The 72,089-nt window shown below is 39.1% G+C and overlaps 1 non-coding gene across 1 annotated transcript; it reads left to right on the forward strand.

Annotated features, from left to right (window-relative positions):
- Positions 1 to 70,988: 70,988 nt before the first annotated feature.
- Positions 70,989 to 71,095, forward strand: LOC143658097 (U6 spliceosomal RNA). Its single transcript, XR_013163122.1, has one exon. It is a non-coding gene; the product is annotated as a U6 spliceosomal RNA (small nuclear RNA).
- The last annotated feature ends 994 nt before the right edge of the window (positions 71,096 to 72,089 follow it).

Genomic DNA, 72,089 nt, shown 5'->3' on the forward strand with positions numbered 1-72,089 from the left:
GCTTTTCCCTGCAGCTTTTTTCTTACCATGTCTCTAGCAATAGAGACTTATCCTGATTCAGCTGGCCATAACTTAACTAAAAGTAGCATCTTCAAAAGGGCCTATGTACAGTGGTTTGCATTCGCAGGAGTGTGGATTAAGAACTTGTGTTTTGGGGGTACATAATTCAACCTATCACAACCATCTTCAGTGTTCTCTTGGCCCTTATTGACACTGATTCATCTTACTGCAGTTGCTTGCCTCTCTGTCTATCTTCTTCCCCAGACCATGAACTTCTCAAGGGCTAGACTAGCTCTGTCTTATATACCATTATCTCCCAATTCCAGCAAAGAACCTGGCGTATGCTAAATGCTCAGGAAATATCCAAATAAACAAAAGCCTAAATTAAAAATTAACTGAAAAATTTCCCCAGAAACTCAATATATCAATTAGTGTGAATGGATGTAAGCAACTGAAGCTGACACTGGGCAGATTAAAGCAGATAAGGAATGTATCTTAAAAACTTAACCAGTGAAAAATCACAGGATTATTGAGAGAGTGAAGAAGCTAGGCCTGAAGCCAAGTTGCCAGGAGAACACCCAGATCTACACTAGAAATGTCCTGTGGAGAGAACTGGGTCACTTCTGACTATGACGCTACTTCTGTTCTGCTGCTACTCCTGCTTTCAGAACTTCACCTTGAAACAACCACAATCTGCGGACTCATCAAAAATGGGATGCTCCATCACTTCTTCTTTCACTTGCTCCCAAGTCAATATCCTGTATGGCTGGTTCTAGTTGCAAGGAAGTGTTCATTATTAATAGTGAGATTGAGTATCTGTTACCTCCATGATTTTCAGTAGGGAAACCTCCCAACAAACACAGGAAGGGGATTCTATGTTTAGTGGCCCTTGAGAACAACAAATGCTCATTCTATTCAGCTCTACCTATTGCTAATCTAATACTCTGATTCAGTCCATAGAAAGCTGACCAACAATGAAAAGGTTTAAAGAATACCATAGCAGACCAGACCATAACAAGAAAATTTCCAAGATGCTGTCTCACTTTTTCTTCCCCTCCCCTCTACATGATGTTTATTTCTGAATGCTTTCTTAATTTTTTCATTGTGGCTCCAGCCATATGCTCTCTCTGATCACAAAGAAACATATCACAAATATTTTTCAAGATCTACTGCCTCACAAAGACCAGAGTTTATTTAACATTGAAGAAAACTCAAAGCTCTAGCTCTGGGTTGTCTTTTTCATGAGAAGGTATGAGACACACAGTGTATTTGTATATTTACATGTTTGCTTAATGGTTCTTTATCCAATGGAATGTAGTTTTTAAGGGCATGGACCAAGATGTTTGCTTCTTTGTACAATTACTTTATCCCCAGCACCCAAAACAGATACTGCAACAAAGTAGGTACTCCATACATGTCTGCTGAATGAAAGGATAAATGGGCATATGCGCTGTGAGTATAGCGGTTAGCAGTGAAGTGAACATTCTGACTCATTTATCTCTACCTGCTATCTTTTCATTGAGTAGGAGAAGACTACTGGAATCTATAGAAAATTTAAGTCCTCAGAACTTCTACCTTATAACTAAATGTTACCCCCAAAGTCTCCAATCATGAACCTCCCTTCTCTGAACCAAACTCCATACTCTCACTTCTCTTACTTATAACTTCTATCGAAATACTCTTTGCTCCTAACTTGGCTACCAGTCCTCCACCCCTCACTGAATTTTATTATTCATCATCCTCCTTATTCATTTCTTGACCTCTCAGTCTGTAATCTGCAGCTAATCAAAGATACCTTTCCTAGCCCTGGAATCCTTCATCAGTCAGTCGTCCAGCACCAATAACCATTTCTACCCCCAATATTGAGTCAGTCTTTGTACCCGCTTTCTACTGATGATTCTTTTTGGCTGAAAAGGCCTGCTGAAGAAGGTCAGATATAGCCAATGCCCATGGCCTTCACCCTATTTTTTCCACCTAACCGAGCATCTTAATCCCCCCAAATACCTACATCCCCCAATCCTTCTTACGTCTAGATTCCTTCCCTCATACCTAACCTCTTCTGTAAACTTGCTTGCCCTTAAAAAACTTCCTATGACTCTCTTTCCTCTGAAGAACTATCTTTCTCACTCCTTCTGGCAAGCTTCTTAAAAGAATAAACATTCGCTCTTTCTCTACATTCACCTCCCTCCATCACCCCAAAACACTTCTGTAAATGCTTCTTACCACTGTTGACATCTCTGTTCTATTTGGTCCTATTGACCCCTCTCCTCTTCCTAAAATCTCTCTCATACATCAAATTTGGGGACTCTGTAATGACTGGTTTCTTCCTTCTCTGCAACTGCTCCTTTCCTAATTTCTCTTCCTTGTTCCCACATTCCTTAATATAGGCACTTCTTCAAGTTTGGTCTTTCAGCTTCTCTTCTTTTGTTACTTCCCTTGAGGGCCACATATATTTTCATGAATTTCTCAGTCAGTTTTGCTATATCAATCACATAATTTGGGAGTTTCTCAGTATATATTTGAATGCAAAAATAAATGAAGCCAAAATCTCATCTTTCAGATTCTGGTGTTTCTAAATGTATATGGAGCTAAGTTTTACTTATTACATATCTCTAACGGCATGGATCCATGTTCTTTATTTGTTGAATGAATGAATGGCTATTTTTAAACAAATATCCCTATTGCAGACACAAATGATAAATCCAATGCTGAATTTATTTCCCCATCTGTACACACAAACCTGCTCTTTCTTTTGATTTTTTTCACAGCTATAAATGTCACACAATTACTTATAGTTTGCAACCTTGGGGTCAGTTTCAGTTTCTCTCATTCTCTTACACTCTATCAGTTTTGGTAATCTTTTGAATTCCATATTACTAAAGCATTTCAAATCTCTCTCCTTTTCCCCAGTTTCAATTCTCACACTCTAGATGTTCCTAGCATTTTCAACATTGCTTTCCCACCATCCTAAACCTCATAATTATAACCCAGATTCCCATTTCTTCTCCAGCTCTTTTGGTAATATAACATGATAGTTAAGATTATCACTTTTGATGTAAGCTAGATTCAAGTTAAATCCAAGTCCTGCCACTTACTGCTGTGTGATCTTGGGCAAGTAACATAATATTTCTGAGCCTCGTAGTAATAGCACCAACCTTCCAGGATAATCATGGGTATTAAAAGGGACATACAGAGCATACAGCTCATGTGAGGGGTCATGGGGATGAAAGTGGTGGCCACCTTGGTCACAGCAATAGAATGGACAGAGGTTCATTCTCCATCCTCCCTTGCTCATACCATAATCTTCCAGGAGCTCTTAAGACTGCATCTGTTTAACAACCATTCCTAGGCAGCCTTACACATCCTTTTAGGAAGAATTCAAATCCCAAGAGTTGACCTGCCATGAGGATGCTAAAACGACATCAGAGAATTATTATAGGAATTCAAAGAAAAAGTTCGTATAAAAAATTCAACCCAGTATCTGGCACAGATTGAACACTCAATAAATGAAACAAGCTTTGGGGATATTTTCAAGGGTTATGAGCCATTGTAATAAAATAAGGATATATTCTTGTGGTTACCACACAAGGTGATTGTAGCAGATATTAAAAGCAATCTCCATTCTTTAAAGCACACAAAAGGATTGCAATTCCCTGCCTGTTGAAGTTAGGCTTGTCCATATAACTTAATTTGGCCAATGAACTGTGAGTCAAGGTGGCCTTTGTTACTTGCAAATGGAAATATTCAATTGCCAACACTCAATTCTCTGAACTGGCGCCTGCCAAGCAGAAATTCTCTGTTCACTTTCAGTGGACATTCAGTGTGAGCAAGAAATAAATCTTTGAAATTGGAGGGTTGTTTATTACTGGAGCATAACCCAGTCTATCCTGACTTTTAGGGCTCAATAACCAGGGTCAAAGAAGAATTCTGTGGGCCTAAAGAACTATGTAAATTTCCTTCCCACCCTTGAATCAATGAGATACATTTTTTAATGAGCTAATAAAATCCTTGGGGGTTATTCTTGAATGAAAAATGGCACTGACAATAGAACTGGAACTTGCTAGAATAACACCGAAGGAACTTTGTTTCTGTTCTCTAGCTTGAATGTCTACTCCATTCCCTACACTGAAATAGACTTTTCTCATCATCTTACATCTCCTACATCAAACTCTATAGCCTCCCTTCCCTGCCATAACTCCCCAAGTAACACTAAATGAGTATTCCCCAATAATTCCCACGTTTTCATGTTTTATTCTTCCACACTTGAACGGTCACTGCTCCTTCTCCTGGAATGCCCTCCTGTTTTAGTTTCCTTGGCTGCGCAAATAAATGCCTTGCAATGGGTCAGCTTAAGCATCAGGAATTTAATGCTCAGTTTTGATGTTGGAAAAAGAGTCCGTATCAAGACATCACCAAGGTCATCTTCTCTCCAAAGACTAAGCCTTTCTGGGGATGGTTCCTAATGATCCTTGGTTCTGGGCTCCTCTGTCACATGGCAATACTCATGGTGGCATCTTCTGGTCTCTCCCATCTCTTCTGTGTTCCATTGATGGCCAGCTTCTGACTGCTACCTCTGTAGCTTTTCTCTCTGTACATCTAAATTGCGTTCCACTTATAATGGACTCCAACTAATAGTATTAAGACTCATCCTGATTGAGGGCCTAATCTTAATTGAAATAACTTCATCAACAGGTCCCACTTAGAGTGGGTTCACACCCACAGGAATGGAGTAAGTTTAAGAACATGCTTTTCTGCTGTACATATAGCTCCAAACCACCATAAATCCTAACCTTTGCCTTTTAAAAAATCATTCTTTCGTCTGCATGTCTAAATTTTACCCATCATTCAGGGACATGAACTCTGTCTCTCTCTGGAAGACTTCTTGCCATTCCTAGCTACAAGCTAAGATGGCTTTTCTGATTTACCCATGGCATTTTATGTATATCTCTCTTAAATTATTTTTAAATTTTTATTTCGCATTACTTTTTTAATCAACATTTATGTTCTAAATCCCTTAGTAGATTGAAGTTCTTTGAAAGCTGGATCCATGTCATATATATCTCATCATCTCTTGAGAGATTTAACAAATTGCTTTAACCCATTATAAATCCCCATAGTAATTATTGAATGATGACAAATGAATAAGAGTATTGATTTTTAACTCCATGACAAGACTTGGCATTCTATGACACAATCTATGGCAGAAATAAATTGTACTGAGACTTTTTTAAAGATGTTGCAATTTGTAGAAAGCCCACCCACTCATCACTACTCTGCTCAAAATAACTCAATTGAGAAATTGACCCAGGAATGGAGTTTTAAATGATCATCTTTATTAGAGTATAAAGCTGGTCTAGAAAAGGTAATTTAAATCTGCATTAGTTTCCTATAAATTTGATGGCTTAAAGCAACAGAAAATTTATTCTCTCAGAATCCTAGAGGCTAGTAATCTGACACCAAGATGCCAGCAGGACCATGTTCTCTTCAGTGACCCTAGTGGAGGAAGATTTCTTTGCCTCTTCCTAGCTTCTGGCAGTTATTGGAAATCTTTGATAGTCTATGGCTTGAAGTCGCATCCCTCTAGTCTCTGCCCCCATCTTCACATGGCTTCCTTCACTATGTGTCTCTCTCTGGATCTCTTCTCTTCCTGTTCAGATACCACTCATATTGGATTAAGTATCTACCCTAATCTAGTATGACCTCATCTTAACTAATTACATCAGCAATGGTCCTATTTCCAAATAAGGTCACATTCTGAGGTATGGCTGGTGAAAATGGCAACATATCTTTTTAGGGGACGTAATTCAACCCATATGAGGAGCTAAGACCAAAATGGAGCTCCCTGCAACAGGCCTCTGATCATGCCCAGCCAGTCACAGAGACAGCAGCTAAAGACACATGGGTCTCCCTCACAAAATGGAGAACCTGGCCCTGCTGAGGTTAACACAGAGGCCTGAGCTGAGAGGAGAGTATGCAATGCTGCCACAAGCTTGAGAGAGTGCCAACCAAGGGTCCAGGCAAGACATTGGCAGTGACCATTATCCCAATCTCACCAATGAAATAAGCAAGAAATAAGGATTAGAGAGAACTGTTCCTTGTTGGGGAGGACCAGGAAGGAACACAGGAAGAAAAAGAGAAGAGCTTTTCCTCCAAAAGATATTCATAGGTGTTCTAGTTTGCTAGCTGCCAGAATGCAACACACCAGAGATAGATTGGCTTTTCATAAAAGGGGATGTATTTCATTAGTTCTTCAGAGGAAAGACAGCTAACTTTCATCTGAGGTTCTTTCTCATGTGGGAAGGCTCAGGATGATCTTTGCTGGCCTTCTCTCCAGGCCTCTGGGTCCCAACAACCTTTCTGCATCTCCAAAGGCCTGGGCTGAGCTGCGAGTTCTGAGACGAGGTATGCTGAGCTACTTGGGCTGTGCTACGTTGACCTTTCTCATTTAAGCACCAGCCAATTAAATCAAACGTCATTCATTGCAGCAGGCACACCTCCTAGCTGACCGCAGATGTAATAAGCAACAGATAAGTTCACATATCATTGGCAGATGTCCACAGCAACATAACTAGGCATGTTCACCTGGCCAAGTTGACAACTGAATCTAACTACCACATGTCCACCCCTTGTCAACTTGGCAACTATATGCATCACCTTAAACAATATTAAGGTACAAAAACTTCTCTTCTAGCTATGGACCTATGAATCTCAAAACAAGTTATCTGGTGACAGTATGCAAAGTAGGACAATCACAGGATCCATAGGGAGAAATTGGAAGGAAAACCTGCAGGGCAAACACCATTGGATATCAAAGTCTGAAAGTCATTTCTCCTTTGGCTTTAGAAAGTGGCAGCCCCACCCTTTCCAAGGGCCTATGCAGTGGCCCGCCTCTTTCCAAATCAAACTCAGGGAACATTGAGGAGACCACCTTTTTCTCGGCTCCACTCTCTCCAGGCATCAGAGCCACCCATGGGCTCCCTGCCATTTGCAGGGCACACTCAACCCCTCCGTATGGTGGCAGCCAGGCTCTCCCCAGTCCCCCAAGGAGCGTGCTGTACCTTCTCCAAGGCCTGAGGCTGCACAACTCTTCCACTGCAATGAGGTGAGAAACTCATCCTTGCCCTTCAGGGTAAACTCACCCTCTCCATGTATATGGGTCGGTCCATTCTCCTGGCTGAGGTTTCTTGGCTTCATACCGGAGCTTCCATGGTTCTCACTCTGCAAACTCCGATTTTTCCCTTTCGTGTCCATCTTTGTCCGGGTTGGCAGTGGTTCCATTTCAACCAACAGTCTCTTCAAGCACTCCAGGACTTTTCCATCATTCTCTTCACATTCCTCCAAAATCTTCCCCTTAAAATCTGTTCTAGTTTGCTAGCTGCCAGAATGCAATATACCAGAAACAGAATGGCTTTTAAAAAGGGGAATTTAATGAGTTGCTAGTTTACAGTTCTAAGGCTGAGAAAATGTCCCAATAAAAACAAGTCTATAGAAATGGCCAATTTAAGGCATCGGGGAAAGATACTTTGTTTCAAGAAGGCCTAGGATGTTCAACTTTTCTCTCTCACCTGGAAGGGCACATGGCAAACATGGCGGTGTCTGCTGGCTTTCTCATGGCTCTCCAGGAAAGGGACTCTCTCCAAAACATTTTCTCTTTAAAAGGATTCCAATAAGCAATTCCACTTTCAGTGGGTGGAGACACACCTCCATGGAAATCATCTAATCAAAAGTTACCACCCACAATTGGGCTGATCACATCTTCATGGAAACAATCAAAATGCTCCCACACAGCAATACTGAATGAGGATTAAAGGGCATGGCTTTTCTGGGGTCCACCACAGATTCAGACCGGCACAATAGACTTAGGTCATAATAACTAAACTAAGTCACTTAACCCTAAGTGATAAGATTGTGGAAATAAGAACACAATTATTCCAACTGCCTTGTGGTTTCGGGGCCATATTTTTAGGAAACAATGCAGATGCCAAAAAAATAGATTTTAGATCATATTTGGAGAGTCTTGTATGAATTTCCAAAGTAAAATTTTAAAATATGCCAATTTTTCACTAGTTAGGTACTTTTTTACTCAAACATAGGTTTTACACTGTACTTCAATTAATAAATAATATTCCCTGGGCTACATCACATTCTCCAAAGTTCTTATGGAAAATAACAGACTTAAATAGGCACCACTGTTTACTGACTGTCTGGCTGGATGCAGATGACCATGATAGGATAGGTACACAAGTGAGGATACAACGTTTATGTTGAAATTTGCAACATTTTAATTTTGGACCCTGCACTTTTTCACTCTGACCCAGAAATCTAAACCTCCCATTTTTAAAGAATGTCTCATTACGAGATTTGGCAACCCAGCAAGAAGATGGCTTCTCTGGTGGGACAAAGTATATTGGCTCTCAATCAAATATATTCCATTTAAACCTAGAAGCAGAACGAAAAAGTATACCATTGCTTCTATGTTTGAATTGTGTCTTATGTGGATTTTTAATGTAACATTTCACTGTAGTCACTTCCAACAAGTTTTCAAATCATTAAAAAGCTTTTCTTAGTAGAATGATGGGGAGAGAATAAAAAAATATCTGCACCCCCTCAACTCGTCAGCCCTCCCCAAATACGAGCACTTTTTGAAATGGGACATGCTGTGCCTTCATAAAAAGCTGTTGAAATCCAGAAAAACAGGCAAGATAGAATTAAGAAAAATGAATGTATCCCACTGACCCTGAGTATAGAAGAGAAATGTGGAGAATGTGTGAATTATTAGCACAGTAGAAAAATATTTTATTTAAGATCCACATCTTCACAGCTCTGCCTGAAGGGTTTCATTCAAGCTGCAAAAAATAAAAGTACCAATTCAAAGCTCAGCATAGTCAAGAATCCATCATGTTACGTGTAGCAGAATCATAAAATCACCAGCGCAAAAAAAAAAAAAAAAAAAAGACACAGTAGGAGTCCCAACTTGTAAACCACTAAGCTCCTGGGCATGCCTCGTACTCCATCCTAAGGGACATTCCTAAAAAGAGGAATTCCAAGTGAATTTTCCAGCTCTGTGTATGGAGTAGCTCTTTCTAACAATCAAGTTTAACTTCAAAGGACTCCAACTCAGGGTTTTGTTTTGTTTTGCTTGGTTTTACATTCATCTTCAGCAAGAAATGAAACACATTTACATCCTAGGCCCTCAAAACAAATCATTGCAAAGAACCCATTGCAAGGAGTCATCCATAAAAAAAAAGAAAGGAAAAATATATCTTGGGCCCTCAACTCATTGAGTCCTTGGGCAATTAATGGATCATCAGGACAAAAACTATATCTAAAAATTATAGTAACTGTCTTACATTGAGCACTTGCTTTTTTTTCTGATCTACGTTAAACATTTTACCTGCCTGTGCTTGTTTAATCTGCACGCCTTTCCAGGCTGGAATATTTGCAGTAGAAGAAATAGAGCTTAGAGAGAAGTGAAAGATCTTGCTTAAATCACACTCTTAGTCAGTGGCAGACCTAGGGTTTGACACCCCTCCCCCATCTTTGTCTCATCCCAAAGCCAGAATTTCTCAAGATCAACCATTATTTTCATTTAGGACTAGGTCATTCTTTACTGTGGGAGTCTAACCTCGCTAAGGGTCTATTTATGATGGGTTCACGCACACTAGAATGGATTGGCAATATTATATTATGTAGGATATTTAGCAACACTTCTCACATCTACTCACTAGATGCCAGTACTACCTCATCCTCCATGTGACAATCAAATATGTAGACAGATGTCCCCTGTGGGACAAAGTTTCCCCTTTTGAAACCACTGCTCTGAACTATAGTTACTCAAAAGCCATGGACTCATTATGAGTCTGTGAACCTCAGGAGCTTAGGCCAGAATAGAAAGAAACCAGGTCACTAAGCATGTTTAATTTAGATGATGTTAAAAAAATAATAAAAAGTAAAAAAAAAAGGGCAGGCCACGGTGGCTCAGCAGGCAGGAATGCTTGCCTGGGATGCCAGAGGACCCGGGTTTGATTCCCAGTTCCTGCCCATGTAAAAAAAAAAAAAAAAAGGTAATTTAGATGATGTTTTTCCAATAGCAACAGTATTTCAATGAAGGAAGTACAGTGTGGATTTTCATTCTGGGGCAAGCTCTTTATCTCATAAAAAAATGGCGCCGTGCATAGGGCTGCTCTAAATCACTCTGGTATATCGCCACTAGAAAACAGTGATATTCAATGAGGATTTGATAAATAGGTACTTTGAAAGATGTTCTCCCTCTTAAGCCTGTATTCAGTCTTCATGCTGGCAAAACTCCTTTCACAGATGACAGAGAACTATTGCAAAAATAGTTTTATGAAACTTTATGGTGCCAAGGTTCCAGTTGAGTTTTGGATTGTATTGCTCACTCCCTGACCTTCAAGTTCTAAGGTGATATTCCTGATTGGAAATGCTCAGTGCCCTGCTAGCCAGCCTGTCCCCCCGTTACACCACTCCAGAATCTACCACAATTCAGCCTAGAGGAGTCGCTGCAACCTACAGTTTACTGGGGACTCTGCAGATGCCATTTTTCTCCACCTCTGCTTCTCTCCTCCCTGCCTATCCAGTCCCAAGACCAATACAGTAGTTTATTCCCATATATCCTTTACCAGATCATCAATAAATATCGACAAATACTGAGAGATAAAATAACGATAGCGGCAACACAGTCAGGCAGTAACCAAATGCTTTATTACGTGCGAGGAATTAATTAGACTTTGCATATGCATTAGCTCAGCTAGTTCTCACAATAATCCTATGAATTTGTTATTTTCATCTAAATTTTATAAGTAAGAAAACTGAGCCTCAGAAGAACTGAGTTCTTTGAGCTCGCACCCTTGGTTGGAAACAGTCCCACAATTTCAAAATCTGTTCTTTTTTTTCCTTAACTTTTTATTGCAAAAAGTTAAAACGTATTTAAAAATAGACCAAAGAATAGAATAACCTTCATGAATCAATCATCCAGTTTTAACAATTATTAGCGCATGGCCAATTTGATTTATCTATACCCCAATCCATTGCCCCACCAAACACATCCTTATCTATAAATATTATGGTCTGTATGTGTAAAAGATAAGTACTATTTTTAAAAAACAAAATTCCCAAGTTATTTTAGTTTCCCAGCTGCTAAAACAATACTACACAAGGATTGGTTGAAACAATGGAATTTATTGGCTCATGATTTGGGGCTAGGAGAAGTCCAGAATTGAGGCATTAGCAGGGTTATGCTTTCTCTCTGGAAGAAGCATTCTGGAGTTGACTGCTGGTGATCCTTGGGGTTTGGCTTACCTGTGATATGGCAATGCACATGACAGCCTCTTCTCCTTTCTCTTCCCACTTCCACTGACTGTTATGTCAGTGGAACATGTTATGAATATGTTTTTTTCTATTTTATGGCTTGTTCATTTGAATCTGGATCCAAATAATATCAATCACTGTGATCAGTTGATCTATGACTCAGGTTTCTTTTAATCTGGGCTCTCTTCTATCTCTCTTTTTATGTACAGTTTATTTGATGAAGAAAAACTGTGTGGCTAGTCCTGTGAGGCAGACATCTAGGTCACATGTTCTTCTTTTGCATTTTCTTGACAACTGTTTAAACATGTCAGAATCATTTTTAGTTTGAGGATGTACAAAAACGGACCATAAACAAGCTGCAGTTTGCTGATTGTTGAGTAATCCAGAGTCTGGATTTTGCTATTTGCAATCCCATGGTGTCATTAATATGTTCCTCTGTTCTCTCTATTGCATATAAAGTGTGATCAGATCTAACCTAGATCAGATTCAAGATCAATTCTTTTGGCAATATTATTTCGTAGATGAAGGCGTATTCTTCCATCTGGAAACACATAATGTATGTTTCTCTCTCCAAATTTTATTTTTAACATCCATGTCTTGTGTAGGTCCTTGACTTCAAAGAATTTGCAAGTGTTTTGTGGGCACATAAAGCAAATTTAAAGGAAAATATAACAATAGCAAATGAATGGTTCACTTATTCTTGAGGGGGGGTTTTGAGTGAATGCTTTGTGCTAGGTATTGAGTTACGCATTTGGGATACAGAGACAAAAAGCCAGAGTATCTTCCCTTGACTAGCTCAGCCTTGTGAGAAGTGCTTTGCTGGAGTTATGTTCAACAATTATTGGCATAACCAACATGCTTCTTAGGGAAACAGGGAGCAGTACCCAGCAAGAAGAAAATACTAAGAATGATAGCTATTAGAAGGAGGAAGATATCAGGGCCCCCTATAGAATTATGATGTGAGTTAGGTCTTGATGGATGGGTAAGACTGAAAAAGGGAGAATCAGGCATAGATTCCACAGCAAAGAAACAACGGGAACTGAAGTGTAAGTGTTGTAAGGACATAGCAGACAGACATCTACTATTTAGGTGTTCAAATTTTAAATGCTTCAGAATCAGAAGATCCTTTGGAAAATGTACATCTGAAAACAACAACAAAGATTTTGACCTTGGGCGCATGTATTTTAACTATTTTATTTAATTTTCATAGTAATACCACAGGTTAAGGGTTATTATCCTCCATCTTATAGATGAGAGAAAGGAATCCCATCAGAGCCAGGATTTGAAATCATGCCTATGTTCTCATGGGATCGTAATTTTCTACCTCCCCTAATTCAAAAGCGGAATGCCAACAAGCAGTGACCTAAACTCTGATTAAATGTTTCTAATGATGGGGTTTGTTCAGGAATACCATTCCAGGAGGAACTACCACGTTCCTTCCTCAGACACTCTATGCAGTCCCCAATAACTTATAGTTTTTTTAAAAAGTTTAAAAGTTTATACTTTTTTAAAAAGTTTTTAAAATTTCATTTTTCTAATAAAAATTGATCAGTAGAGTAGACAAAAGTAAGTTTGAGAAGAAAAGGAAAAACAAATGAGTTAGTCAAACTGGTTAGTACAGTTGCTATGATTGATTAAAATCTGCCTCTGGACTCTAAAGGAGAAAGGAAAGGGAAGAAGGAAAAGAGCAGACATTCGTATTTCTTGAGCCTCTGGTGTTGGCACTATTTTGGGCACCTTAATGTAATTCATTTAATATCAAAGTATCCCTGGTATTCGAGAGAGGATTTAATATCTTTCTGCAAAGATAGAGTCTGGATCCCTCTAGCATAGAGGGATATTGAGTGATATAAGAGACAAATCTATCAGCAAAACTTCAGAAAGGGTGCACACGCGGGCCCTCTGCCGGGCAACGCCCACTTCCGCATCTTCGGTCTTTAGCCACCTTTGCCAGTGAATACCCAAGTGTCGGCAAACTCATGAGACTGAGACAATCGCAGCATGCGATTTCAATCGGTTCAAACTTCATACAAGTTCGGATTGAGGTGAATAACGAAAGCGGCAATGGCCAGGAACGCTAACAAACAGAAATAAGAAGAACAAAAATGCTAAGTTATAACAAAAGCTAAGAAGCAGCCAATCATCTGAGAAATGGGAAAAAGGCAAATCTGTGTAACTGGAACTCCACATATGGGTAGATAAGGCTAACTTCTCCACAGCAGTCTCAAGAGAACTTGGGTTCAAAGTATGATTGTGAAAGAAGGCTTTCCCCTCGTGGGGTATTTTTCCTTGGTCCAAACACTTTAGCCCAAGTGGCAGTTGGTAATCAGAGAGGACCCTGGGCTGTGCTTTAAAAACAGAAGAGGAATGATTCATTATTCCTCTAACAACAGAAATGCACATGAATAATACAATCAGGGTGCTAAAATTGAGGGGGGCAGTGCAGAACGTCCTCTCAAATATCTACTTCGAGGACTCAAATGAAAGTATTTCTGTAACAAGCAGAAAAGAACATTTTAAAAATGAACTGAAATATTTATATTGGATTTAGTGGCTGTCCAAATGCTGCTAAATTTAGCATTTTCAGTTGTCAGCTAGTGCAGGTCTACTCAGATGATAAGACTGTAATTCCTGAATGATGATGAGAGAATATTCCCCTGCCATTTCTTTTGGGAGTGACCTTCCTAGATTAATGTGAACTAGACTAAAAATATTGATTCCAGTAATAAGAATGAAATGTTGTGATTTCAAATTATTCTAAGAAATTGGTCTTTGAAATTCTGAATTATGGAAGGATAAAGCCGGTCCAATCTAATCTGTGAAACAGAACTTTAGCTTGCATTCTTGGTCGAGTTATCAAGGAAAAAAATAAGGCAAAAATACCGTTGGGTGTGTAATATTGTCTACTTGTGCCCTCTAGTGGCTGAGATTGGTGGCTTTTTTAATCGAAGTAAAATTGAAAGTGTCTTCTAGTTCAAGTTTCAGGTTTGGGCGAAAAGTGAGCCCAAAAGTCTTTTCAGTGCCCATAGTTAAAAATAAAACTGCAATGGCTTTAGGCTGTTCTTTGTTTTACATTTTATGCCAGTGAAGGAGGTTGTTCGTCTGTCTTTAAAATAAAAGTGGATTCTGACTGGAAACAGGCGCTTGAAATTGGCTTAGGTGGAAGATATTGCAAAGGCAATTTAGAATCTTCAGGCTGTACCCCTCCACCCCCCCCCCCCCCTTTTTTACATTCCTTATGATCTTCCCCCTTTAACTTGAAGGAATCACACATCCACCCTGTGGTAGTTAGATTCAGTTGTCAACTTGGCCAGGTGAATGCACCTAGTTTTGTTGCTGTGGGCATGAGCCAATGGCACATGAAGCTCATCTGTCACTGATTAGATCTGCAGTCGGCTAGGAGGCATGTCTGCTGCAATGAATGATGCTTGACTTAATTGGCTGGTGCTTAAATGAGAGACCTCAACGTAGCACAGCCCAAGCAGCTCGGCATACCTCATCTCAGCACTCGCAGCTCAGCCCAGGCCTTTGGAGATACAGAAAGAAATCACCCTGGGGAAAGTTGTTGGAACCCAGAGGCCTGGAGAGAAGGCCAGCAGAGATCGTCCTGTGCCTTCCCATAAGAAAGAACCTCAGTTGACAGTTAGCTGCCTTTCCTCTGAAGAACATACGTTAACTAAATAAACCCCCTTTTATTGAAAGCCAATCTGTCTCTGGTGTGTTGCATTCTAGCAGCTTAGCAAACTAGAACACACCCTTTGTGTACTATTAGGAGAGCCAACCACATGTCTTCACCTTGTATATATCTAACCTCGGGTTTCCTAATCGCTTTTTTATTTTAAGGTCTTTGACTCAAAACCTCCTCAAAATGTCTCTTTCCTCTCTGTTCCTCTCTGATCTTCAGGACGTCCCTACTTTAACTCCTCATTTTCAGCATTGTTCAGGTCTTCATTTCCCTTTGTATTTAAGGGAATAGCCAGGCCTGTCAGACACCTCTCTTTTCTTGAGGATTCTGATACATTAAAATATAGGAAAATGTCAAGACAGATTTAGCAAATTGTGGTATATGTTAATGTTTCCAAAACTGAAGTACATTTTCCCGTTCACAATTTTTAAGGCAACATGCAATGTTATTGCACCATTCATAAAATGATTACAGATTGTAATTTTAGAAATTTAGCTCTAAGTGGTACTAAGAGAAAGGTGATCGAGTACAAGATGATAAATTGAAAAATATCTGGTATACACCATTGTCCTTCAATCCTTTCAGTATGTCTCTTGACAATAAATATAAATGTTAGGCATGGGGTCACTAAAGGATTCCACATGAGACAGCGAGTTAAAGCTTAATAGTTTACCGAGAAAGAGAGAACAGATCGAGAGCAAAGGGAGGGCAGGCAGGTGGGAGCCAGGGAAACCTGCCAGCAAAAGGAAAGGAAAAATGGCTCCAACCCTCCTTCTGACAGCTGTGGTTTTAAAGGAAAAACCACACCAAGAGCGGTGGGTGACGTGTGGCCACAGGCATCGCGGGGAGACATCAGGCAGGGGCAGATCATGACTTCACGCTCATGGTTATCTGGTCTGGCCTCTGGGGGGTGGGGTTTCGGCCCGTTTGTGTTCACTATCTTGTCCCATCAGGTCCTGTCAGAAGGGCTGCTGAGGGAGAGAAACTGAAGTGTTTCAGAATCCATTTTGCATGTTGAGTTTTGTTTCTAGTTCTAATTCTCAAAAAATTCATTGAGAAATAATATGATAGTATCAAAAGTCTAAAATTACATGATTGCATCACAATTCTAAGCCCCTCCTGAGCATGAAATGTGGACCAAATGGCCAATCAGTTTCCTCTGTAAGAATGAATGAGGAGCAGAGTGTTTCTATGCAAACGAACAAGGAAGGAAGTTTGGGCACAAAATCATATGGGAACTGAGGCAAAGACTTCAACTGGGGCCAATTGTGGAAAGTCTCTTAATCATATCTACCCACACAATCCTCACTTAATTCAGAAGTGAAGCATAAGAATTTTTTCTGTATGAAGGGAATTCTGCCCCCACCCAGCCCCACAACCCCACACTGAAGATTTGGGGAGGGGGGACAGCCTTACAGAGGTAATGACCAGCTTGGATGATTGAAAACATCTTTTTGGACACCTGCATCCACTAGAGATAGTTTATTTGCTATGGATTTTATCAACTCTGATTAAAAAAATCTTTTCATGAAATTTAGGATCTCACCGCTTTATTGAGCAATTCATGAACCAGGCAGCATCCTATTCATAAAGAAAAGGGCACTCCACTTAGGTGGTGGAAAAAGGAAACTCAAATAGGGTAAATCCGGGAATGAATGAGGAAATGTTCTGATTGGCTGACATTAAGTTTCCATTTTACTTAGAGGGCCTTACAATTGGGAGCAGATGGTTGCTTAGGACTGAGGAAGTTAACTGATGATAACTGATCAGCTGTATTTAAATTTGGTTTTCTGGGCAAGTCAGACATTTACAGGAAATAGAAACTGGCTAAAGTTTTTGTTTTGCTGACGAGGGGCTTAGCGTGGGCACCAGCACATTGGGCCTGCTAGACTTTCTTCATCAATTCCTCTGTTTTGATCCAGCCGTTGGCCAGGCCAAGAGCTGAGATCAAAACTGAAGGCGTTAGCACCACTCTCAGTTACCATCTGGTGACTCTAGATGCTTAATTCTAGATCCCAGGTGTCAAGGGGGTTGCTATTTTGTCCTATTCACACTTTTGTTGTTCTAGATGGATGGGCGCCATTTGGTGAGATGGCCGAGTACAAACACTTAAGACTGTAGAGAGGATACCGTGCACCAGAAAGATCACCACAATTATCAGTGTCTGGAGTGTTTTTCTGAGCCAGGAACTCCAGGACCCAAACCAACTCAAATAAAAATAATAAAAGAACAATCCCAAGGAAGGCCTGACTTGCTTGAGCCATGCGGCTTGTTTGGCTATTTCATGTAACTATATTTTGACTTCCTCAAAGCATTTATCCAGGTCCCAAGATGGTATTGAGGAAAGCACAAGTTCATCCTTGCTCACCCAGTAAGTAGTCAAGCACAACCTATCATCTAGAACAATTCTAGATAAAGAATCTAAAGATTCTTGTTGTACAGTAATAATTTTTTCAACACCTCAGCAACTTCTCCTACGGTTACAGATAAGTTTGTGATCATAATTTCCCTTTATGTTAACTTCTAACCAAGGAAATAAGAGCCCAATGAAAGAGGCCCATCACACATTATTGACACCCCCGGGCAACTCTTGCTTGGTTCGGGAGTGTGAATTAAGTGAGATAATCCAGTGTGAAACTTCAAATATGTTATAAATTCCAAAGGGAACTGCCAAGAGGCCCAGTCCACACTGTCCCGACATAAACCAACCATTGAAATATCCAGGCATATGGAGAGCATTGGCCATGGTCTCACACCCTTCCACAAATGAAAATATGACCCAAAGGGGCACATAAAATAAATAATCCAATTGATTATTTGTTCAGAGAATGTTCAAGTTGGCAGTTTCTAACCATGCATTGCTTATGCAATTGTCCTAATATCTCTTATCTGAAAGGGGCCAAAATGTCATTTTTAACCAGAGCATTATACATAGCAGGGCTGTGCTGTCAGGTCTCCTGGGTTGATCATATGAGGACTCATGGCACTGTAGTGACAGTCATCTCTGTTACGTGTGAACACATAATCAATCTGGCCATCAGGGAGTAGGCCAGAGCTGTTGACTTTTGTGACATTACAACAAGTCATGGGTAACAGGTTCTGTGATCGTCTAACTTTATAAGTTTTGGGAGTGCTGTAACTATCTTGATTGTAAAACACCATGGCATTTAACGTTCCTAAAAATTGGTCATTGACGATGATAGGATCTCCTGGATTATGAATAGATCAGGGTTTATGTTGGCAGATCCAGCATTTACTGAGAACCCCCCATTTCGCAATGGCCTGGTAAGAAGAAATACTGTTATTATCTTTCCAGACCATGGCAAAGAGGAAGGAAGACGCAAATTGGAACAGTTTGAACATCTTTTGTGGTACCATTTGCTAAGCAAGATGGAAAAGGTGTGCAAAAGGGGTGTGGAAACAATAAAAACGTAACAATAATTTTAAGGAATAATATGATGAGGAATATGACAGGAACGTAAGAATTCATGAGATCTTGTTCCATGATCTTGTGTGGAAGCTGTCTATGTTGTGATGCCATCCACTTCTCAGCCTAGTAAATTTTAGTGGTAGGTCCCCATTTGGTCATGGAAGATGGAACCTTGTTAAATTGTGAGATGTGAACTCAAGGTTCAATCCCTTCTGGTTTGATTGCAGTGTCACATCTTAAGAGCACCTGGTAAGGTCCTTTGAATGGCTCAAAGACTGGTTTGCCTTGTTGTCACTTCCAGTATACCCAGTCAGTGGAAGTCACAATGTTAGGAGCCCAAGGGAGACTTGGATCTGGAAATATGTCCCTTACTTGTTGGAGGTAATCTTTTGCATAATTCATGATAAATTTACCATACTGAAATTATAACTAGTAACACTATACTGTTGTTTAATAGCAGGCAAATCAGTACTAGGACATCTCATGGGCAGTGACAATATTGAAAAATGTCTAGGAACTTTGCACAATTTCTGAAATGTTTCTATTAATAGCATTTGACCCATATAAATTTACCCAACCGAGGTCAGAAAATCCTACCTAATCTGACAACACTTCCCATGCAACTCATAACATTTCAAATAAATCTAATTATTTCTTTTCTTTTGGTTTGTTTTTTTGGTTTTGTTTTTTGTTTGTTTTTGTCAGCAAGGACAGGAGAGAATCCTTATTTGCCTCTTCTAGCTTCTGGTGTTTGCTGGCAGGTTTTGGTATTCCTTGGCTTACAGACGTATCACTGTGGCTCCTCCATCTTCATATTTTTAGCATTATAAAATATCCTTCTCAAGTAACATTTTTTTGTTTAAAGTTTTATTTTATTTGACTAGTATAGCTACTTTTGCTTTCTTCTTGCATTATCCATCCTTTACCTTCAATTTCTTTGTATCTTTGAGTCTAAAATATTTCCTGTAGACAGCATATAGTTGGATATTGCATTTTTATCCAGTTTGATAATCCCTGCCTTTTGATTCTATTGTTTCATCCATTAACTTTTAGTGTCATTAAACTGGAATTAGTTCTAACATTAAAAAAATAAAGATTTCTGTGTCATATTCTGCTATTTCTCCTTTACTGCTTTGTTTTGCCTTAAGTATTCCCTAGAATTAAAATAACATTTTAATTTCTTTAATGTTTTTTTTACTAATGATTTTTTTAGCAGTTTCTCTAGAGCTTATCATATATACTTTAACTTAAAATAATCTACCTCAGATTTATTCTAATTTATTTTGGTAAGATATAGAAATGTTACTTATAATTAGTTCTGTTGTTCCCTCCCCTTTTGTTTATGATTTTATTTATGATATTAATAATATCCTCTAGTACTATACAAATCCCTTTACCATTACTCTTTGGGTTATTTGAATAGATTTGAATATCCTTCTAGTTTGTTTCTACCCTGAAGAACTTCCTGTTATATTTTTTTGTAAGGCAGCCCTGCTAGCAACAAATTCTTCATTTTTATTTATGATTCTTTTTATTGGTATCCTTTATTTAATGTGACCTTGTCTTCATACCTTCCCTCACTTCTTTAAGCATGCTTTCCTTTAGTTCTTTGAACATGTTTATGTTGGCTTTTTGAAGTCTTTTTTAAGCCCATCACCGAATATTTCCAGCACCACTCTTTTTACAGAGTGAAAAAATATCCTTTCTGATTTTCCAGGGGCCCCTGGGAAAATATCAAAAATGGTTTCACATCAATAAGACATCATTTAGGGTTTGACTTTTGGAAGGCAAATTATCAAAATTTGTGCAAAAAACAAGTTTGCATATATTGTTTAATTAAAAAAAAAGTGGTTCACTGTAAAACAATATTTGGTTCCCTATTTAGCCAAAGTGGCAATAAAAGAGTTTAAAAGAAAATAGAAATTAACATGATTGTAAAAAAAAACTTATTTTAAAAGTGAGAAGACATTCTCTAAAACAATAGAGGATGAGGCCAATATAAATATCATAAGGATATTTTCTGATAAGACATGGAGTCTTTGACTTCTAGGTACACAGATGGTTAAGAACAAGCTTTTATCACCATCACTGAGAGCAGACCGATAAGCCAAGGAAACTGCCATTTTAACAGAGAGAAAACCAAATTCTAATTTTGCATGAAGACACTGTCTGATGAGAAAACTCTTTAAAATCCAATAATCCTATCAAGTCTTAGCCAACCTTGACCATAACGAATAAAATTCCTTTTCCAAAAACCTTCTACAATTTTCTATATTCATTTAGATGTTGTCCTACACATTCCTGCTTCTTATTCTGCAATAACCTGTCACTTTATGTCAAAACTGCTCTCTTTATTCTTAACAAAAACACATTCTGCATGCCTTACATACTGAAGTCACCAAAAACATGTTGGGAAATATCTGCAAGCTGACATCCTACAAAATTCAATTATCCTTACAATAAATTTTGTCAGAATAATAGCTCAATCTGGTTAAACACAATTTCATATTTTTCATCATCTTAAAGATCTAATAGATAGCTATTAGCTATCTAATATCTAATAGTTAGCTTATTTTATCAGTAAAGCTATATAATTAGCTATCTAATATCTAATAGCTAGCTTATTTTATCAGTAAAGCTATATAAATTTAGGGAGAACATAGAATAAAATTGTTAAAGGTAGATTAAAGTTGTACTTGTACTTAACATTGATAAATCAGAAGGCATAACTGTTTTTATTTAACAAGCAATATTAAAGTAGTCTAATTTATCAAAGGCTTATCTGAATTATATAAACTTGAATTATTTGGAATATTTTAGTTGTATGAATACTTTTTTCATTAAAACTATTTGAAGTTCAATTTCCTTGATTTCTAGAATTTTAGGAGTATTCATTTATATATGTATTTATTTTTCTTAAAGTCAATTTAAGTAGAGCTCTTTTAAGGGTTTTATAAGTTAATTTGGTAATACCATCGAGAGGTAGGAAAATATATATATCAAACATAACAGACAGACACAAATAAGAACTTAGAGCTTCAATTTAAACAGTTTCAGCCATGAGTTGGACAAAACACAGAAATATAGAAAACATAAAAATACAAAACTCACTAATTCATGCAAGCTATTTTACAGCCTGCATTTCTTAGCAGACTCTGAGTATCATTTAAAACAAGCTTCCCATTTGGCCTTATTTGGAAGCCGTTTTTGCTGAGTGCAGCTCTGAGATGAGTGAATTTGCTTAATTGGAACGTTCCCCATAATGGCCATAGCAACTCTCGGTTGTCATTGATGAGATTTTGCTATTTGGTTAGATAGGCACTACTTATGGGCCCATAATTTTTGAATATGTACTCTGCTGGGGTGCCAGAGGGTGGAGAGTCAGTTTTGAGAGCTTGAGAATCCAGCCCCTATCATTTCACTTTTACTTTGTCCACAGGACAGAGACCAGCAGTATCAAATGTGAAACTGGCCCAAACCAAAGGCTAGAGTCTTGGACTCAAACTTCGAGGCTTCTTGTCAGTAGGAGTGCCCTGATAACTTGGTCAAAGAACTTCTTACCCTGTGCCCAAGACAAAGAAACTAGCAGTAGCAAAAATAAAACTGTGTACTGCACCAAATGATTAAAGACTCCAGTCTCCAAATTTGAGCCTTCTCATCAACTAAGTTGAACTGCTAACTTTTGAACTAGAAGTTAGTGAGATTGGAGAGCTCAAACACAAATAGAATGGAGCTCAGATCTGAGAGGCACTCACCCAGAACTCATGGAGACAGCAAGGAAGGTGGAGAACTCAGGGTTCCTGGGCACCTCTGCCTGTCTTTCTCCTGATCCCCAAAGCTGTCAACAGTCGCCTTCAGATCCCATCCTTGTCACCAAAACCAACCAAATAAAAACTTTTCATACATTTTTTGGATCTCAAAACTTTATTAAGTGATTCATGATTTGGGTAGCATCCCATTCAGAAAGTAGAAGGCAGTTCCCCCAGGGGGCGGAAAGGGGAAGTCCGTGTAAGATGACTGCAGAGGCAAGTGAGGAAATGTTCTGATGGGCTGACATTAAGTTTACATTTTACTTAGGGGAGTCTTATAAAGTGGGAGCAGATGGCTGCTAAGGAATGAGGGAGTAAGCTGGCATGAGAATGAGGATGTTAGATGGCGATTACTGATCAGCTGTAGTTAAATTTGTTTTGTTTTTTTTTTTGAGCAAGCCACACATTTAGAGGAAATAGAAACTAGCTTAGGTTTCTGGTTTTGCTGACCTGGGGCTTAGCATGTGTGACCCCATGTTGGGCCTACTAGATTTTATCTATCAACTCTTTCTAATACCTTATAGCATATAGAGGAACAGGAAACAGCTTACCTTCATTATCCTCGCCATTATAATTTAACTTCTCCAGTCTCTCTTTGAAGACAGATATAAGTAGCTAAGCAGAGCTTTGAGAGTAAATCAGAACAACTGTTTTAAGGAAAAAAGAACCTTAATCTTTTCTACATCAGTTATCTCATTTTCCTCTCAATAAAATCTGAGAAAGCATGTGGGCCAGTATCATTTAGCTGAAGGACACATAGTTATTTAAAGGAAGCTAAGTTTCTTGACTTCTGATCTTATTACCTTTCCATTTTGCCAACTTTAGGGTTCAATAATAATGATTCTCTACTTGCAAAAATGTTACAGATAACCCCTCTCCATTGCTGTAAAATTTGGCCAGAATCTTCTCCTTCATGGATTTTCTTGTTATAAAAGACTAGGAAGAAGTGCTCAGAATCAGTACTCCAACACTAAGGAATAAAGATGGTGAAACAAAGTCACAGTTTAAGAAGACTGAAGTTTTTCGGTGCATTATGGGAATTGATATTATTTTGAAAGGTCACAGGCTAAGGTTCAGATTCGTGGTGTGATTTTATTTCTAGTATGCATGAAATCATATAATTTAGTCTCTCTCTCCACTAAATCAGTGGTTCTTAACCTGTTTGGGGTTGCACATACCTTTGAGAAGCTATGGAAAGCTGTGGGCCCTCTCCTTCCCATACCCTCCACCCCCTAAAAATGCACCTAAGCACACAGGCACTCTATTTCGTGTTCAGTGCCAGGAGAGTCTTTGACCTGGTTTTAGAAGGCTTATTCTAAAGTGGTGACTCTCAAGGAGGGGAACTCTTTCCCTTCAGGACACATTTAGCAATTACTAGAGACATCGGCATCTCGTGTGTAGAGGTAAGGGACGCTGGTCAATGGCCTGGGGTGAGTAGGAGAGCCCTCCACAGCCAAGTATGATCTGGCTCAAAAATTCAATGGTGCCAAGGTGGGGAAACCCTGCTCTACATCCCTGCTGTCCAATAGAGTAGCCCCTAGCCATATAGGGCCATTGAGCCCTCGAAATGTGGCTAGCCTGAACTGAGGTCGTTGGAAGTGTCAAAAAACACAGCTGATTTTGAAAACTTCACTAAAAAAAAGTAAAATATCTCAATAATGTTTTGTTTTGACTACCATGTTGAAATAATATTTTGAATATATTAGCTAAATAAACTTATTAAAATTAATTTCACCTGTTTTTTTTTTTCTTTATTGGGGGAATGTCGCCACTGGAAAATTTCTTATTGTATATTGGGTTCACATCTGTGGTCCACATCATATTTCTATCTGACATAGCTGCTCTAGATGCTATATAAAATGGAATCAATGAAAACTAGTTAAGATTTTGATTCTAAAGCAAAGTCAACACCCTAGAAGCTCTGGAGGCAAATCCAACCTGATTTTGTAAATAAAGTTTTATTGGAACACAATTACACTTGTGCGTTTGCTGTTATCTTCAGCCACCGTTGTGCTGCAGCAGCAGAGTTGGGTATCTGTGGCAGAGACTATATAGCTTAAAGTATTGACTATCTAGCTTGTCACAGGAAAAGTTTGCCAACCCTGGATCTAAAGGAATGTCTACTACATGGATATTTACTCCACATGGGTGGGGTAAAAATGCTGCCCTCCTGATAGTACTAATCATTCATGGTTGCAGTAACAAATCTGGACATTTGAAGAGGAGCTTGCTGAGCAGAGATGAACTGCTCTCACAGAACAGAGTGGCCAAGCTGTCCTCATATTACTGTACTTTGCATTCCTATTTCAACTGAAAGATGACTTTTTTCAAAGGAAAACTTTAAAAAATGTTATCTCATGTTAGGAATAATTCGTTAATTTAGTCAACTGAATTGCCAAGCACTGACCTAAGAGCTGAAGATACAACAGTGAGCAAAATAAACAACGTGCCTGCCCCCATGCACTTATATTTTACTGGGGGAAAGAGAACAAACAAACAGTGAAATATTTAATTTGTCAAGGGGTGGCCAGGGCAGTAAAGGAGAAAACAGAGTAATAGAATAAAGAGTGTTGGGACGGATGTGATCCAATTTTATTCAGGATGATATGGTCACAGACGGCTTCCCTAAGAAGGTGACATTTGAAAGCGTGGAAAATAGTCAATCCCACTTACTCTTTGCAACATTGTCAACTGTCAGCCTTCCCTTAGGGCACAGCAATTGTGCCCCAGTAATTATATCTGTAGGAAGTTAACATAACTAATTATTGGAACCACTGTGCCAATACATGTGTACAAGAATGCTCCTTGCAACATTATCCTTCTAATGAAAAAAATGAAAACAACTCAAGTATTCAGTAAATTTATTGACATGTACAATGTTCATAACATAAGCTTTAAAAAGGTACAGAATTATTAAGTTTTGGGAAAAGTGTTGTGTTTCTAAAGAAAATGTCTCAAAATCATAATAAAAATGTTAAGATACCTGAAAGGTAGAATTTCAAGTGACTCTTATGTGCTCTTTTATATTCTTCTATAGTATCATCTTTTAAAAATAGTAACTTAAACTTATAAAAAAAAAAGAAGAGAGATTGCATCCTCAAAATATGTAAAGGCAGTTTCAAAAGATCCCCATAAAGGTCACTCTGAGTAAGATAATATTCCACTGAAGGATGAGAGGTGGAGGAGTAAGATAACTTAATGAACAGAGTGAACTGCCTTTCCAAAAAAATCCAGAAAATTCCTGGACACGTTCTATAATTTACCTGAACTAAGGCAAACCCAACTAATTCCTTATCATATGGCCATGTTGAAATGCTCAGGGATGTCAATGGACTAATGGGAAACTGCAGAGAGAACACAGCCGTATCAACTGCAAGTGGAAATCCCAGACGCTACACTTAAACCAGGAGAAATTAAAGTTTCCAGTGTCTCTCAAAATGTGGTCCACGGACCTTTACATGAGAATCATTTGATAATGGCATTGCCGATGGTAATGGTGTGGGGTGGGGGGTGGATAGGGGTACTTATTTAAAATTCAGAGTCTTGGACTCCGCCTCACAGCCATAAAAGCACAGGCCAAAGTTTGAGAATAAGTGCTTATAGGGAGAGAAGACCATTTGTACCATTGTTATCGTTTCAGCTTGCAGGTATTTATATCCAACACAGAGAAGGAAAACCACGCCTGAAGATCGAAAGAAACATTATGTCTGATCAGAGACTTTGGGAAAGGAAAAGGCAAATTGGGACTGACCTAATCATCAAGTAATTACTAGAGAAAGAAATCCTGCTTTTGGCTCTATAAGGGAGATTGAGACTACTGCAAGGTAATATTAGTTTTGGCCTAATTTGAAGCCAGCCTAAATTTCTGTCCCTGGCTAAACAATTCTGGGTTCAGGCATATTTTCCTGTCCGTATGTTAAACAATACCGAGAACTAGTGAAAATACCTAATCCTGGAATGAGATATTTCCTCCTGGAAGACAGAACTGTCTACCGATTAAAATAGCTTACTTCTCATCAAGACTCATGGCTTTCTCCCTAAGATTCATTCAAAACCTTTGGCTCCAACATTGCAAAGCTAATGTGTCATAAAATCTGCCAAGTATCAATCTTTCCCCACCTTAAAACACTAAGCCTGGGCCCAAAAATCTTATAACTACCCTGCCCTCATTTAGCCCTTTTCTCATTTACCCACATTAAGAGGCTGCCATGGAGACCTTCTTCCTTATTGCAGCAGGTCCAACAAATATAACTTTCCTCAGTCTACAGGATATTCTGCTGGTCTTTGGGATCCTGTCCATCCAGATGTCCTTATTTTCAGTTAATATGGGCTGCCCATGTTCCAGACTCTCTGGGTATCGGTTGTATATGATTCAAAAAAAGTTTATTTCCAGGCATCACTGTTCCCTATTCAGGAACTTTGATTTCTCTTATTCCCAACAAAGAAGCACCTAGATGAAAAATGAAAAGCTTAACCACCCACCCCACCCCAAAAAATGGATAAGATGTGTTGATGTTCAGAAAGATTCTCTCCTAATTTAAGCCTTAAGAGATGCTAGTGAGCAGCGACAGCTGAGTTTCACCTTTTATTAACTTTCTTGGTGCAACAGCTGCATCAGAGATGCCTAGGAATTAAACTATAAACTCCAAGCGCAGTGCAGAAGCCAGCAGAACACAGTAGAAGCAGAAAAAGATGTTTGAATTCAGCGCTTGGGCTTCAAGATCAGACATATCTAAACACAGATATGGCTTTCCTTTTTTTGATGTCTCCAAGCATCAGTTTCTTCAGTTGTCAAATAGGGGAAAAAATTGCAGAGAATTGAATGATAAGCTCAAACACAAACTTTGTAAATGGTAGCTGTTACTCTACTTCTATAAACCATACCTCAAAGGCCCCAGAGGAAATTTAAATAAAATATAAACTCAGATTTATATTTGAAACCGTGTCTCTTACTAGCCATGTGTCCTTGGTTAATTAGCCTCTTTGAGTTTTAATTTTCTCACCTACAAATCCAAAAATACTACTACGCCCACCCCCCCAATAATAACTGAAATAATGTATTTAAAATACTTAGCACTTTGATTCGTTCAATCAATTCATACTGATAGCACAGACCCTATAGTTAGACTACCACAAAGTCCCTCTTATTCTCTCTAGGATTTTGCTCAAGGTACTTAAACTTTCTGTGACTTCATTCATAGAGTATACATATACGAATTTCTTTCAGAAGCAGAACTCTTCTAGACATTCCAGCAGGACCACTGTAATAAGCAAGATATCTCTCCCTTTTTCTCCCAGAAAGTCTCTGAATTCTGAACTCACATTTCAGTCTGAACTCAAACTTGATTTTCAGAAAACAAACTCCTGTAGTTCTGAATCTTTAGTTTTTTCCTACGAGTCTCAGCTACCCTCTGTCCTCTTCTTTTCTCTTCTGGTTCTTTGCATCTACATGCAAGTTTTACCTTGAGATGATTTCTTCAGGGACTTATCCACAAAATAGTCAAAAAAGAGTATTTTAGGATCATGATCTGATATCTTCAATATGAACATCTTCCATGATAGAAAATTATAAAATTAGAAGAATTTTAAGTAAAAAAAATATGTCCATGTTCTGTTAAGATGTTCAGAAGCTTTTTTTTCTGAATGCAATCCCCTCATACCCCAATTTTCCCCATATGTCTTTTTATAAATATTTTTATTGATAAAACCTAACATACAAACATTCTTAACCTACAGACATTCCATGCATGGTGTACAATCAGTGGCTCACAATATCATCATATAGTTGTGTATTCATCACCATGATCATATTTTGAACATTTGCATCACTCCAGAAAAAGAAATAAAAAAGAAAAAACTCATACATACCATACCCCTTACCCCTCCCTCTCGTTGACCACTAGTATCTCTATCCACCCAATTTATTTTAACCATTGTCTCCTTAATTATTTGGGGTTTTTTTAATCCATTTTTTTACTCCTCTGTCCATATCCTAGATAAAAGGAGCATCAGACACAAGGCTTTCACAGTCACACAGTCACATTGTAAAAACTATATCATTCTACAATCATCTTCGAGAAACAAGGCTACTGGAACATAGCCCCACCATTCAGAAGCTTTTCGTTACCACAAGTTTACATTATTTAATTTCTTCATGAGCAGGCAAGAAAAATACCAAGTGTCTGCCTATGGGGAGATGCCATTTCATAAGCAATGAAGAAGTAATGAATAGTAAAGACGGACTTTCAAGGAATCACTTTTGAGGGGGAAATACAGCTGTTAAACTATTCAGTTCAAGAGATTATCATAGACGTCCTTATTGAAAACTATATATTTTCAGCTACCCATCTCTCCATGCAGTCAGTAAATCTGTATTGGAAAGAAGTTACAGCAAGTTCACTACAATTTGAGGGGATGCCCTTCAGTGTTGGGATTCTTTTTTTTCAACAAATAAGGGAGAAAGCAGTGTCCGGAAGGTGAACACAAAAGACAGTCCAGCAACCTGAGGATAGACGCAATATTGGGTAAAGGGTAAAAATAATGGGGAAAGAAATAGTAGTCATGCAAGGAATGTACCCCGGTCACCTCAGTTACGTGGAGGTCACACGATCCTATCACAGAGTGCAAAACAGATTGAGAGGGGCGGTCTATCGGGAGGGTGAGGGTCCGACTGTTCAGACATGAGATATGAATCCTCATATGACTCCAAAGTGCTTGCTCTCTACCGCTACGCTAGCGTGTCTTTCAGGGGATCTGACAGATGGCCAGACCACGATGACTGACAAGGTACCTTCTAATCATACCTAGGCAGCTGTCCTCCCACAAAGGCTTCCCTAAGCCCCTGTCTGTTTTAGCTTTGCTCTATGTTCTCCTGTAGCATCCAGTTCCTTCTCTTATAGTGACTCTACCCACTCTGTAAGGTCATTGATTGCTGCCTTGTCTTTTTTCCATACTAGAACGCAAGTTTCCTGAAGCCAAGGATTGGCTCTTATTCACTAAAATATGCCAGTATGTGGCATCCTGTCGCGGCTCAATAAGTGCCTGTTGAATGTGGGTGGGGGGTTGTGGGGGAGGGAAGATGGATCAATAGGTGGACCAATGGATGGATAGGGCGATTAATGATTAAAGCAATTAGTGACGCCTCTACGTACTTGTCTACCTGAGAGGGGTTTAAGACAAAGTAAAGGTAAATAATAAAAGTCAAGTTGCCTATTATTTGTTAACTTAGATATCAATTACTATGACCTCACTGGAATTAGTATTGCAAAATATAATGGAAATTTCAGTCTAAACTTTCCCACATCTCTGCTCAGGTAGTGGATGGCATGTAGTTACTGCCCAGTTCTGGGTGGGTTCCAGAACCCAAGGTTCCTGCTCCCCCACAGGCACAGCTCTCCTATGGCCGGCATGCATATGTGTGCCCCGGGCACGTACAGGTCCAACCCAACCCAAATGGCTACAACTCAACTTCCTCCTTATGAGCCAGCCACCGACAAGTAAGCAGCTTGAGCTCCTCTGCTCCTTCTTTACAACTCTCTAGACCATGCTAATGGAGGACAAGGCAAATTATAAACAGTATGGAATATATGACTCATATAAAAGAAAAAGAATGTAAGTCCCTTGCATGCATATAAAAATGTACAGAATACATATGGCAAAATGATAATGGTGGATATTCTGGGAGTGGAGGAATGACAGATGGAGAATTGGAGGGGGGGGTGCTTTTGATTATCTCTGCTTAAAAATTTTTTTTTCTATATTTAAACTGTATTTCTGGTGAAATAAAAACAATTTTTAAACTTAAAATTGGATTCCAAGCTCACAGTAATGACTGCTACTTCACTTCACCACTCATTATTTACTGCTTTTCTAATTCCTTGGGGTTATTCCATAGGATGCCCTAAGGTGCCAGCTTCTTAGCCCTTAGCACAGAGCTCTGCAGAGGAGGGGCTAGACGTGAAATGAATGGGCTTTCAGTTTCTGTTTATGATTCAAACACTCATGGATTAGAAATGAGAATGGTGAATTTTTTAGTCCTCATCTAAAAGTTGGAGGAAGTCCAAAGGATATTTGTGCATTTTGGGGTTGTCAATCTTTGAGATAAAGTTGGTTGCAGGTCAGAAAGAAGTTATAGGTAGGTAAATGCTGAGTCAGTTATGCAGACAAGCTTATTCATTCTGGCTGGCTTTTGAATGGTGAAACACCTTCATTTTTCTCCCTCATTCTTCTCAAACATATTACTTTCCATTACTAAGCAGGCCTGTCCTTATGGTGCCTTATAGTGGAAGCCTTGTCTTAGGACATGATCTGCCTGAGAGTCCAGGGAAGGACAAGAAGCCCATGTTCAAAGTATTCCACCTCTTCTGAGATAAGCAATTCGTGAATCCCTATAGCAAGCCTGATAGGGCCTTACTTAGAAAACTTCATCGAGGCTGTCATTTTTCTGGGCTTCCCAGTGTTGAAGAACTGACCGCATATCTCAAGCAAGGTCAAATTTAATAATGAAAATCAAAGATGGGTACAAACACGAGAAAGGCATCCCTGGGTTAAGAATTGATTTATGCCCCAAGGATTATAACTATGTGCATGCTTTCCAAATGGAATCAAGAGAGACTCTTTACATAACATGGAAAGAAACTTTCAAGAAGCCAGGGTGCAAAGGGTTAACAGTGCAGATGTGAGTTCTGGGGACATCCCTGGGTCTCACTTTCCTCAGCTGGGTATCTTATTAGTCCCTCTTCAATGAGTTTCCTACAAAGTTTAAAAACACAGTATGTATGTTTCACTTAACACAGTATCCAGCGCACTGTAAGCATGTTTCGTTCTCATTTTTAAGTGGTTTCAGTGTAGTGATGTGGGACATTAAGGGAAAACCCCAGTGCAATTGGCATCAGACTCTGAGTTCCAACTCCATTCAACCACTGATGATGTCAGCATGAGGAGTGGTGTACTTTCTTGCTCTCAGTTTCTCCGTTGGTGGTGTAAACCAACTGGACTGACAGCCCACAGACATGCTCTATTAGGCTCCTGACCACGTTCATAAAATTGGAGAAATTTCACTAAAATATCTATAATTTTGGCTTCTAATACAAATCAAGCCATCATTTCCACATGGTTATGAATAAGCAGCAGAATGCCTTCAGGCTCCCCTTTCACCATAGTCCCCACTCTATCCCCCATCTGGTACAGGAGCTACCTAATTAATTTGCATTAATTTCCTTCTCCCTGTAACCATAACAATTTGTAACCCATGGGCTAAACCAGTGGTTCTCACCCTAGATGCACGTTAGCATCACCTGGGGAATGTTTAAAAACAATAGTGAAGTCTTTCCCCAGACCAATTAAATCAAAATCTCTGTGGCTAGGACCTGGACATCCATACTTAAAAAAAACAACTCTTCAGGTATTAAAATCTGCCACCAGGGTTAAGAACCACTGGAAAGGTATTCTCTAAGATTCTGTCAATGTGAAAGTTCCCTGATTTCAGAATCATTCATTTTTCTACTACTCTAACCTAACTCTACAGACAATTACTATAAGAAAGTTACAATATATGTTCAAAATGCAATCACTACCCATTAAAACATGATCAAACACAGCAAATAAGAACCTAAACTATTTCTTTCTGGGCCTTCCCTTCGTGGGCCATGAGAGAACTTGGAGATGAATTTTTTTGTGTTTAGTCCCAAACTAATCATTTTAAAAGAAAAAATATACCATACATAGCCCCTGTCACTTTCGTGTTTTCTTTTTTATCGTATAGTTACCAATTCCTATATCAAACTTAGTAACTTTTTCAAGATGTAATTTTAGATGTCCACTGTAATTTCTCTAGGCAGGGAAGAAAACATATATTCTTACTCATACAACCCATTTTGAATTAATGCCAATGTAACATTAAAACTAGCCATTAATTCCTTTAGAAAGGGGCACAATTTTCAAGTTTCAAAATACTATCTTTAATCTCTTTTTCTTTTCAACTCCTTTGCATATTTATAAACTTTTCCTCTTCTACTTACAACTTACGGGAAGTTCATTTTAATGTTCTTAAACTTTCATTTAAAAAGAAATAGATGGATTTAATTATTTTACTTCATCTGTTGTCAAATTTTTTATTTCTATCAACTGTGCTACTTAAAGAGTTTAGGGTAAAAATCTGGGAAGCAGAGTTAAGATTGATATAAAGCAGCGTTTTCAAGCGAGGGCAATTCTGGCCCCCAAGAGACATTTGGAAATGTCTGGAGACATTTTTGATGGTCACAACCGAGGGCTGCTACTGGCACCTAGTGGTCAGAGCCAGCATTGCTCCTAAACACCCTAGGATACACAGAACAGCCCCCATCATGCAGAATTAGCTGGCACGAAACTATAACAGTGCTGTGAAAAAACCCTGATATAAAGCAATTTTGGCTTGTTTTCCTTTTCTTTCTTTACTTTGCTCCACATGAATAACTAAGTTGTGCATTTTCAATTCCTGACATGCAAAAATCATCAAGACTGTGCTTTCACTTTACAAATGCAATTTCCCCCCCTTCCAAGTTCCTTTTGCTCTGAAATGAAGGGTTAAATGCAAATTCTGGCCAAATACTCTGTGGCTTACTTAAGAACAGGAGGAGGACAAGGTGTGGCAACAACTCAGGAAAAGAGCCAGCCAAAAATAGGTATTTCATCTCAATCATGCCAGTTCTTCTATGCCTTATATTTTCATAAATCAAAGAAATTCTTGTGGGAAAGCCTGCTTTTCTTGGGGAAGTAGAACTTCTGAATGTTAATCAATTGGCCTAGTTACAAATTGGCATGGGCAATCTATGTATTGTTCTTAAAAGTGCTTCACCAACAAGGATGGCAGGTTATCAATGGTCAGATTCCTGTCCAGAAGTCAGTTCCCAAGACTCAAATCTGGTTTTTAAGATTATTCCAGATTGGTATGAATGCTCCCGAAGTGTGAGTTCTTTTCATCCACAGTTACATGAGATTCATGGATTCTTTTTTTTAAATGTTGCCTGTGAAATATGACTTGGGATGGAGTAAAACACACCTAATAGCACATTTCCTTTGGTCAGAACTTTGCTTGAAATTTATTTGGCAAAACGTTCATTTCCTTTCCCAGCTCCACCTGGCTGTTTCACAAAGCTTAACTGACAGAAGAAAACACTATTAACTAGAAAGAGCATGTCCCAGCTAAAAGAAAAAGGGAAAGACAAGACACACCATGGGGACTAAACCAAACAAAACATCTCTGAGCTGTGTCATGTTCATGGGCCACTAGCTTGAAATTGATGGGTGAAATAAATCAAAGGTTTCTTTCAGTTCGCGAATTCTATGGTTCAATATTTAGCAAGAAAACCCCATCTTCCCACCATTGCTAGGCATTTTTTTAAATGCCGCCCTTATTATATCATTTCCCTGCTGAAAATTTCATTGTACCCCTGTAGTAGTTGGGTTCAGGTGGCAACTTAACCAGGAGCTGGTGCCCAGCTCTGTTGATGTGGACTTAAATTATCAGCATGTGAAATTCATCTGTGGTCTATTACATCTGCGATAGGCTAAGGGGAGTGCCTTCTACAATGAGTGACATTTCATTTAATTGGAGGAGGCTTAAAAGAGAGAGGTCAGAAGAAAGCTCAGGAGCTCAGACCTCACGTTAGGAGATGCAGAGAGGAATCGCCCTGGAAAAGCCATTTGAACCCAGAAGCTGGGAGAGAAGCCTAGCAGAAATCACCCTGGGTCTACCCAAATTAGTAAATTTGTAACTAAATAAATCCCCTTTATAAAAGCCATTCCATTTCTGGTGTATTGCATTGGGCAGCCTTAGCAAACTCAATTAGCACCCACCCCACCCCACCACCATTCTACAAATTAAGTCCAAGCTTCTACAAATTAAGTCCAAGCTTCTACAAATTAAGTCCAAGCTTCTACAAATGGCAGATCTCTAAAATTTGCCCCTACCCTCCCTTTCCCAACCTGATTCCCTAGCACTTTCTGAGGTTAGTTTTTGTTTTCAGCCCCTTAAGATTACCTACACATGGTTTGTACTTGGGCCCTACACCTTTGCCCAGTCCTTATCTCAAAGAAGTCTGCTCTCTCCTACCCCTTCTTGTTCAAAGCCCACCCATCCTCCGTTCGTAAACGTCATCCTAATTTTCAGGGACTCCCAGATTCCCCCAGGTAGAAGAAGCCAACCCATAACAGTTGAGTACAGTCCCAGCCACAATCTGCCTCCTGTGGTGAACTGGATGAAAATTCAAGCTTGGAACCTGGCTCCACTGCTCATTAGCTCTTCAGCTTTAGACAATTTATTCAACCTGTTAAACCTCAGCTTCAGTTCTTTAGTGCAGGAGCCACCCAAATATCAGCTGTCCACTGTCTCAAGAGCTAGCTGGTCTAGCACCATATCAACTAGTTCACAGCACTCAGCCCTTAAACTAGTTTCTAGTTTAGAAGAAAGCCAGTCACACCATGCATTTTACAAGTTTTTTTTTATTGAATGCCAAGTTTTCAAGGTATATTACCTGAATATACCTGTGTACATATGTACATCTCCCTTTCCTAAACCTTCTCCCCTTCGTGCCTCCCATTCCATCTGACTCTCAGTGTGTCAACTCCTTGACTTCTTATTTCTTCTTGCTCAGCTTACTCAAGACATTTTAAAGTCTCAGCTTCCATTATGGAGAGAAATTTACTCTGTGATTGTGCCTCCACATTTACAATCCCAAACTCTTCTCCCATTTCCATAAAACAAGGGAATCTTTGACTTCTTAGAAAGTAATAGAGAAGATAAAATTTTGTTGTTATTGTATCGACACCAATAATAGTGTCTATCTTATAATGTTATCATGAAGAGATAGGATGCTGATCTACTGCTTAGCACAGAACTAGCACACAGTAGGTGCGCAAGTCTGTTACTTCAGTTCTTTATTTTTTTAATCTCCCTTATGAGACTATGGACACTCTAAGAGGAAGAGCTCTACTTTATTTATCGTCAATGACTAGCACAGATATTCGATTCTCCCCCTTGGTTCCTCATTAGAATCATCTCATGAGCTTAAACGCATGCTCAGGCCCCTAATACAGAGCATTTATATCAGAAAGGTTCAGGTGGGCCAGGGCATCAGCGGTTTCCAAGTGATTCTAATATGTACTGTGAATTGCAACAAACATTTTGCATAATACGGCGCATGTAGCAATGATGACTGCTCATATGGATCCTGCTTTATGGCAAGCACTATGCTCAGCATTTTACTTGGATCACCTTATTTCAGTGGGTCCCACGTTTTGTTACACATAAGCACTGACAAGCCTTTAAAAAGTCTGATGTCCAGGCCCCATATGACTTAAACATCCATTCAACTGGAATGTCCAGAGATGGGATTCTGAGGTCAGCATTTAAAAAAAATATGGATTTCGATATGCAGGCAAGATCGGGAGCCAATACCTTATTTAACCCTCACCACAGCCTCCTGAGGGTTCAATTTTCCAGATAAAGATAAAGAAACTGAGGTTGAGAGAGATGAAGCAATGTGCTTGAGTCCTTGCATCAGAATCAGCGGTGGAGATGGGATTCCAGCAGAAGCTACCTGACTGTGAAGCCTCATCCACAGTCCTCTCCTACCTCTTTAGGAGCAATAGGGTAGGTGTTACGAAACCCATTTGAGTTCTGTCATCCTAGACACTCCCAAGAGGAGATGTGCAGTGAGAAAAGTGTTCTTGAAATGCTCTCTTTTGTTTCTCAATCATGACAGCTTTATGTTTCTTTCAATAGCTCTCCAGATATGCTCACAGTAATTTTGTCCTCTCTGTGAGACTTTTTAGCCAATGATTTTTAAAAGCCCAAATACATTATTTTGTAGTACAAAAAAAAAATTGAGACCCTGACCCAAATAAAAGAGGCCATGACTTTGTTTCAAATCCGCGCTTGAAATTAAGAATATTCTCCCATCCCAGTGTACATGAGCAGTATATTTGAAAATAAACATGATCTACTTTTATTTATTTTTGCTGATTTTCAATGAGTTAAGCCAGAATTTCTTTTTAATTTAAAAGATTTGTAGCATGGGTTTTAGTTGTGTGAGTGAATAAAATTTTAGTTATTTAAAGGATTTAGTTTTATCTCAAGTGATTTTAATGTAAGAGAAAGTAGAAAATAAACTAAATCAACATTTTCTTTATTTTAAAGTCTTGATAGAAAAAGGAACTTGCTAACTGGAAGGAAAAGGTCATAATGTCAACAATACACGAGATCTATTTAATCAAAAACAAGCATTTTCCTTTTGTCCACTGTGCTGATTTGAAACAGTTGTGTACCCCAGAAAAGCCATGTTCTTTAACCCTCATTCACTATGGCTGGGTGGGATCTTTTTTATTGTTTCCATGGAGATGTGACCCACCCAATTGTGGGTGGTGATTTTGATTAGATGGTTTCCATGGAGATGTGTCTCCACCCATAAAAGGTGGAGTGGCTTACTGGAGCCCTTTAAGAGGGAACCATTTTGGGAAAAAGCTTCTGAGCCCACACAACCAGAGACCTTTGGAGATGCAGAAGGAAAATCCCTCCAGGGAAGCCTTGTGAAATGAGAGAAAGCTGGCAGACGTTGCCATGCACCTTCCCAGCTGAGAGAGGAAACCCCAAACTTCATCGGCCCTTTCTTTGGAATTAAGGTATCTTAATTTGCAAATTTTCACAGCCTTAGAACTGCAAATTCGCAACTTAATAGCCATCCTGTTTCGGGTACATTGCATTCCGGCAGGCAACTCACAAACTAAAACATCCACTTACAAAATCTTGCAGTTGGGCCAGGTTTTACTGACCACCTTCTTCTCCCTTCCCTACTGTAAGCACCCACGCTTTACCTTTCCCCCATCCCACCATTCTACCCACTTCCAGCCTTCCAGATCAGTGGCTCTCAAACGTTAGCAGGCGTTAGACTCCCCTGGCAAGCCTGTTAAGACACGATCGATCGGCTGAATCCCATCCCCAGAGTTTCTGACTCAGTAAGTCTGGGGTACAACCCCAGGACCTCCATTTCTAACGTGTCCCTACGTACTGCTGTGGGTCCTGGGGTCACACTTTAAACATCACTGATTTAGATTCTGGGACCACACTGTAAAAATCACTGATTTAGATTATCAAAAATTTATGGAAAGCTAAAGTGGTATGTCTTTTCTGAAATTCAAAAATCAGGAATATGTCACTAAAGCATAAACATCTTTTAATGTCTTATCTAAATGAGTGCTTTTAACTAATAATTACTGACAAAATACTGGCAACAAATATTTATTAAGCCCCCCTCGCTTCTGAGCAGAGGACCTCTTTATCAAAAGCCATTTAATGAATATTAGGCTAAGAATTGTATTAGCCCTCAGTTGCCTGCAGATGGCAGAGTATTCTAGCGTAAATGTCATCTCATTCTGTCTTATTTGCTCTGAAATGATTGACAAGCTTGGATTCTGTCTTCAGTGCTCAGAGCAAGCCTGCAAGCCTGTTGAATAGGAGAGGAACCTAAGGTTCAAACACGATCTGTCCTTCAAGTTCTTGTTTCCTGAAGCTTTTCTCAGTATCCCCATATCTCTCTCCCAGTCATTACATTTTTTCATTAGATTACTGATATTTGTGTACTCATATTCCTCTCCCACAAGGATGTTGCTGTAATTGCAATTTTAAATGAGATAATATATATGAAAGTAAAAGAGCCCATTAGAAACATACAGTGTAATAGAAATAACAGCTAAAGTTTTTAGAGCCCTCAGTATGTTCCTAAGTTCTATGCGTACATTAGCTCATTTAATGTATATAACCAGTGCTTGAGATGAGTCCTGTTAGCATCCCTATTATGCAAACCAGAAAACTGAGCTCTGGAGAGGTGAGAAAGCTTTCTAGGTTTTAGTACAGGTGACACAAGTATTAAAGGGCTGTTTAGATACTCCAACTGAGATCACCCTCACTCCAAACTTCAATCTATCCACTACATTTAAATACCTCTCAGTGCATTACAGGAAATAGAAGATGAAAAACCTTCTGTTTAATGCCTTGGTTCACACTTTTTAATGAAGGAGTAGTTAAACTCAGAAGAAATGTATTTCTTAGTAACATGGCCTTAACGGCAGTCACAAAATGATAACATCACAAGATTAATAAGAAGAAATTTTGTTTTAGGCTATTAGCAAAAAATAGGCTAGGAAGCAGGGATTCTCAAACCAGGCACATCCTGGGGAAGAAAAAAAATCAGAATATTCAGGGCATGAGGTTTAATTATAGTTTGAAGGAACATATTCCTAATTATAATTTTAATTTTGTTACATCTTAGATGATGAGAAATACTTTTTTTTTTTTAATTTAAGAGACTTTCTTCTGGAGTTTTCTTTTAATTCCATGTTCCTCAAAGCATGGCCCTTTTATCCCAGGCAGTAATTTCAATCAAACACTTAAGAGGCCCACCCCAGAGCTACTGAATCAGAACCCCTGCGTGACGAAGCTATATGCCTCCTCGACAAGCTCAGTTGTGCAGCTCAGTTGGAAAACCACTGCCTCAATGGAACAGAGCTATGCTGCACCAAAGAAGGACCTCGTGTTAGAGCCAGTGGCTCAGGTAGCATTTGACGCAGATAGCATTTGACGTCAAAGCGTCTAGGTTGGTATTTTAATGCCACCACTTAGTAACTTCCTAGCCTGGGGCATTTCAACTCTCTAAAACTCAGTACAAGTGGCTAGGGTAGTAACTGCATGTTGAGTAGAGCTGGGGTTAAGGGTGGGGGTGAAGTTTGAAAGGCGGAGTTCAAAAGTAAGAATATAAAGCAAAAATCATATTTAAAAAGACTCTGGAAGAAAAGAAAATAATTCAATTTTTCTGCTTCTTCAGTTGTGAATTAAGATTCTTTGTATTTAGGGACTGTGAGGTGTGGGGAGGGAAAGCATCTTTAAACACCTGATTTGGTCTTACCCCGGAGGATCGCCACTCAGTGGGAGGTACAAGGAAATGGGGGGAGCTCGCACGTCTACGTTTCCTCTTCACACCAACTCCTGGACACAGCTCTTTCTGGCGAAAGGCAAAGTCACTCCATTTAGAGTGATACTTTCTTCTCTACTCCTTCCCTCTGCTTCTCTTTCTTCCCCTCACTGCTGTTAAATACATTTTCTTCCTCTCACGTCAGTTAAATACATTAATGATGGGATTCCAATATATCCTCATCTGGAAAATAGATACTTTACCTTGACAGTATATCAAATTATATTCCTCATGCAATGCCTTGCATGACATAAGCACTCACGAAAAGATGGGGCTGCTACTTTCATTGATTTCAGAGCTATTTGAAAGTTAAATATTTATATGTATATATGGGTGTATCTGTGGGGTATTATAGACAGACTCTGAGAGAGACACACATACACACATATGGCACCGGGACCACAATAGATGATTTGTAAAACAGTTATTATAATTAGCTCATAGCATGGCCATAAGAACTGGACATAGAAGATTCTGAAGATGTCTCTGAATATGCTCCTCTGTGTATCAGAGGCTAAGTATGAGAATCATTTGTTGACCTTTAAAAAAACTAACAACTTTGGCAGGAGTCTGTATTTACTTAAAAGTTTGTCTCCCTTTTGGTTCTCCCAGCATCCATAATTCTATCCAACAGAAAGTCTTTGCTTCAAAATATTTGCTAGCCCAGCAGTTTCTTGAAATATGGGCCATTAACTCAGCTTGATGTTTCTAATTGGCTAGACCCCAAAATACATTAATTTGGGCCACCCTTTTCATTACTGCTCAGCCAGAGATGATGTGAAAGGTAGAAGAGATGACTTGAAATGTCTAGGCGTCAGCACCATCAGTTTATCCACAGGGCTAAATTTGGCTGGTTATTTTGGGAAATGTATTACTTATTCATTTTGGCAAACCGCAGATCCCCATCTGCAGTGTTTTTTTCCTTATACATTGTAGAAGTTGTTGGCTGCCTCCACTGGAAGGAACTGTCTGCCACATAATTGCGTGCTTACTTCTCAGCACTTAGACTCCTGACGGATGGACCATAATAGCTCCTCTGGTGCCCACCGGTAATATTGGCACAAGCCAACAGTAACGCAGCTCGTCATTCAGTAGAGTGTCTGGTTTTGGGCCCTGCCTCTGGGATACAGGACACTGCCCTTAAACAGCAAAGAAGCCTAGAAGTTTAAGATGTATGGCATGGAGGGAGATCTCTTATCCTCTTTCTATTTCTTTGATATTTCTTCATCTTCTGATACTCTCCAACATATGAAGTCATTTTAAATGTAGTCAAAAGTTTCCTTGAAAAGAGAAAGGTCTAAAGAACAAAAGATAAGTTGGAAAGCTGAAAAGCACTTCAAGTGAGCTTCCAATTGACAAAGGACAAGACTGAGAATATATATTTAGATCTCTTCATTGTACACAAACTGTTCAAAGGAAAGAATTTAGTAAAGTTGGAGATGTTTATCTCCTTAAAGAGCTGTGTCGGCTTTCTTTGCTTTAATTTGTCCTAATGCATAAACTGCATTATGTACTCTTCAGGACTAAAAATAGTTTGTGGAAGCAGTATTTCCATGAAGTATTTCATTGCCTTTCAGATTTACTTTTTAAAAATTAATTTTATTTATAAACATTTCATATCTACCAAACATACCCCACTTCCCCCTCCCCTCATCCCCTGATAACCTCTACCCGACTTTGAATATCAATGAACTTGCTGTTTCTAGACATTTCTTATAAGTGACTTCTCCAAAATTTGTTCTTGTGGGGCTTGCATATTTCACTGAGCTTAAAGTTTCCAAGGACTTCTGTGTTACAGCATGTCTCAGAACTTCATTTTTTTTCTTGTGGTCACATAATACATTATTGAGTGTATGTACTACATTTTGGTTTTACATTCACTTGCTGACGATGCACACTTGGGCTGTTTCCACCTTTTGGCTCTGGTGAATAATGCTGTAAACAATGGTGTACAGATGTCTGTTTGAGGCCTTGATTTCACTTTCTTTGGGTATATATCTAGATGTGGAATTGCTGGGTCATACGGTAATTCTATATTTAATTTTTTGAGGAACCGCCATATTGCTTCCCACAGTGGTTGCCTAATTTTACATTCCCACCAGCAACACATTACAATTCTAATATCTTTGAATCCTTTACCACACTTGTTATTTTTTCATTTTCTTAAAAATGTCATTTTTGTGGGAGTGAAATAGTATCTCATTGTGGTTTTGATTTGCATTTCCCTAATAGTTAATGATGTTGAGTATTTTTTCATGTGGTTATTGGCTATTTGTATATTTTCTTAAGGGGAAAAAAAATCTGCTATTTTTTAATTGGGTTGTCTTTTTGTTGTTGGGAAGATACTTTGCATGATTTCAATTTTTTAAAAATATGCTGCAATTTCTAGTGTACTCTAGCATGTGGTATATCCTGGAGAAAGACCCATACATTGGAAGATAATGTGTATTTTGCTTTTGTTGCCTGAGGTATTTATAAATGTCTGTTAGATATAGTTGGTTTACAATGTTGTTCATATCCTCTATTTTGTTGTTGATTTTTTTTTTGTCTAGACATTCTAGCCAGTGTTGAAAGTTGTTGTTCTAGTTTGCTAGCTGCCAGAATGCAATATACCAGAAACAGAATGGCTTTTAAAAAGGGGAATTTAATAAGTTGCTAGTTTACAGTTCTAAGGCCGAGAAAATGTCCCAATTAAAAAAAGTCTATAGAAATGTCCAATCAAAGGCATCCAGGGAAAGATAGGCCAATGAAGGCCTATGAAGTTTGGGGTTTCTCAAGTGAGAAGGCACATGGTGAACACAGTTTCTCTCTCATCTGGAAAGGCACATGGTGAACACAGTTAGGGTTACTCTCTCATCTGGAAGAGCACATGGCAAGCATGGCGTCATCTGCTAACTTCTTATCCTGGCTTCCTGTTTCATGAAGCTCACTGGGAGATGTTTTCCTTCTTCATCTCCAAAGGTCGCTGGCTGTGGACTCTCTGCTTCATGGTGCTGCAGCATTCTCTGCTCTCTCTGAATTTCCTTCTTTCTCCAAAATGTTTCCTCTTTTATGGGACTCCAGAAACTAATCAAGACCCACTCAAATGGGTGGAGACATGCCTCTACCTAATCCAGTTTAACAACCACTCTTGATTAAATCACATCTCCAGGGAGATGATCTTATTACAGTTTCAAACATACAATACTGAATAGGGATTAGAAGATGCGACTGCCTTTACAAAATGGGATTAGGATTAAAACATGGCTTTTCTAGGGGACATATATCCTTTCAAACCAGCACATTCCACCCTCTGGGCCCTAAAAAAAGATATGCTTTCCCCATATGCAAAATACATTCATTCCATCACAATATCAGAAAACTTTAAAGCATTTCAATAACAATCAAATGCAATACAATATTAAAACCAGTATAAAGTCTCATCAAGTTAGGTACAAGCGTGGTCTGTGCTCAGGCAAATTCTCCTCTGTCTCTGGACCTATAAAAACTCAAAACAAATTATTTGCTGCCAACATACAAAGGAGGAACAGTCATGGGACACTTATACGCATTTCCATATGGAGGAAGGAACACAGGGGTCACTGGACCCATACAGTTTCGAAAACCCACAGGGCAAAGTCCATTAGATCTCAAAGTCTGAGAGTCATTCATCTTCAGGGCTCCTGAAAGCAGCAGTCCCACTCTTTCCAAGGACCTACACAGAGGTCAGCCTCTCTCCAAACACAAACACAACCTTGGGGAATGCTAGGGAGACCACCTTTTTCTCAGCTCCATCCTCTCCAAGCATTGGGGGCCCCACCTGGGCTCTCTGCCTTCTCCAGGGCACACACTTAACCCCTCCATGTGGTGGCAGCCAGGCTCTCTCCAAACCTCAAGGAATATGCTCCACCCTCTCCAAGACCTGGGGTGACATGACTCTTCCACTGCCATGAGGTGGAAGGCCCATCCTCTGCCTTGGGGGCAAACTCACCCTCTCCACAGGCTTGGGTGAGTCCGCTCTCCTGGCCTGAGGTTTCTTGACTTCAGACCTCAGCCTCCATGGTTTTGCCTCTGAAGTTATTTTTCCTCCAATATGTCCCTTCTCTGAACCCTCCAGTCCAGACTGGCAGCGGCTCTGATTATACAGGTCCCACAACACTCTTGTTGGCTTTCTATGCAGTAGCCTTGGATCATGCCCATCAGACATAAGAAGTTTCCACAAATCCTTCCTGGATAACTCCATGTCCCACCTTGGCTTTCTCTGAAATGGCTGGCTGGTTCCACACTTAGCCAAATCCTCACATGAGGCACCATTCTTTGGGGTTTCCCCTCCTGGAAGCCCAAAATTTTCCAGAACATTAATTCCTGCTTTCTTAGTACCCAAGAGTTCAGTTCTCAGTTTATCTCCTTCCTGTCACATTTCTCTACAAGCTGCGAGGAGAAACCAAGCTGCACTTTCCACATTTAATTTGGAAACCTCTTCTGCTAAATACCCAAGTTCATGGCTTTTAAAATCTGCCTTCCAGCCAAACCCACTAGTCAATTTTGCCAGGTTATCTACCATTTTAAAACAAGGCTCATCTTCTTTCCAGTCTATAATAATACACGCCTCATTTCTGTCTAAGGCTTTATCAGAAGTATCTTTAGAGTCCACATTTCTACCAGCAGTCTCTTCAAAGCATTCTAGGTCTTCTCCATCAAGGTTCTCACAACTCTTCCAGAATCTTCCCCTTATCCATTTAAAAAGCCATTCCAACATGTTTGGTATTTGCAAACTACAGCAGCACCCCACTCTCTGGAACCAAAATCTGTTCTAGTTTGCTAGCTGCCAGAATGCAATATACCAGAAACAGAATGGCTTTTAAAAAGGAGAATTTAATAAGTTGCTAGTTTACAGTTCTAAGGCTGAGAAAATGTCCCAATTAAAACAAGTCTATAGAAATGTCCAATCAAAAGCATCCAGGAAAAGATACCTTGGTTCAAGAAGACCAGTGTAGTTTGGGGTTTCTCAAGTGAGAAGGCACATGGTGAGCATGGAGTTTCTCTCTCATCTGGAAAGGCACATGGTGAACATGGTCAGGGTTCCTCTCTCATCTGGAAGGGTACATGGCGAACACAGTGGCATCTGCTAGAGAATGCTGCAGCACCATGAAGCAGAGAGTCCATCAGCCAGCGCTTTGGAGATGAAGAAGGAAATACCTCCCGGGGAGCTTCATGAAGCAGGACACCAGGAGAGAAAGCTAGTAGATGATGCCTTGCTCGCCATATGCCCTCCCAGCCAAGAGAGAAACTGTGACTGCATTTGCCATGTGCCTTCTCCCTTAAGAGAGAAACCCTGAACTTCATCGGCCTTCTTGAACCAAGGTATCTTTCCCTGGATGCCTTTGTTTGGACATTTCTATAGACTTGTTTTAATTGAGACATTTTCTCAGCCTTAGAACAGTAAACGTAGACTATCATCTACATTGGTTCCTTAGGAATCCATTAACCAAGAAACACCTGCCAAAGAAAACAAACTAAAAGGTACACTGGCTCTTTATATCTCATCAGATGTAGGCCAGAAACCTACACAGGGCCAGCATCTATGCTGTTTCCTCAGGCATTACCCAGACCTACCTCAACTTTCAACCCCAAATTTTGGAAGAAACCATTTTCTCTGCCTAACCCGGTCCCGTTCAGTTGTTCCTTGATTCTAGACTTTGTTTTCTGTATCCACCACCACTACTACACTGTTTCCACCACTGCTGCTGTAGGGCTGAAGAATGGGGGTTGGTCACTGGCTCAAGTTTTCACTTATAGGAGCTGAACTCAACTCTGCAACCTCTGCCTTCATCCGGCATGCCCACGGTTGTTCTAAATTTCCAGTTTAGTTCCAGGGCTACCACCTAGTTGATTCTGATCACTTTTTCCAGCTCATTTATTTCTCTGGTAGAAGGAGTGATCCATAAAACTTCCTACTCTTCCCTTTTGTGTCTGCCTCACACTTTTAAACAAAATTTTCATAGAGATACATCATGTTCCATGAAGTACAGAAAGCACAACTGTAGAGCTCTTTTTCTTTCTACAACGTGCATATGTCCATGTAACAACTATGCAGATCAAGAAACAAGACATCACCAGTGCCCCAGAAGCCACCCAAACCTCTGCAAGGAGGTACCTTTTAGGTAACTAGTGACTTCTAACACCAGAAAGATGTTTTGCCTGTTTTTGGACTCTTCATAAATAGACTCAATTTGTATTCTTTTGTGCCTGGCTTCTTTTGTTCAACATTAGATATGTGAGATTTTCCCATGCCGTTATATTCATTCTCATCACTTAGTAGTATTCCATTAAACAACTACACCACTATTCATCTACTCTACTATTGATGGATATTTCTGTTTCCAGTTTGGACTATTATGAGTTCTCCTATGAACATTACAGTACAAGTTTTTTGCTGTATTTATGCATTTCTTTTGGTTGCATACATAGGAATGAAATTGCTCAGTCATAGGGTAGGGATGTTTTTAGCTGTAGTAAATGTTGCTAAAGAGTCTTCAAAGTGGTTGCCTTTAATTGCACTCCTACCACCTGTAAATGAAAGTCCCAGTTCTTCTGTATCCTTGCAAACACTTGGTATTATCTATCTTTTAGTGAAATGATATCTCATGAAGGCTTTAATGGCATTTCCTTGGTGGCTGATATCAAGCATATTGTCATGTTTATTGACCATTTGGATATCCCCCCTTTATTAACTGCCTGTTCAAGTCTTTTGCCCATTTTTCTGTTAGGGCATTTGCTTTTCTGTTATTGGTTTGCTGCAGGGTTTTGTTTTTTGTTTTTGTTTTTGTTTTTTTTTTTTGCACATTCTGGTTTCAAGATCATTCTCATACATGTTCTATGAGCATCTTCTCCTACTTTGTGGTTTACCTTTTCACTCATTCAATGGCATTTTTTGATCATCAGAAGTTCTTTAAATATAGTTCAATATATATTTTTTCTGTTTTGAAAGCACTTTTTGTGTTCCATTTAAGAAATCTTTATCAAAGGTCAAGAAGATGCCCTCCTATTTTTTCTAAAATCTTTGTTTTATCATTCACGTTTAGATCCACAACTAATATAGAAATGATTTTTGTGTTGGTAGGAAATGTTGGTCAAGAATACTTTTATTCCATATGGATAGCTAATCCTAAACAGATTTTTTCCTAGTTACTCAGACTGTTTCTCCACTGAGCTATTTAAGGCAAAATCTTTTTCCCACCGTCCTGTACAAAGGCTAAATATTTATCAAATTGGAATCACATTTTACTTATTTTCATGCATATTATTTTCTAATCTAGTTTTTAAGCATTTAACAGTTTATCATTAAAATATAGACCTACATTAGTATTTTTATAATGATAGTATGATATTTCATTTATCATAATCATTGCTGTAAAAGGAACTCGGAATGTATAGCTTTGAACATTTATCAAAACAGTTATTTTGAATATAACCCAGAATCAGGTCAAAGGATACCCATATTTTAAAGATTTCAATCAGTAGCAGATTTACTGTGAGGCAAGTGAAGTTTAAACTTCAGGGCCCTTCACTTACACAGGCACCTTTCAAGTTCCTGTGCCAGAATTTTTATTTCTAATATTGTATCCTTTAGCTGAGATTGAAAGAGGTCATTTGCCTTCAGCTTTGCCCCACATGATATCATCAGTTAAAGTATGATTTAAAGAGCAAATTGTTGCTTTTGGAATAATTTACCTTTAATTTGATGAAGCTCCCTAATTGCTTTTCCCTGTCTTTGGCTGGAACAGTTATTCACTGCTGGGAAGAACAGCTTGGCTGACTCAGAGAGGTGAAGAGTACCTGCCTAACCAATTTATGGTTAGTGTTCACATTTCTCTCTCCATAAGAATGCCACCCATTTCAATCCCAAGTTAAGAAGAAAATAGCAAGTATATACTTGCCATCCTGTCATAAGGAAATAATAAGGTTCAGAGGCATACATGTGATTCAGTGTAAAGAGTGGGGGAAGAATTGCAATTTACTATTTTTGGGAATTCAAGTGATCTGAGCTTGATATAGATTGAAAATGAAGGTCAAATCACCACACCATCTGCTTATGTAGCAACTTTATATCTTTGCACATAAATTGTCACTATAAAATTTTCTTCTCAGCCAGAGAAAAAAAGTAGGAAATAAAAGTAAGTACCTCTAATCTGTTTAGGTTGAGAGATGGCATAAATGCAGTATAATCTGATCTGATACCCTTATTTGAATCATTAAAATATTTATCTAATCTCAATCACTGGAGTAAATTCAAATGAATGTAATAACTTCTCTCTACCTCATTTAAGATAAATAATCCAGTTACCTTTTCACTTAAAACTTTAAGAAATAGTCATTTAAATTTAGGAAACCCTTTTAATTTAAAGAGTACTACAGAAGTCATTAATATGGGACTTAATTTCAAAAACTGCTTGATTTATAATATGCTTCAATTCTTGTCCTTATCTCATACTTATCCTAACTTATTTTTCCTACTTGATTTTTTGTTCTTTAAGTGACCTTTTCTCCTTAAGTTTATACACAATGCCCTTTAGTGTAACAGCTTGTTGGCCATTTGTGCAAGAAGTAAAATCACTTTCATGAATATAAGTTACTCATTTTGGGTATGGTGTTTGGCTTTTACCATAACTTCAGATAATGAGCGCAGCCTGCAGATGTTCGGGGCACCGTCCGCCAGCCTGAACAGTCCCATGCAGTCAGATTAAGCTATGGCATCTGGTAACAGCACAACTGAGAACAGGTTTTATGATACCCAGGAAGCAGCCTTGTTTTCTTGAAATAACTAAAAGTTTCTAAGAGAAGAATGCATTGACTGATAATCTTTACAAAATTGGTACCCCAGCATTGAGGAGGAATGATGACTTTTCAGAACAAAGACCTAAAGGATAAATAACCCTAAGCAGGAATGAAGTCAATGAATAAATGAAATGCTGACATTTCAAGGGGCCTCTTTTGGGTGGATTTTTTTTTTCTGGTTAACTGACTTTCTAGATGAAGGGGAAACATTATTGCTGTTTTCCATTTTTACAGCCAAATCTACTTTTTGGATTGGATTGCTTTGGGTTCCAAGTGGCATTGAAAATAACTTAATATGTCCCTAGAATCACACCGTAAGAAATTTAAAATTAAACAAACCAATAAATAAATAATTCCACCCACCCATCCCTGTAATCAGTGCCTATTTGATTTCATCTAAATCCAAAGGATTCCTTATTTGTAAGTGATGTTATTGTAAAGTATTTCAAAACATAGAAGAAAGGATAGATTAAAATATATAAAGAACACACGGTGTATGCATCCGTCAACATTTCCACCTGTGAATCCCTCTCGGATCCATGTATGTTTCAAAACATTTACTAAATATTTTGAACTCAGAATATTTGCCAACTCCAACTATCTAGACTATCTGTGGACCTGCTTCCATTGTCTGTTTATTTCTTGATTATTGGTCACATTTTCATGCCTCTTTGTGTGTCTTGTAGTTGTGCCAGATGTTGTATATAAAAGAACCATAGACGCTACAAAGGACATTCTTCTCTATTTGAAAGAAATGGCAAAGAGTTAATTACCTTCATCCAGCCAGGGATTGTGCTTGCTCAGAGCTGGATTACACTTTTAGTGTGATTTTTGTTCTCCTCTCCTTCATCCCTGTTCCTGGAGCCTGGTCCTTCCCACTTTGTCTGAGAGCCTGAAGAATAATAGGAGATTCCATGCTTCTCTCTGGGGATTTGAGTTTAGCTTTAAACTTCTACCCTCCAGAGTTTCAAAAGTCTGACAAATGTTGTGTGAGGGAGAATGACTGTGTGTTTAAGGAAAGCCCCTTTCCTCCAGTGGCAATTTGTCTTGTAAGCACTTCAAAATTATGGGAATTTTACTCTGACTTTATAAGTCCCTGGTCTAGCCTCCTAGCTTCCTGTGTCTACCCTAGAACTCTCTAAGCGTCTTGTGAGGAGAATCAATGACGTTTGGGTCTCCTAATGACCCCAGTCCATTAGGCCATGATCAAACATCCTCAAAAAGTTGTAAAATTTGCTCTTTTCCCCAGTAGAGTCCCTCAGTTTGGGCCAATCCTCGTCCTGTGTGCAGTGCATGTTAGCAAGTATCCCAGGAGAGAAAATGGTTGGTGATTGTCACTTCACCTCAGAAGTCTTCCTGCCCAAGCTCCGATTTAGCTGGTCTTTGTCACTTGTACAACTCTGCAGCTTAACTCTAGAGCTCTCCAATATTTAACACCCGACTTTTGTAACTTACCAGGCTTGTTCTGGATGTCACCAGAGGAGCATTGGCCTATGGTGAAGTTACTACATCCTACCTGACAGCAAAATATTTGCTGCATTGCTATATGGTTTAAGGGGTCAGAAGGTTACAATAAACACTTTGCCACTGTCATTGACACTAACGTCCCCACAAAAATCATACAATCTCAGAATTTAAGAATTATAAAGGAGGCAATGGATAAACGGGTTTTGATCAAACCTTAAAACTTCTAGTCTTAAAAGGACACCTTGAAAAAATAATACTTACATACATATATCTGACAAAAGATTAGTATCCAGCCTATATAAAGAAGTCCTACTCAATAGTAAGAAGACAAATAAATTCACTTACGTGAGTCAGGATGCAGAATAGATTTTAAATGACCCATGAATACCTGGAAAAAGTGCTTAATGTCATTTTTCATCATGGAAATTCAAGCTAAAAACACAAAATACCACTACATACCCATCAAAATAGTAAAATTAAAAATAAAGCACCACCACACTGAATTATACATGTGAATGTGGTTAAAAAGGGAAATTTTGGGTAGTATGTATGTTACTATAATAGAAATTAAAAATGAAAAGAACTCTACAAAACAGTGAACCTTATTGTAAACAATGAACAATAGTACAATTACAAAAATTTTCTTTTAGAAAAATGATCTTTTTTTATGAAGAAAAGGTCTAACAACAGCAAATGTTAGCAGTGACATTAAGCCACATGAACTCTCAACATAGCTGGTGGGAGTTAAGGAGGGGAACCATTTTGGGAAACTTTTGGTAGTTTCTTGTAGATGTGGACTCTAAATACTTGAGGACACTAAGTGATAAAAGTATTTCAAAAATCTAATGTCATTCTTTTAAAGATTATGTATACCATTCATTCGTTCACCTTTAAGATGGATGTCCAGATGCTTTCATCTGGAGACGTTATGCAGGCAGCTGCTATGACCACTCTTGTACAAGTGTTGTATGAACATAGGATGAGGATGTGGAAAAATAGAAACTCATACATTGCAAGAAGGATCATCAAAGGTACAACTACACTGATGAGCAATTTGGTAATATTTCTAAAAAGTGAAGAAGTGAAAGAATTGTTGGGAATATCCAAAAAAATGACCAATATTTTGGTCTTCAAGGACTAGTTTGGGACAGCCTTTATGTGAAACCAGATTCTCCCTTCCCATTGCAAGTGCCAGCTCATGGAGCAATAGCCAAGTATTTAACAGCAGCTCTGGCCTGGGCCAACCGAGACAAAGCGGAGACTGGGCTGGAGGCTCCCTGCTGTCCCAGGTGTTGGTCATGGTTGGTTCATGAAGGGGTCCAAGCACTCTTAGAAGTCCTGAAGGACAGACTCGTGGCAGTAGTTCCACTACATGTATGACCATATTTCTAACTGCTACAGCTGCCCCACTACTGGTGGGTAGTACTGCTAGCTGCTTAGTAGCAGCTCTGGCCACCTCCCTGTAGTATATTTAGGGCTGGGGAAAAGGCATTTGTTCCAGGTTTGTTCCTGACATTTACGCTCACTTCTGCCGGGGCCTCTGTATTTTGTTCTCACGGGTGCCATGACTCAAGATTGTGCTTATAGCAGACGTTACTATACTTCAGGGATGTTAGCCTCCCATCATTCCTGGCCAGCAAACACTCAAAACCGAACCTGAGCTGTCTCCTCTGTTAAGGAACTTCACCTGCCCCCAGGGGCAGCATTGCTTTTCTGTACCAGCGGCTTGGCTGGTTGTCCTCTTCCAGCCTTGAGGCCGTTGTGGAGGCACCATTTGCTCCTTCCTGAGCTGCTTGTATCAGCTCCCAGATTCTTGTTTGCCATGTCCTTCAATCATAGCTACATTTATTCATCTGAGAAATATTTGCATCCCTTCTAAGTACCTGGCACTGGGAATAATGAGGAACTTTTACTGTGAGGTATCTCCACCTTCATAGAGCTTACAGGGAAATTCCGGAAACAAATATTAAAGAGACAGGTTCACTGAAGCTATGTAAAGTGTTGAGGAAAAAGATGTGGTGGTCTCCTGAAAGCATATAATAGGGAAAAGGGGGAGTAAGAGGAAGCGATGATTGTGCTGAGAGCTGAGAGCTGAAGAATGCGGGGGAAGGGGGGATATGCGCAATTTCCTCAGCCAAGTGCCCACTAGGGCACTTTCTCACCCAGAAGACCCTTTTCTCTGGAGAGAATACGGACACTCCCCCTCCCCCAGGAGACACAAAATGCTGCAACAGGGGCAAGTGTAAACCTCTCTTTCTTTCTCTCTTCATATACATTTTAAAAATATCTTAATCTATGAAACCAAGAGTCTAAAACATGCTGGTCTTATTTTGGAGTCCACACCACATGGAGATTTTCCTGGATGAATAACAAGATGGCTATTTCCGGCTTCACTGTTCCCCTGTGGGAGTTAAAGACTTATCGAGGAGACACAGCCGCTCATAAATGAACAAAGCAATTTAGGTCTATAGCCTAGGGGTGTTATTGTTAAAAAGCACTTTAAAAAGAAGTTTAAGAGCAATTCTTTTCCAAGTTCCATTGTATGACTGGGGCATCAACCCTCTCTCCCTCCAAATCAGTTAACCCTCTACAACAGCCGAGTTCCTCTAGACTTAAAAAATATAAGGCAATCCTTTCAATGAAAGGATGAGTTGGAATTTCCTTGAGAGGCCAAAATAATGTATTTTTCGAAGAATCTATTGGCATAGCTTTACATTATTATATAACTTGGTGTATGTCCATTATTTTTAAATGGTAACATATGTGTGGTTTAGAGAAAAAACGGTCAACAAAAACTGTTGCTGAAAGGTTGGGAATTCTTAACAAATTTGAGGCAGCTAGAGTTTTCTGGGAAATATGAAAATAGAGGAAATACACTGATCACTTGTGATGTCAGAGGGTCAATAGTTCCTCAGGCTATGTAATTAACTTTAAGGTGACACTTGCTGATTATCTAAGGGATCAGTCCCATCCTTCTCTCAGAGTTGACCCAGACTGGCAAGGAAAAGTGAGCCCTCACTCATTTAGAGGATCTTAAAACTCTAATTCCTTCCTGCCATGTGTTCTGGGCCTTGACTTGTTTCTTACTGGGCTGTTTTTCTTTTGGGTGTTTTTGAAATTGCCAGAGATGAGGTATCTGTGGCCCTCACAGTGAGAATGGCCATTTGGTGCCACCTAGCCAGAGCTTGACGTGTGGCCAAATTTTATTAAGATAAAATCAAAATGAGATGTTAGGCTTACATATATTTAACTGTTCTCTGTTACAAGTTTTGCATGTCAGATACTTTAAATGTATGTATGTATTTTCTCTGCTTAATCTGGGAATTAGAATTGGTTAGACTTTTGGCTTTTGTGAGTTTCCTGAGTACATTCATAGCACATGAATAAGGGTAGGATAAGAATGTTTGCACTATGGAACTCATTTACTTAATAGTACCTGAGCATAGCCAGGCATACATATTGAATTAAACTATGGTAGAATCTAGTAGAGTGAGAAAGGCTGAGACTTGGAAACTAAACTAGGCACTGAGTAGTCCAAGCACTGCAAGGGTGAAGAGGAAAGGAAAGAAGGTACAGGAAACCAACTTGGACCAAAATCTGAGATGAAGCCTTAAAATTACTTCTAAAATTGAGGTAGGGAGCAAAAAAAATCAATGGGAGTATTTTTTTTTTACTACTTTTAATGTTTAATTATATTACTTCAGGCTAATTACTGTATTAAACAATTCTTCCTTTAATAGTACTATTGTTATAGGACTTCATTAAAATCCTATAGAGTAGGTATTTAGACTATCTCTTTCAATGGATGAGAAAATTAAGGCTCAGAAAAATTAAGTACTTTGCTCAAGTTCATAGGTCTAGTGACGACTAGAGCTTGTACCTGATACCAGCTGGCTGATTCCAGAGTAGGAGTCTGATTTGAGCCTTTCCCCCCACCCCCTGAGCTCCCTCCTGTTCCTGGTGACTCACCCCATATCCTCAAGCTCCGAGTCTCCTGGCTGGCAGGCAGCCTTCTTAGATGATTTGACAGCAATGTAGTTCAAATTGTGAGGATTAAATGATTATGCCATATTTCCCCAAATTATTTCTCTCCTGAACTGAAAGAATAGAAGAAAAAATTATCAAATCCAGTATCTAAACAAATGGCCAACAAGGAAAAAAAATGCCAGTTTCCCTCTCAATTCAGACATTCTTCTTTCTATAAGTGGATGTCCCAAAATCTTCTTTCTTACTTGGATAGGGTAGGGAGGCCCTGGAGGGTAAAGCACAGGAAGGAATGAGACTCTTCCAGAAAGTCTATCACATATAAATTTTATTCTGGCTTATATTGAGTAGAAGTAGCTGATAGAGTTCATTGATTATAGTAAGGCCTTTTCAACTAGATGTTGTTAGAAAGCTGGGAGCATGGGTCATTGGTCCCAAATATGGATAGCTCTCTTTAGAACTTGAGTACTTTAAAGCCTGCATTCAGGTGTAGGATTTTAATAGAATGGTAAAATGAAGTTGAGCATACAGAGATAAGCAGAGACAGATAGAAGTGATTCTCTCTTTAATTCAGAAGCTGTCTGTTTTAGTTTAAATACTACAAGAATATAATATATGAGAAATGGAATGACTTTTAAAAGATAGATTTATTAAGTTACAAGTTTACAGTTCTAAGACCATAAAAATATCCAAACCAAGGCATCTGCGCCAGTCTGAAGCTGTAGTGGACTCCAGAAAAGCCATGCCCTTTGATCCTCATTCAATATTGCTGGGTGGGAGCATTTTGATTGTTTCCATGAAGATGTGACCCACCCAATTGTGGGTGGTAACTTTTGATTAGATGATTTCCATGGAGGTGTGTCTCCACCCACTGAAGGTGGAGTTGCTTACTGGAATCTTTTAAAGAGGAAACATTTTGGAGAAGAGTACCTTTTGGTAGAGCCACGTGAAATTCATCAGATGCCGCCATGTTCACCATGTGCCCTTCCAGCTGAGAGAAATGTTGAACATCGCCGGCCTTCTTGAACCAAGGTATCTTTCCCTGGATGCCTTAAATTGGACATTTCTATAGACTTGTTTTAATTGGGACATTTTCTCAGCCTTAGAACTGTAGACTAGCAACTTATTAAATTCCCCTTGTTAAAAGCCATTCCGTTTCTGGTATATTGCATTCTGGCAGCTAGCAAACCAGAACAGCATCCAAAGAAAGATACCTTGACTCAAGAAAGGCTGATGTCTGTCCGTGAGCAGGTACATGGCTGGTGTCTGCTGGTCCTTGTTTCCATTTCTGTTGCCTCCAGCTTCTGAGGCCAGTGGTTTCCTATCTAACCATCTGTGGGCCTTCACTTAGCTCCTCTGGGTCATAGCTCTGGGTGCTGGCTTGCTTAGCATCTTGTGGGAAGGCACATGGCAATGTCTGCTGGGATCTGCATCTCCAAACATCCCTGTCTGGGCATCTTCTCTCTCTGTCAGCCCTTAAAGCATCTCCAAATGTCTGCATCTCTGTTGGCTCTAAAGCAACTCCACTCCAAGCATCTGAGTTTCCTCCAAAATATTTCCCCTTTTAAAGTACTCCAGAACCTGTATGGCCAGAGTCCCACCTCATCTAATCAGAAGGTCATACCCACAATTGAATGTGTCAATCTCCATGGAAACAATCTAACCAAAGACTTCCACCCTATGATACTGAATCAGTATAGAAAGGGCATGACTATTCTGGGGTACACAATACTTTCAAACCAGCACAGCACCTTAATGAGATGCTACCTGTATGAAGTCTTAAGGAGAACAGTTAATCTTCAGAAGAAGATTGGGGAAAAGCGTGCTCAGTGGAAGGATGTCCTAAATGCAAGCAGCTTTTGCTACGAGATACTTAATTAATTCTGGGATATATCCAGAAAGTCCTCCTGAAGTCAGTGTATCCAGAAAAAAAGACATTCTTCTTTTAAAAGAGAAGCGGTAGGGCTAAGAGCTGAATTTTCAACAGAAACTGTCAGATCTGGAAGAAAATGGAATGACTTCTTTAATGTGATGAAAGGAAGAAAATCAATCTAGAATTCTACATCCAACAAAAATATCCTTCAAAAAAATCAAGATATTTATAGACAGACAATCATCCAGAGAATTCATTGCCAGCAGACTTCCACTTCAAAAAATTGTAGAGAAAGTTCTTTGACTATAGGGAATAATTCTAGAGGAAAAACAGAACAACAGAAAGGAAGGAAAAGCACCTGAAAGGAAAATAAATAGCAAAGGACATTGACTGATAATAATATTAATGGAGTCTTATAGTGTATAACATACAAAGACATAAATAATGCATAAAATATATAGCATAAAGGTCAGGAAAAGTGTAAATTGAGATTAACTGTCATATTTTTTGTGTTGTTTGAGAAGAGGTAAAATACTAATTTTAGGTAGACTATAGTAAGTCAACAATGCTGTGATGATTAGGTTCATGTGTCAACTTGGCCAGGTGATGGTGTCCAGTTGTCTGGTCAAACCAGCATGGCCTATCTGTTGCTGTAAGGACATTTTGTGGACTTAACTCATCAGCATGTTGTTTGCACCTATGGCTGATATATCTGTAGTTGCTAAGGGGAGTGTCTTCTGCAATGTGTAACATTTGATCTAATCAGTTGGAGACTTTAAAGGAGAGGTCAGAAGAGAGACTCTCTCTTTCCACTTCAGTCAGCCAGCCTTTCCTGGGAAATTCACCAAAGACCCTCATCAGAGTTGCCTGCCCTATAGAATTTGTGTGAGACACTTTTATAAAATCTTATATTTACAGTCATCTCCTATTGGTTCTGTTTCCCTAAAGAACCCGAACTACTACAGATGCATCTTGAAAATTCAGAGTAACTACTAAAAGAATGATATAAGAATGTGTAATTAAAAGCCAATGGGGAGAAAAATAAAGAAACATTTGAGTATGCCAAAAAAAAAAATAATAAAGCAAGATCTAACCACAAATAAACTACAGAGACCACTATGACTGATGGAAATATTTTCTTTCTGCCAAAGCACATAACCACAGTCTCTAACTCACCTGATGGGCTGCATTCATTTCAGCCCAATATGTATTTTCAGGCTGACTATGTGAAGGAAGATTTCTTTTTACAACCAGTCAGCTATAAATTTCATGTTCAATGTCATCAAGACAAGCATATTCTTTGACACACGTTCCTCTCAGTATTTATGTCTAAGTTCTGATTGCACATTAAACAGGAGACAGGGAAAGAACAAACACATTGTATTAGCTTGGTGTCACTAGATTATGCAGCAGTAAAATCCTTAGCAGTTCACAAAAGCAAGAACTTGTTTCTCACTCATGTAACATGACAGTGGCAGGTCAGTATCAGCTCTATTCCATGCTATCTTTATCCTGGGATACAAGCTGAAGGAGCAGCCTTTATCCTAGGCAGTGCCCTTCACATGGTAGAAGGGTAAGAGTGATTAAAGAGCAAGACAACAGGTCTTAAACATTTTGCTCAGAAATGGCACAGGTCGCATCTCGTATTTCACTGGACAAAGCAAGTCCTATGGCTAAGCGTAATAGCAGGTACAGAAGTATTGTCCTCCAACAGAGACAGGATATAAGCAGCGGCCTGAAAGGATTGAGTCTGCGAGGAAAGAGCAGTGGAAATTTTGAACAAATATAGCAGTCTACCACACATGTTATTTCCTAACTATTCTTTTCTGTTATATCATCTTCCAGCCAATATTCGGAAATTAACTTTATTCTTATGAGATTATCTGATTACATTGATGCTTCTCTAAGGCTGAGGTCAGCCTTATTGTTTCTTATTCCCTTTTTTCTTTTTAGATCACAATCTGATTAAATCTAGGATATCACATTTCCCTTCTTATCATTTCCAAATCTTGATCTATCCACATACAGTTTTCCATGACACATTATTTCCTAAGATCTGTTTTGAATCAAATGTGTTAATCAATATTATTTTAAAATCAAGAATTATGCTTTTCATTTTTCAGTTCCAAGTCATGTATATATATATATAAAGGAGACCTATTTTCCTATTTTCACAAGCACTAGTGCTCCTGCCTGCAATTCATCATGGCCGGATGAAGGCAGAGGAGAATCCCACCTGAAATCTTTTACCTTTCCACATCGTAGATGAATAAATAGAAGACATTCAAAATGTGGACTACACCATGAAGAAAAATTCCTGAAGCCAAAGCTTATGGACTGAGTTGTAGGTAGAAACGTTCCTTTTTGTAATCTGCAACTATATCCTTACAGCAGATTTCTAAATTCAAGACATTAAACACCTCTACAATTCTCGGCTCCATGTTTTACATTTAATTGTGACCTAGGGCATCACAAACCAACTGAATTGGACAAGGAAGAGGGCAGTGGCTACACGACAGTAACAATAATGATCTCTTCTATGTGGCACCAGGCTTTGTAGTTTACAAGAGCAGATTCACATCTGGGACTCTCATTCCAACTGGCTCACCACTCTGTTGTAAATAGGACTGATGCTACTGTCCTTATTTTGTTTTTTATACCATAGTCATTTCCCCAAGATCACACGGATTTACCCAAGAGCACACAGAAGCAGGGCTGGGACTTCAGTGCACGTCTTTGTGCCCTGATCATTTTAAAATTTATATGGATCAAGAGAGGGCTTGGTTTTAAAATGAAGATTCTCATTCCTATCTCCCAGAATTCAAATTCAATATTTCTTGGATGGGATCCAGAAATTTGCCTTTTTTTCTAGATTTCCAGGTGATTTTTGGGGTAGGGTGAATCACATTTTGCCTAACACTGGGGGTGGGGAGGAAAAATGTGTGGGAGCATTTAAATTTCATGTTCATCACTAGCTCTGAGAGGGAAAACTTCGCCTAGTCTCCGCATCAATTTCACTGGCAACTGTAGCTGGCACAGTAGTTACTTATGATGAGAGAACTAATAGTGTTGGTGTATTTTTAAAAGGCAAAAGTATTCATAATAAGCAGTAAACTTACTGTTTAAGTTTGTGAACACTTAAGTTGATTTTGCCTGACTTATGGGGGTATTACCATCTGATACCATTTGGCAGTGTCTAGGGTCCCCTTCGTTCCTTTATGACAACCCCAAAAAGATCAATCTCAAAAGGATGACAGTTTACAAGTGGATGTTACCAATTATTACTCCCTTATCTGCCCATCAGTGTTTCAGACAATTAAGTGCTCCTGTTTTCTTTGCTAGATTTTCTTTTTTATTTGGTTCTGTTAATGTGGCTTTGAGCATCAAAATTTACAAACCAGAATTTCCAGTGAACTGATAAGTTTGAGTGAAGTCAAGAGTTGCGTTTTAGGAAAACGTGTTTTATATTTCAGAAAGGTCTATATCAAAGGACATTTTCTTAAAGAGTGATGACCTGGTGCTTTTTCATAAATGGAACAAGGACTTTTCATGTCACCATGAATCTAATACTGTCTCCTGTGCTTTCCTTTGCAATCTCTTTGATTGGATTATGTTCAAGGGAACACAGACCGCTTGTCTTTTGAGTCCTTTTAAGAGTTCATTTTGCAGCTTTGGCATTTACCTAACAGCAATTAATCAAAATTATCCATATCAGAAACATCCTTAGTCTTGACTAGACAGAAGTGCTTATGTTTGTGACTAAGTTTTTAATGGATGTTTTGGAGATCAGATTTACCATTTTGCAAACATTTTGAAAGGAAAGGGTAAGGCTTTAAAGCAAAGTGGGAGAGACAGTTTTAATAAATGTAGAACTGAACTCCAAGAGCCATTTACCCAGACCAGGAAGAAGCCGTTTGTTTCTACTGCAGGTTTCGAGAACAGTCACCTCCAGATTGAATACCATCCAATGGTGCATTAGGGCATATGGTTTTCCACCCCCTAAATTCAGTCCTCAGCCCTTTTCTGCCTCTCCCCATGGATGAGCTCATTTCTTCCTGATTTCAATTATCATCTCAGTGCCTCGCTGTGGATGACTCATGGACTCACTCAGTTACCGGGCATGTACTGAAAGAATTCCCACTGCTATAGTAACCAGCATTATAATAGCTTCCATTTCTTGAGTTCTTACTATTGCCAGACACTTTGCTAACCGTCAGGACACTGAAGAGGAGGGGTAAGGTATGGTGGTTAAGAGAGTTCAGGGTCTGGGGGCAGACAGCTTGGGTTCGAATCTTTAATGTACAGCTTACAAACTGTTCAGTCCTAGGCAAATTACTCAGTTTTCTGTGGCTCCTCTTCCCTATCTCTAAAATGGGGATGTAAAGAACATCAACCCATAGATTGTTTGTTTTTAACTGAAAATTAAGTTTAAAAGATTTCATGTAAATCATCTCTCTACCCCATATTAGTGACAGACCCTTCCAGTATCAAAAATTTACAATTGCCATAGCCCAAACAACCCCAAAGAGAGGTTTGGAAAGATCAAAGGTGATGGTGGAATTATACATAGAAGATAGGACTGAACAGATGAATATGAATGCTGAATCATTAAATTGGTGTCTCTTTTAGCCTCCAGTATTTTAGAGCAGCTAGAAGTAAAAACCTAAAATTGTGAAATCGTAACCCATGTCAAAGTCTGAAATATGTTCTATAGCTAATTGTGGTGCTGTGCTTGGAAATTTATAACTTTTTTGTATGTTATTGTTCACAAAAAAAGAAGGGAAAAAAAGTCGATTGTGGTGATAAAAATGCATTTATGCCCTCTAGCCTCCATATTCTGGAGGAGCTAAAAGGAAAAATATGAGAGGATCGTATGGTAGCCCATGACAAACTCTGGGATCTAGCCTGTAACCACTTTTAGACGAGTGCTTTGAAAACTATTGCTTTTTTATTTCTTTGCTTTGTATATATGTTAATAAAAAAAGTAAAAAAAATTCATGTAAAATGTTTAACACAGTATCTTACTCATAGTAAATTTTCAATCAACATTGTAACAATTGTTATTGTTACTATTATTTTATATAATTATCCAACACTCCTAGGATGTAGGTGCTATTTTATTCCATTTATGCATCTACTTGTATTCTTAATCATCATGAAAAAGGCCTCTCTGGTTTTTGCCCTGTGAGAATAATGCATTATTGGAAAAAATACCACACATACACAGATAAGAGGATCATAACAATATTAAAAAGTGCAATGAGAGTTCAGGATCCTAAATTTCTATCCCTCGCTGTTTTCCTCTCCCCTGCTTTCTCAGTGCTTGCAGAGTCATAGAATGTCAGAGCTAAACATAATCCCAGTAAAATGCTCCATCTACAGCTGAGGGCATTTGTCTCAGAGAGGTTAAGGGATGTGCGACTGTCACAGTTAGTGGCACAGGCAGAGCTTCTGGTGCTTTCTGTTCTATCACTTACAATAATATGTCACTACATGGATGGCCTACTATCAACACAACTCACCTTTTCAAAATGTAAACTTACCATTCAATACATTTGTTACTTATTTGCTGCTGTTTGGAAGTCTATTGTTTGGAAGACCCCATGATCCCCCCCAATTTTCTTTCTCTCATGTACTATATTGCAATTAATCAGAACTATCCATATTGGAACCATACTTGGTATTTAACTGAACTTCAATGGGATTTATCATTTTGCAAATGCTTTGAAAGGGAAGGCAAAGCTTTGAAGTAAAGCATAAGGAACGATTCTTTAAGAGCTCAGTTAGGACCAAAATCCCAGAGTTATTGAACTTGTTCTGGGAGGAATCATTGGTTTCTGCTGCAAGATAAGAGAACCTCATATCCATCAGGAAATGCTATTGGTTCTATCTTCAACAGTTATCCAGAATTCTGACCTCTACCTCTTACTTGGATGCCATTCTGTGCCAGGGCGTGAGACACTGTCAATTTACTGTAGGAGCCCCCAACTAGACTCCTTGCCTTTACTTTCATCCCCTATAGTCTATTCTCTACAGAGAGAATAGCTAAATAATAGCCAACGTGACTACTAAAAATACAAGTCAGATTTATCATTCCTATCTGGAAACCTCTCCATGGCTTCCCATTTGAAGTAGGAAATGTCAACTTCCTTATAACAGCCTAGGACACTGCACTATTCAACTCCAGCTTTGTTGCTTCCTGCACTCATCTCCTGCTGCTCCCCACCCCCCTCCACCCCCCAGTCACCCCACATCAGCTGCACTAGCTCTCTTGTGTTTTCTCAGAAACATTAGGTCCCCTGCCCCGATTGTTTTCTCTGCCTGGAACAGTCCTCACTGAGACATTTGGGTGGCTCACTGCATCACCTCCTCCAGGCCCTTGCTCAGAAGACCTCTTTCTCAGTGAGAGCTCCCTGGACTGCCATGTTCAACATGGTAAGCTGGCTTTGTGCCTCATGTACACACACATTCTTGGCTATAGCTCAAAATTTACATAGCATCTAAACCAGGATACCTTTGTGCATGGAAAGGGACATAATTATTAATTATACTGAGAACATAGGAATAAACTGAGCCCACCCTTGTCAAAATGGGACATGTACTCACCTGTTTTTATCCTGTTCTGACGTTTCCCTTTAGCATTTATTCCTGTTTGATGAACTATAATATTTACATTTTTATTGTGTATATTAGTTATTGTCTGTTTCTCCCCCTAAGAGCAAAAGCTCCATCAGGGCTAGGATAAGTAGTCTCTTTGATTTATTGATATATTCTAAGTACCTAGAATAGTGCTTGACAGCATGGCACATAGTAGATTCTCAATAAATATATGTTGAATTGTATGAATAAATAAATGGTATGAGGAAGTCAAAGATGATCTCAAAATTTCCTTCATAAAGTATGAGGTGAATTTACGTTCAATTCTACCCAAAATGGTAAAGTTGAATCATATAAATATGCATGTCTCAAATTTGAATCAGAGCCTTGAAATTCTAGATTTCTAATACTGGAGCCAAAAGAGACATTGATGGGTGATCTAGTCCTATTTCCCTCCCTTCAATAAGGTGAATGTTTCAACACTGATCTCAAGTTATTTTCCTATTCTTCATCTTGAATGTCCCTGATTTGCTCTTCTACATCTTTAAAAATTCAGGTAGAAATTCTTCCCTAAAATTGTCCATTTCCCCTGTCTTCCACCCCTGAGAAAAAGTCACACCCACAAAACAATATTATCATTCCCTTGTAATATTGTTGTTTCTGTTCCTAGCATGTATTCTAAGACTGTGTATTATTTTTGCATTGTTTTTTTATTCCTGAATATTTTGTGGACCTTTAGCCAGGTCCTTCCTGACTTTGTTACTGAACTATTTGTTCATTGCTGCTAATATGTATTTTGCTTTTGAGCTCTTCCTTTCCATACCTCCAAGCCTACTTTGAATCCTCTCAACAGTGAAATGTCCAGTAATGCCTGAGATAAAATGTATCATCTAGGAAAGACTATACTGCTTAGCCATTAGCTGTTAAGTTTCTGTTGTTTGCCCTACACAAACCCATACCTACAGCCTTCTGCCATGAAAGCTCCCAGTATGAGCTGGTGATCATCTCCTGTGGTTAAAAATCTCCCCAAAAGTCACTCCATCAGAGAACATAATACAGAGCCTCTTTTTTCCCCATCCTTTCCCAGTTATGTTTCTTTGGGTCAATCTAGAATCAGTCAGTTTATATGGCAGGTAGACTTAATTTGAAATGTGCTGATTCGCCTACCTGCTAGTTTCAGATTCTGTCCTCCTGAAATCACCATTCCAACAAAGAGTGAAGAACTGCCGACAAACATTACTGACACTTCCTAAGGAAAATTTCTTACCAGGTTGCGGATCATGGGATGATCTTCGCAAAGCCCAGAAGCCACCAGAGATCTGTTGGGTACAGAATCAAGTCCTCACAATTACCAGCAATTCAAGCTATTATGTATGCGTGGAAAAGCTGTGTAGCATACTTGCTCTGTGAAGCACCTTAAGGATAACATCCTGTTCACTTTTCACTCAGATGATATCTGCATTTCAACAAATGTCAGCAAGTCCACATACTTTGGCAGAACATATGCTATTTTTCCTCTCATAACTCCTCAGCAGAATTGTGCAATCCTATAGATTATTGCACAGTGTGCTCGTTGGCTTGTGGCCAAGGCAGAATATTCTTCTCTGGAGGAGGTAAATTGTGAATTAGTTTCACTCCTGGCAAATTACTTTTTGTGTTTAGTTTAATTTCGTTTTCATGATTTTTCCTGAGGGCTCATCCGGACTTGCTCAACTAACTGGTTTAACAGATCAGCTTAAGGCCAGAAACCCCCAATCTTTCCAAGATTTCAACATTTCCTTTTATTCGATTTCTGATGAGGACACGTGAGAGTAACACATGTCTAACAGGTTTATATCCTCCAACACAGATATGATTTAGAAAATGGAAAAAAAAATAATAATACAACAAATTGTACCAGACCTAATTTTACTCAAACTCAAGAAAAAGGAAAAAGAAGTTTTTCACTTAAAGTGAAAATTGCATTCTTTAGGCAGTGGCTTTTTTAAAGATACTCTTGGACAGTCCATGAATATCAGCATGAATGCAAGAAAGAAATTTAAGGATCTATGTTCCAAACCAGAGACAGGAGGCAGACACGGAGTGGCCAGGAACTCGGTTTCAGCTCTAACTGGATAGAACAGCCAGCTGTGATTAAACTCAGATACTAAGTTGATCCCATTAATGAACATTATTGGAATAGTACAATTAATGGATCTTAATAAATCTGTGGGATATTGTTTAATTACGTTCAGCTACATAAGACACATGCAAAAAAAAAAACCCAACCATACACAAAAGAGCACAAATGAGGTAAAAATGACTGTCCTTCTTACATAAAATAATTCTGAAATAGGTAGCCCAATGTTGGAAGGATAATTGTCTACTCATCAGGGATCCAAGCTTTTTCTATTTCTATGCTTTATAAAACTATCTCATGGCTTCTAATCCCAGTGTTGCTTCTTGTTCAAAAATGGCTCCTGGAGCTATAGCTATTATGTCTGCTTTCCAGTGAAGAGATAGAGGGGAAGGGAAAAAGCAAACATCACTTAGCTGAGTCAGCTCTACAGGAGGAATCTCCCCAGAAGAAACACCTATAGGTATCATCTTATTGGCCAGAACAAAGCCACATGGCTAGATCCACAGAGACTGGGAAATGAAGTCTTTTCACTAGGCTTATTATTGCCACCAAACTAAAATGTTAGCTTAGTTATCAAAAAATACAAAAAGAGTAGATATTGAGTAGGCAGTCTGTCTCTGAAGGATGAGTAAAATTTTCATGAAATTGGAAAGCTGGCACTTTGAAGGCTGTTGAGCTCTTTCAACATTATTTTAGGTACTATTTAATATTTCACAAAAACTTTTCTCAGTGCAAATACTCATTTGGTTCTTTTTACTTGATTATAAAAACATCACATTAACAAGTAAAATAATGTCATGCGGCATGACATATTACTGACTCTGCAAAATGGTAATGCCAACACAGGTAGAAAGATTTAGAGGGCACTGCAAAGGCCCATCTGACCAAAGTCACCCCTTCCGCATTGCCTGAAATGTCCTCATGAAAGCCATTCCTTTTGCATCAAGGTGGTGTGCTTTTAGATCTTTCTTAAAATGAATAGGTGGGCGGGCCGCGGTGGCTCAGCGGGCAAAGTGCTTGCCTGCTATGCCGGAGGACCTCGGTTCGATTCCCGGCCCCAGCCCATGTAACAAAAACGGAGAAACAGAATACAATAAAAAACAAGAAAATGTTTAAAAATGTTTCCCTTTCTTCCTTCCTTCCTTCCTTCTCTCTGTCTTTCCTTTAAAAAAAAAAAAAAAAAAAAAAAAAATGAATAGGTTACCTGGAAGGGGTAGCCATTCTGTCACTCAACATATATTCATCTATTTCTCTTTATTAGCTTATCAAATTAACTGTCCTCTCAAAAGACAGTGGGAAAGGCTGCGAGGGAGTCAAGCTAAGTTAGATATATTTTCAAGAGGTAGAGATGGAGAATTTAGAGTAGGAGGTAGGAACTTTATCATCAGGGGAGAGGGTATGATTTAGTTAGGACACCTTAACCGCTAGTTAGTAATTACATATCCTAAAAACTATAGCAGTTATGGTGAAAAATTTTGGAGAGCCCTCCTTGGAAGAGAGAACAGGTAGTAGGAACTCCATAATTGCTTTTGAATAAATGAATGAACGAAATGAAATCCTTGCGCAGAGTAAGTTCTGAGTCAGTCTTTCTGGTTGACTATTTGATGGGTGCATGAAACAAATGAGGGCCTGAATAAGTTCTCAAACCAAAGGCGTGTTTTGTCTATGTTGATCCTTTTCTCTTCATGCTATTGCTCTTGGAGGTTTTATCATTGCACATTTTAAACGTGACTATAGAAGAGAAAGTATGCTTCCTATAGCCAGCCTCAGGGGCTGTTGACTATAGTGGATGTTGGAGCAATAAATACAAAGGCAGCACTCAGAACCATGGGTCATGTGCCAAACCAGACCCTGTACACACCCCTGGAGGCTGCTGGAGGAGCAGCCTCTGCATTACAAGTATCAGCTTTAATATGTAGTTACTACATTTAATACTGAAGCAGACAGAAACTCAAATAATAAACACTCAGCACAAGGAAATTAATGGAAAAAGATTTTCCTCACTTGACCAGAACCAAATGTTCTATTCAATTGAACCTTAATTATGTGCAGTACTGTATCATGACTTTGTGCCTTTCTTTCCTGGTCTGCAGGGGTTGTGGGCTAATGGTTGAGTGCATGAGCTTTTGTTTCGGGACCATCTGAATTCAAATGCTGCATCTCCACTTAATAGTTGCATGTCCTTGAGCAAGTTACTTAAAGCCTCAGTTTCCCATCTTTAAAATTGGAATAATGCTTTTGGCTAGCTCATAAGTAATGGGGAAGTGTAAGTGAGCCAGGGCATGTTAAAACTTCACCCATAACGTAATGATATCAGCTACCATTGCTATTAATTATCATTTACTGTGGTTTGTGAGGGTTAATGTCATATGTCAACTCACTATGTTATGGTGTCCAGTCCTATGGTCAAATGCTGGCCTCATTGTTAATTTGAAATTATTTGAAAGATGAAATTAGCATATACAATCAGTTGACCTTAAACAAAGAATATTACCCTCCCTAATGTGGGTGGGCCTCATCCAATCCATTGGAAGTCTTAGCTAGAACCAAGAGTTCCAGGAATCAGAAAGAATTCTGCCTCAAGATGACACCTTCCACTTCTCCTCAAGTTTCCAGCCTTAAGAATTTAGACTCAAACATTCATTTTCTCCACTATTTCCCACCCCTACCTTGCCCTACAAATTCAGATTTGCCAGCCTTTACAATTGTGTGAGCCAACCCTTTGTAAGATAGGTAGACAGACAGACAGACGAAGTTGATTTTCTTTTCTGTGGAGAATCCTGACTGATACAGGGAATTAATGGGAACAAATAAATAAATATGACACCCCCCCCTTCCCCATCTGGATTCTGGATAAACCGAGGAATAAAACAAAAGAATTGTGGGTTGGATAATTGTAACCTGTATCTCAGATAAAGGCTAAGCTGAAGGATGTGGTTTATAGCTGCCTAAGTGGGTTTGGTGCTATTAGGAACCACATCCCAACCCCAAGCTCTGGTGGCATCGGATCAACACTCTGAACCAGGCAGAGTTACCCAGATAAGAGCTACAACCTCAAAGACATAGGAAGAGCTCACACTTCTGTTGTCACATTCACACCTGACAGAACAAAAAACAAAGAGCTGACCAGAACATATCTAGATTTTTCTTCTCAATTTTTCCAAAATTGACCTGGGCATGGTCAATAAAAAGACAAAGAGGCCAGCACTTTTTCTGTCAATTGCATTCCCTTCACCAGAAGGAAGCATCTGGAGTTAAGAAGAATCATTTCCCCTGAAACATTCTCTTTCTCACACCACCGTCATTTTTATAAACGACTGAGCAGTGCTGTGTGTAATTTCTGTTTGAATCCTTGAAGATTCAGGTCTCTGAAATTGAAGCTCTAGAGGATTACGAGGCTTCCCAAACTTCAGGAAACTTCCCAAGACATATCCAGAGCCCTATGTAAATCTATGTTCAACCAACTGCATGTTTCTCTATACCAGGAATCACCAGTTCATGTCTGCCACCCTGCACCACCCAAGAACTTCCACTGAGAACAAGCTGGGATTTAAAAGAAGGCAGCCTGGTTTAAATCTTTTAACACCTCTGAAACAAATTCTGCATCACATGAGGAAGCTGTGGTGGGACAACTACTCTATCCTTTCCTAAGAGCCCTTGGACCTTCTGCCAGCTTGATGCTGAAAGACTCTACTATGCCCAGGGTAGGGGAAGAACCAGGATCTTTGGGGAGCCCTTGACAGTCTCCTTTCCAAGGATCCACCCTTCCCCTTCTCTGTAAAGAAATCCAAAGGCTGAAACCTGAGGTGCTGGGCCTCATCTGTTTCCCTGTGCCCAGAATTCAAGGTTGCTCACTTCCAATTCACTGGAAACAGCTAGCCTCATCAGGACTGGTGCCAGACCTTGTTTCAATCAGAGCAGGAGACTGGAAAGTTGCCTGTAAAAGGAAGATGAAAAATTAAAGTGACCTTCAGCTGGCAGGTTTATTCAAAATGGGAATCCACTTGGCATCTGTGAGCAGCATCACAAGGTCCCCATGTGGAAGTTTCCAGCCACAGCTCTTTCTTCCAAAATCAGCAGGAAATTGGTCAGGCTTCAGGATTACCTGAAGTAAATCTTCCAGTTAGTCTCAAGTGAGTTTGGGAGGTTTCTGAATGAATCCCTAAAATTTCTGGCAATTTGGGAAACTTGAAGAGCCTAAAGAGTGCATAATGTGACCTAACATCTATCCAATTAGGAGACTATGTGGAATTAGGGAGAGAGCATGCGCTTTGGAGCCAGCTTGCTCCACTTACCAGCTGTGATTTGATTTTCATCAAATTATTTCTCTTCCTAGGAAGCTTTTTAACCTCTCCGGGCCACATTTTGAAGAGACTCTAAAGCTGAAATTTAGGGACTAACTTTCCCTTGGCAAAGGATTAGCATGCTACAGTAGAAAGAGCTGGTCAGATGTTTAAACTCAAGATCTACCACGTAGCCTGCATGGCCTTGAATAATTGCATAACTTCGTCTATAAAATGAGAACAAGTAAAACCACCTCACAGGGCAATGCCGCGAGAATTAAGTAAAATAATAAAGCGCTTAGTAGTCTCCCCAAAAGGGTGATTTCTCACCCTTTGGTATAGTTATTGAAGACTGTTGTGTTCGGGGAACTGTGCTTCAAGCTTGGGTTCACCCAACCCTCTACAGAGTGCTTGATTTTTTTGCCTGTGTCAGGCATCTTGTATTTCCCCAATATTTGCCCAGGACACTTACAAGAGGACCTGTGGCAAAAGTGATCTGCTTGATCCCAAGGTCAGTTGGTTCACTGGTTCTTTGGGGAGGATTTAAGTAGATAAGACTGAAGTTTCCCCACACTCTTGCCTAAGCAGTCGGTATTGATGGGTGCTTCACAGCAGCTCTCTGGACTATGCTGTGTATTTCTGGCCTCTGCACAAATGTACCATGGAGATCAAAGATGAGCAGAGCTACCAAGTTCTCGAAACGGAGTACATCCTCATCAGGAAACACCAGGGAGGCCTGGAGCCCCAGCTAGTGTTTTATTTCCAAGAAGGTCATAAACTAAGACTATATCATGCCACAGACAGGCTCAAGTCAAGTGTTAGTGATGTTGGTCAGTGGGATAAGAATTATTGGTGGTGTTTTGTTTTTAAAGAATAACCGGGAGTATCTACATAATAATGTTAAAATAATACTAATTTGTCCCAGCTATTATGTGCTTAATTTGTGTGCAGCCCCATAGAATCATCATAATCTTACGGGTAGGCACAGTCGGTCCCCATTTTTAAGATTAGGAAACTGAGGTTTAGAGAGTTAAAGAGGTTTTTGTGACTTTTCCAACATCCCACAGCTAGTTACAAGCTCATTCTTAAAATCCCTAAGATGTATCACCTCCAAAAATCACAGCTCCATTGATAGAGAGACATTGGGCTTTATACATGCTATTCGGTTTCGTTTCATGTATTCATTCTCCAAGTCATGGAAGAGGAAACTGAGTCTCAGACATACGGTCTACTTGTTCGATATCTCACAACACGAGAGGGTGAAATCTGGGATTTAATCCAGTTCAAAAGCCTGTTTAGAGGACATGCTGAACTTCACGAGAAGGTGCTTCTTACTCGCTCCTCACACACAGAGTACTTTGCCAGTGTAGAAAAGAGGAAAATCCAGGGCAATCTAGCACTTTTAGGAATTATGTACCACAACTCATGACCCATGGCATATTTCCAAAACTGAGCTTGTGCTCACTAAATATACCTCAGCCTCTGTCTTCTCAATATATGACAGGATTCTACCTCCTAGCACCCTTAAGACTGGGCAGGGCCATGGCAGAGCTGATCATGAGCTGTGAACAGCTAAAATAAGTGTCACTTTCAAGCCAAAGCATTTAATTGCCAGTGGAGACCGTTCAGAGTTCTTGTTGACAATATTTGAGATGGTAACTGCTTCATCAGTCTGAAACCCCGAATGACTAATAGCAGAGCCTCTGCCCCAAATCTGATAGACGGATAGCATAAAAAAAGAGTTAAACATTTGCTGTTTTAAGCCATTGGGATTTTTTTCTAACCAGAAGCAAACCTAGCCTATCTTGACTGATATAGAACCAGACCCAAAGAAGCTTTATCAACATCCCAGGGGACCCAGCTAGGGTCAGCACTCTCTACACACAGTATCGTGAACTCAAATGTTATAAGGACCAGGAAGCGCAGGGTAAAAATCCTAGTAGAAAGTGAAAGGGTCAAACTGGTAGCACATGCCAAGAAATGTGGGCTCCCTGTTGCCAAAGCGCATAATTTTTCAGAAGAAGTTGGATATTTGTATGAATTTTTCTAGTGGATAAAAGGTCAAACAAAGCAGGACCCGGGCTAAATTCTTTAAGGTTTTCAGTTTGCAACCCCTGCTCCCTCTCTCTCAATTTCATACACAGGTTCCCATCTGTCAGTCATAACCTAAAGATTTAGAACTACTTCTGTCAGATACTTGCTGTCTGATGTCGGCTCTGTCAGCCTGGTCCTTAGTACTCTCAAATGTAAACTGGGCAAGTGGGAGAAAATTTCTGGTTCTTAATCATTCATGTAACTTCTTCTCAATTAAATCACATATACCCACAGACATAAGATTACATGTTTCAAGATTTCCATTAAAGTCCTAAACGTCAACCACCGAGCCCCCAATAGGTCCATGAAATTGAAGTTAAGTATCTCTAGGCTATATAATGCCAAAGTTTTCTTCCATCTAAAATGATGTATCATTTTAGCAGGAGGAACGGGATATTTTTTCTTTCTATTAGAAATCCTCAGCATCTCTCCTTCCACTGGGGGAACCCATGGCACTGATATAGTAGTTGATTGTGGCGTCTATAAAATGATACCAAGGGTGCTCGCTTTGGCAGCACATATACTAAAATTGGAGTGATACAGAGAAGATTAACATGGCCCCTGCACAAGAAGGACATGCAAATTCGTGAAGTGTTCCATATTTTAAAAAAATAAGATAATATGAGGGGCACATAGGTTGTGTATGGTGTTTAAAACGAGTCTCACCCTTATACACTATGGTGTAGCTAATCAGAAGGGAGACCTAACATGTGAGTGCGTGCATTTTTTTTTTCTGGCTTGTGAATTTCTGTGTTCTAACATAATTCCAATGGTTTTAATTTAGTTATCTTTGGACTCCTTCAGCTTTATGATCCCAACCATCAGTGCAATGCTGCTTTTAAAAATAATCTTTCAGAACTCACATCCAAAGTGACCCACTCTCAGTGCAAAGAATTGGTGGTTCCCATTGAAAGTCTCTAAAATAAATCTTTTTCTGTGGTCACATTGTCAGTTGTGGTTTCGAAGTTAAAATCCATCCAGACCGACCTTCAGTTGAATCTTTCAAAAGGAGCCATTGTGAATTTGTAGGACTAAGAACGTGGAACCTCCTAAATAGGCATCAAATCAATGAAGCAAAGTTCTATTCCAGGTGGGGTCTGACTTCTTTCACATTTTGACAGTTGTGCTGTTTTTGCTTTCATCAGCAGCAACTTTTACTGCCTGTCTTTAATAAAAGAGGAGTCCTACCCTATTTATCAGGATTTGGAATATATGAAATTGTTCTCTGGAAACCCTTGTGAGGTTGGAATGAGACTGAAACTTCTATTAGATAATCATTCAGCTAAAATAACATTTATCATAACGGGCAAATCTAACATGAAATCGTTATATGTAGCAAAGAGGTCTTAATTTGAAACAAAAAACCCAAGTGCAGTGTTAAATTATGTCAGGAACAGGTCCAAGGCCATATGATGAAGTGTTCCCAATCAAAACCTTAAGGCCAGAAAGAGAGACCTAGATAGGGTTTTAGGTTTGTACTAAATTAATTCAAGCATGGTAGCTTTCCCAAGATGCTCAGGAATTTCTGAAGGTAATCTAATTCTTTTTTGCCAACTTCCTTTAGTCCTCCTAGCAGGGCAATTTATCCTGTCTAGTTGCT

This window comes from Tamandua tetradactyla, chromosome 15 (assembly GCF_023851605.1).
Source record: "Tamandua tetradactyla isolate mTamTet1 chromosome 15, mTamTet1.pri, whole genome shotgun sequence".
Lineage (NCBI taxonomy): Eukaryota > Metazoa > Chordata > Mammalia > Pilosa > Myrmecophagidae > Tamandua > Tamandua tetradactyla.